This window comes from Azolla caroliniana, unplaced genomic scaffold (genome assembly GCF_043228905.1).
Source record: "Azolla caroliniana isolate FFs.n. ecotype wild unplaced genomic scaffold, voAzoCaro1.0.p SCAF_108, whole genome shotgun sequence".
NCBI classification, from domain to species: domain Eukaryota; kingdom Viridiplantae; phylum Streptophyta; class Polypodiopsida; order Salviniales; family Salviniaceae; genus Azolla; species Azolla caroliniana.
In genome coordinates, this window is record NW_028230543.1 from 15 (window position 1) to 72,103 (window position 72,089).

A 72,089-nucleotide genomic window follows, 5' to 3' on the forward strand; every position below is an offset into this window, starting at 1 on the left:
TTGTTCTTGATATTGGCTTTCTAAATCATGCTTTCTAGATCTCTCTCTTGTATACACACTTGTTCAACATCGTGATTACTATTCATATACTAATACAACAATAATGGTGGTCATTGCAATTAGGTGTTTATATTATTAGTAAGGATTAAGATCTAACATTAGCGAGAGTGATCCTGCCACAAAGTACCCGCGCTTAGGAATTCAACGCATTGGGTTCCATGAAACTTCTTATCATCATGAACCATCACCACTACCAATGAGAATCTAAGAGTCACAACACAAGTAGAGTTCAACATCGTGATTACTATTAATATACTAATACAACAATAATGTTGTTCATTGCAATTATATGTTTATATTATTAGTAAGGATTAAGAGCTAACATTAGCGAGAGTGGTCTTGCCACAAAGTACCTGTGTTTAGGAATTCAACGCATTGGGTTCCATGAAACTTCTTATCATCATGAATCATCACCACTACCAATGAGAATCCAAGAATCACAACACAAGTAGACATAACATAATTCAAGATATGATGAAGTAAACTCTAAACCCTTTCTCTTGGTTCATGGCAATGCCAACGGTTGTGCCACTGAAATATATGTAACATGAGAATGCTTTGAAAGGATATAGGGTTATCATAGTCAAGTATGGGGTTCGGTTTTAATGTGATTGCCAATACATATGCTACATAAGAAATAGCAGCATTGAATTAGTTGAGTTTGTGATATATCATTTTAGACATAACAAAACATCCACCAAAGCAATTTTTGAAAGCATTGACATATATTACATAAGACACTTTAGACATCCCCAACAATTTGAAAGTTGAAGTCTCTAGGAATGGGTTTGAACTATAAAAAATCTTTGTTTTTGTGGTTTGAAATCATGCCCTCTTGCTAACAATTTGGTCATAAAAATACAGCTTAAAAATCACTCACTAGAAACCAAGGTTTGCTTGGGTTCCATACATAGTACTATAGTAGATATATGTAGGCATACTTGCTTTGCCATTCAAATTAGTGGATATAGAGAATGCATTAATCACAATGTTAAAGGATAGTTTTTCAATCTCTAGATTTCCAAAATTAATTTCTCTACTTATTGAACAAGCAAACCTCAATTCGCCTAAAGTTGATGAGATGCCATATAACCTTTGAGGTGCTTTATGAATATATATAATATCTTCAAAAGTTTACTTTCCACCACAATCATCAGAAGTGCACTTTTTCGTTGTTCCATTCACGTTTTACGAATAACATCTAGAATAGGATAATGGTGTTCCCTACATAAGACTATCAAAATGATCTTAAAAGATATATGATGGGTTTTTGAAATCCCACTCTCAATTGGTAGTATATATGTAGATTATCCAAGTGAGCCATTAAGAAGAAGAACTTTAATATATATGATCATGATTTAAGTTTAATATGTTTGAACATTTTCTTTCTAAATGCTTCAATGAATTGAAATCTTGACATTATTGATGTTCCTATGACATGTTCATTAAGTAATTCATTATAATATTAAGTTGAATTGCAAACATTGATAGAGGGTCATTAAACAATTGTAATATGCAATTTGGCAACAACAACAAAAACATGATAAGAATATTGAGAATGTGACGGTCGTATAACCTTTCACCCTACATGAGAATTCTTATTATAAGCGTCTAGTTCATGTTTCAAATGATTAAATAAACAAATATCGAGGGAATATTATAAATACCCCTCTTGTATGGAGCATTATTGATTACCCCACATCGTTTTTCATAATACCAAAACACCCAATCAAGCAATAGAAACACGAAACTTTTTTCATGACCTAGACCTTAGTTAAAAGGAAAAGTTATTAGTGAACGGGAAACTAGATCAACTGATATTTTAAAAAGACTCACGGTGATCTAATTAATTTATTAATTTAAGAAGGTGAGCTTATTTGTGCACTAATATCACTTGAACTCCTCGATTATCTTGTCAAGTGTGTAAGCTAAACAGAAGAAGAAAGAAATAAACCGACCCCTAATCCTCTCTTTTACGCTTTTAGGTGGTTTATACATGATGAAATCTTCAATGGCCATCATTTAAAGTAATTAACATTGATTATCGATGGTGGCACATCTTAAAATGTAGTTGGCATTCTACATTGGCATTTGTAGTGAAAGTTTTCATTTAATGGCAAGCAAGCTATAGCAATCTATGAAAGTTGATAGGGAGTATAGACATGGCAATTTTGTTTATTTAACCAAGGTGAAATTGTTCTCTTGACAAAGTGTTCATGTCGCATATTAGCACCACTCGATTATGTCACCATTGTAGTGTTTGTCACAAGCACTTAGCTATATAATTGTGGTTTTAATAAGAGAAGAGAAAGTTTTACTATCATGTTTCGAGAGGTGAAATATGACTTCGGAAACCAATTAAGTGAATGATTTTTCTACATGTCAGTATGTGTGAAATTGACTAGTGATTGGGGAGCAACAAAACAAACCTCCTCCATAATGTGGGGATTAGATGCAATATATTTGCAGGTCATAGTGGCTGCAGATGAAGAGCAAAGAGCAACTCCAGGGTTTCGCCCCGATGAAGGGAAGGCTAAAGACGGCCCCGAGGTAAGGGAAGTTTCATCTCTTCCCAGCTCTTATTCTTATCGCTTGAAGGTCTCCATAGCTCCTATACCACTGCTATGAAGAGTAATAGAGACAGAGTAATCCCAACAATGAGCTCTACAGGAATGGTGGAGGTGAAGCTCACCATAGCCATGCTGCACCAATGCTAGTGGTAGTTCTCTTTTTTCTTTTCCTGTTTTTTTTAGTAAAGATCTATGTTTGTTATTAAAACAAAGATGGTAATACAACCCTTTGGTTATCTTCACAACTTCTTTACTACCCATACGGAAAGTGTTGTAATGCTAGATGACTTCTTTTTCTTCCCTCCAATTATGTGCCAATGAACGTTCACCAATATGTTTGAGAACCATATGTATATCCAAAAATGTAAGCCGCCATAGCCGATCAAACCATACACACATGCATCGAAAGATGTCCCCATCCCCGCATGTGTTCAACAAGTCTTTAATATATATCTCTATGTGTTCAACAAGTCTTTAATATATATATCTGCATGTCTGCAAATAGTGCCTTGAGTATATTTCTACTTGGGATCGGGTCGAACCTTTTTATAAATATAGGGAGGGACCAATGTGTCATACCAATTAATTGAAGACAAGCATCGGGAATCATGGGAATGGGTCAACCTCGATCTCATCTTGATTGTCAATAAACCAAGGCAAAGGGCCTCGAAAAGGGTCTTGGTTATCGATCACTCCTCCTTGAAACAAGCCGAGCTATATTTAATGACAAATTCCAAAATGCTTATAGCTTCTAGAACTTCCTAGATAGGCAACATTCTAAACATGCCCCAAATACGCAAATTAGAGGTTACTTTATGCTTTACCAAAGGAATGGCCGAGCATCCTCCATCTTTTTGTACATGATTATTTTACTTTAGAGAAATTGAAGCTTAGACCTTGCCAAACCAACATAACTAGTAGTTAAGTAAAAAATATCAAGGATCTTTCTTCCTCACCATAGCCAAACCATATATTTGAAATGTGAACTATCCAAAGGTCTCCACATTTCCTCTCCTTTTCCCTTTTATCTCTCAAGCTTATAGAGTCATGAAAATAAATTCAAATTGTATTGCAAGTGTCATGTGTAAGGCGTGAAACCATAACGTTACACACATAGCACCAAGGTGTTACCATTAGGATACACATTTCTACATTAATTGATTGTAACATTTGAGTATGCTTTCTGCATATTTGTGACCACACCAAATGCTTGAACGAATTCCTTGCACAATCACAATATGCACTCTTCATCTCAACATTCATTGGTAAAGTTCTTGATAATCGAGAGTCACTACTCACTACTCACTTTCACATGTAGCACATGAAAGTGTTATATTTTTTGTCTCATAGATCATATTTGACCTCTAAAGATGTTAATAAAATGTATCTATCTCTCTCTCTAATCCTAAACCTTATCTTACGCTTTTCACATCCAAGATTAAGCCCTAAGTCTTTACTTTAAATACTTAAGCTCCATTCTTGTATTGTAAGTATGATTGGTCGAGATATTGTTGATCAAACTTTTTGTTTGATATTTTGTCCTCTTCTTATGTTTGGTGAGTAAGCATCTTCCACTAACTTAACTCTTTCATTGTTTGTGTTAATTTTTCGTTACTGATAAGAGGAGAGGCACATGATTAGAGAGTTTGATTAGGAAGAAAAGGAAATATTGATAGATATGCTCAAGAGTTGTTGACACCGACTTCTCACGTGCCTCACCACAAAAGGGTCCCTGCAAACCTCATCCCTCGCAGTGATCAAACTCAAAGATACCCATTAGGTTAATGCATTAGCCCAAAATGACAACCATCTTCTCGATAATTGGCAACGAATGCACATTGATATTGTCATCCTTCAAGCAAGAAGAATAAGAGCCATCAAGACAAACAACTTCTCTTATCTCCTTCTTGTTCTGGCCTTCCCTTCATCAACAAATATTCGATCCATTGTGCTTTGAAGGAGCAAGCCCCACTCCATTCATGTTTGTCCGTTTAGAAATTTTGGCACTCATCAATTGCTTGGTCACTCATTTCTCGTGGATCCTTGAGGGTCCCAACAAAGTCACATCGATCGACCTCCTACCCTTCCATTTGAACGAGCTTCCAACATCCTCCTTCACCTTCACATTACATGATCTGATTTTTGACCATAATGTAGCTTTGGCATTCATAACCACCCAAATTGTACCCATACATTTATTTATATGCTTCGGAATTTGGCAAACCTTAGAGGGATGTACATTTGTTCAACTGAATAATTGACAAAACACCCTCCATAAGTTTTAACAATGATATACTTCACATTGTTTTCGTGTTCAAGCAAATTTGAGGTCTGGCATTTTGACTAATATTTATATGTATATTATAACATGATTGAGATTAAAAACATGTGGGAGTCAAAAGTATCACATTTTGATTAATTGTGTCGTATTCTACCACATTCAAGTCAATTTGGTCCACTCTTTGCACACATCGTCGTGATGTGGGAGCGGACATGAAGGAATAGGATAAACTAAATTACAATACGAAGGATTGAAGGAAAGGTAGAAATACGAAAAGAAGGTAATGACACAAGACGAAGTTAGATATAACAAAAGACTTAGCTCAATCGTCAAAAGCTTATAAAAACGTTTTACCTTATAGTAAATAATGAATACAAAAGTATGGTATTTACCATACTTGGAGGGTGTTTACCATACTCGAACTATCGAAACATACTCGAGTGTGAATGCACATATGGTACATATGGTTCATACTATAGAATTTCCATAACCCCCGCTTATTTTGCAAATAAACTAAAATTGAATATAAACAATGGATTATTCTCTCGACAAATAAACGTCGAGATAACATACTCTCAAGTCCGAACACCCTGAAGCTACTTTTATTGTTGCGATTTTCGAGTGATTGCGCGGTCATAGGGAATTGAATCAAAGAATGCGTGGTATCAACAAGATAGGAAGCCCCTTGACAGGGAAAGGCAAAGGGTCCATTGATATGAGTTCGTTGGGATCCTCGAGGGTCCACGAGAACCGGGTGACCAAGCGATGGAGGATCGCCAGAATCTCCATGCGTGCGAACTCGTTGCCCGGACACATCCTCGGGCCGCCACCGAATGGGACAAATGTGAATGGAGCCGGGCCCGCTCCTTCGAAGCGTGATGGATCGAACTTCTCGGGCGCCCGGAAATACTTGGGGTTGCGATGGGTGGAGTACACGGACCAATATATCTGTGTGCAGAGAAAAATAACAAACAATGCATGAGTGATGGATTAGTCTAGCTTCTATGCTGGAAGTTTGTCATTGATTCTATGCCATTCTCTCTCTCTCTCTCTCTCACCTTCCATGATTTGGGGATTCTGAAGCCATCGAAGCTCATGTCTTCCTCTTGTGCCACTCTGAATGACCCCTGCACTGCTGGCAGCAGCCTCATCGATTCCTGCACTACCCTCCATGAAAGCTTCATCTTCTGTGTATCTCCCCAATTCAACAGCTCACCGGGGGCCTTGCTTGCAGCGATCTCCTTGTTCTCTGAGTAATCACCACCAAAATACACATACAAATATCATTATTAAAGACTCTTCTTATGTGCGCTGTGACCAAGAATTGAGAATGATTGGGGCGGTGAAGGCCAACAAACAAAACCTACCTCTGTAAACTTCATCCATAATGTGGGGATTAGATGCAAGATATTTGCAGGTCATTGTGGTTACAGAAGTGCTGGTATCATGGCCTGCAAAGAGCAACGTGAGGATGTTGTCCTTGATGGCCTTATCGCAAAATGGTTCTCCCTGCTCATCCCTATAGTCCAGAAAGCCAGAGAGGATGTCTTCTTGTCCAGTGACCAAGCCAGCATCCATATCCCTCCTTCTCTCCTCGATCCATACCTGCAACCGCTTTCGTATCGCATCAGAAGCTGCGTGTGCTTTACTATATGCTGTTCCTGGGATGTTGATTGGCAGCTGAACGAAGCCTTTCACCATAGTGTCGAAGAGACCATGGAGCATATCTTGATCTTCTCTGTCCCCTCTACCAATGAAAACCTCGCAAGCTATGGAGAACATGAGCTTCTTCATAAGGGGGAAGAGAGCAACCTTAGATTGGCCTTCAAGGTGATCTCTTATGAATGCGAGCGCAATGCGATCGGCGCGGCTCATGTATCTTTGCAAGGATTCGGGCCGCAAGAACAGCATGAGCGCATTGCGTATGCGAGTGGCACGATGTCCGACACACCCCAGGAGGGATTCATTGCCGAGAACAGAGACAACGTTAATGGGCCACATGGAGTAGCGGTTAGAGAAGGCTACCTTGTTACCCGACGGGCTAGCGAGGACTATTGTTGGACAAGCTATTAGGCTCGTCTTGAAGGTCTCTCCATAGGCTGAGATGCGGTCATCGATGAATTTCCACGGGATCCCATTCCTTAGGTCTTGGATACACTCTAGGCTTTCGCCGACAAATGGAAGGCCGAAACGACCCGGAGGTAAGGGAAGTTTCTTCTCTTTCTGCATCAGATTCTTATTTTTCTTGCTTGATGGTCTCCATAGCTGCTGTAGTGCTACTATGAGGAGTAGTAGAGACAGAGTAACCCCAACAATGAACTCTACAGGGATGGTGGAGGTGAAGCTCACCATAGCCATATTTGGCCAATGCTAGAGTTAGTTCTCCTTCTCCTTCTCGCCAATATATGTCGATGAACGTGGACAAATGAGAAGCATATGTATATCCAAAAATTTAAGCCGCCTCATTTACTCCATTACCATTGCCTATCAAACCATACAAACACGCATGTGTTCAACAAGTCTTTATATATATATATATATTGTGACGTACACGTTTAGAACGAAATTCTGATGACTTCCATTAGCAATTAGGCTTATTTACACTCTTTATGGTCGTTCAGGTTACATTATTGGTTCGAGCCTTAACTACTCATTTGTCTCTTCTTGATGTGCATTGATTCGACTTGGGACCGAACCATCTTGTTTTGGTCCCATCACTTGACACCTCCCCCCTTTAGAAATTGAAAGCTAAGGTATTAGGCGTTTCACAATTGACAGCCCAAATTTAAAATGTGTCTTAACGTTGGATAATTGTCAAGACACTTAAGAAATTTAACAAGAAAAGGTTAGAATTTTTATTGTTCCCTTTCTAAAATGAAAATCAAGGTTTTGGACTCTGCTTATTCCTATTGTTTTGCCATTGCGTGGTTCGTCGGACTGTTCGTTGACTCTGCTACTTCATTGCTTGTGTTCGGTGGAGGGACCAACGCAACTGATTCAAGTATCTATTTTATTGGTGAAATGTGTGCAACAGTCTCGGATGTTGTATCCATTCATCATAGCCGATAGGTGTTAGCCCCGATGCGGTGCATCACCTGATATGGACCAAGTCATCGATGCATAAAAAACTCACAAAGTCCTACGCGGTGGATAGGGTAATAAACCCTAACCTGGTTCCCCGATGTCAAACTCACTTGGCTAATGTGTGGCGTCAAAATGCTTCTTCTGATGTTGTTGTGCCCGTTAGAGGACAAGAACATTGGATTGCAAGCATAGTATGTAATATACTCGAATGTATTGGCAAACATTATTTTTAATACGAATGCAAACAAATGTGTATGTTATCAAAACATTCTTATGGTTTTTTTTTACACTTTTTACCTTAAAAAGAAAACTACCTTATAATAAATAATGAATACAAAAGTATGATATTCTATACTTCGAGGGTGTTTACCATACTCGAATGATTGAAACATTCTCGAATGTGAATGCATGTATGGTACGTATGATCATACTATGATTGCAAGTATAACCACCATGTTGCATCGGTGTGATTAGTGTCTATCTTGACAGACTGTGGGTCTGGCAAAAGTCACGGATCCCTACTGTATAATGCTTGGAATGGACTCACCCTGGTTTATTCTTGAACCGAGGTGTTGTAAGCATGTACCGTGAATGGGAGTACTTGATCCCACGATTGGTGAAGCAGATCAACGTAAGTTGGTATCACTTGTTTGACAATTTTGTAATTCATCCTTTCTGTGAGCCCATTGGTTTGAGGATGGCACAGTGAGGTAAATAACTGCTTGATCCCTAAACTTTGTGCAACTATTTTGGTAACTTCACTTTGAAATTAAGATCCCTAATCCAAAAGGAGTTGTTGTGGACACCCATGGGGGGAATGACGCATCGCAATATTGCACTTGCTTCTGTACTTGTTGTTGAATAACGTAAAGCGACGGCCTCACACCAACGCATCAGGTACCCTGTGATCACTAATATGTATTTGTTGGTGTCAATGATCCGCACGTGGATTGCAAGTAAACCCCAACACGTGGGGCATGATTAGAGGAACATTGATATTGATTGTTGCAACATATCCATTGGAGAATTTTATAGAACCGAAATGGCCAGATAGTTTATGACTATGATAGAAATCAAGGTATGTCGTTCACAATGTTGCGGGGACATACAATCATGGTGGAAGTCCTGGATTTACATAATAGAGAAATATATATATATATATATGTCGATAAACGTTGACCAAGGAGAAGCACATGTATATCCAAATATGTAAGCCGCCTCTTCTTCTCCTTCATCTTCACCATAGCCAATGAAACCATACACACATGCATCCAAAGATGTCCACATCCCCGCATGTGTTCAACAAGTCTTTAATGTCTATGTATCTATCTATCATGTGTGTATGCATGCATGCATGCTTTATTAGATCGTGAGGTCCAAACAAGGAGTGCTGATAGTAGACAATAAGTAGGTGCGAGTATCTAAGAGGGACAGTGAGAGTTAGAGAAAAGGTTTAGGGTTTAGGATTTTGGGTTTGGGTTTTGGTTTAGGTTTTAGGGTTTGTTGATCACGATGTTTAGGTTAAATGTTTGATGTGGAGTTAGTGGGGGGTTATGGGTAGTAGTTGGGGCTAAGAGATATGATGGGGATCTTGGAGAAAAAGAGGTAGGTGGCTAGAAAGCATGAATTTAGAAATGAGGGAAGAGGGGTAAAACTTTAAAAAAAAGGGGGGGGAGGGGGTCAGAAATAAGAAGTGGGGGGAGGGTATGAATTAAAATTTTAGAGAAAGGGGAGGGGTAGAGTGACATTAGTGAAAGAGGTAGGGGTAGAGTGGAATTAGAAAAAGAGAGAGGGAGTGGTATAGAGAGAAATTTGTTAAAGTGAAGAGAGAGAGAGAGAGAGAGAGAGAGGAGTGAGAATTAGGAGGTATGGGTAGAGGGATAAATGGTGAAAAGTTGGAGGAGTAAAGTAAAATATATTTTAGAAGAGAGGTAGGAGAGTGTTGAGAGATCAAGCTCAACTTAGTTTAGTAGTTAGTCAACACATGTAACTTAGTAGTTACCTAGATAGAATCTAGTTAGTGTGTTGACCATAAATCCTTAAATAGGATTTTGTACTCGAGTGGGATACATTGTAGATCCACCACTCCATGCTCATTTAATATATGACTTACACGTTGTACCTATATTCTCCTAGCACATGTGCACCCTTGCACATAAAACCTATATATACCTCATTGAAGGTATTTTTGTATTTGATGATAGTTGATGATATTTACCTTTTAATATACTTTATCATCCCCCATTTTGTTTTGAGTTCATAAGTGTACTTCTCTCTCTCTTCCTCTCACGCACACATACATGCACATATCACTTAATCTTCCGCTACGTAATCGCTTAACTTAATCACATAATTAGGTAATAATTATTCTTTAATTAATTACCTAATCCTTAACATGGTATCAAAGCGTGTGGTTTAGCATATCCCCTAAGCCCACCCACACTCCGTGATTGTGTGTTCGAAACGCCAACAACAAATTTCGGCCATCCGCTACCGTAGTGCTGCCACATAGCACATCTACGAGACGAAAGGAAGAAGAGCCAAAAAGGAAGACACAACAACAAAATGAACACACAAATGGGTAGCTCGTTCCCTAGTGAAAAACTAGACTAGAGCAATTATTCATCTTGGGAGTACAAGATGACCCAATACCTCGTCGGCCAAGGGTATTGGAGCTACATTAACGACGTACTCGAGAACAAGCCCGATAACACAAACGCCAACTACCCAACGTGGGAGCAAGGAGCGAGTCGGGTAATCAATTGGTTGGCAACATGTGTCCACGACCATATGCTTAGCCACATTCGAGACGCCAAGACGCCTAAAGAGGCGTGGGAGAACTTAAAGAAAATGTTCGCCACTAACACGACCGCCCACAAACTTCAACTCCGGCAAGAGTTGAATAACATTCGGCAAAAAGACATGTCCGTGTCGGACTACACCGCCAAAATCAAGAGCATTTGTGACTCGCTTGGCTCCATCAACATAAACCTCGACGAAGACGAGATGGTTCAAGTATGCTTGGGCGGCCTCGCACAACAATTTGATCCACTATGGACAACAATCTTGGCGAGAGATAACCCTCCTTCATTCTTCGACCTCCAATCCATGTTATTGGTCGAAGAAAACCACGTCCAAACCAAAAGCAAGGCACCGGAAGGAAAAATGTTCTTCTCGAATTCAGACAGTGGTTGTGGAAGAGGTCGTGGCGGTAGAAGAGGAAGCTATCGAGGAACCTTCGAAAGAAGGGGGAACTTCCAAGCCGAACAAAGTCGGCAAACGAGGCCCGCAACTTGCAATTATTGCGGCAAAATCGGCCACTATGAGGCGGAGTGTCTGAAGAAAAGAAGCGAGTCGGCGTCGACAAGCCGACAACTCACAAACTACGCCAACAACTCCGAATACGATGATTATGGCGGACTATTCGTAATGAGGCATAGAGTGAACTCTATGACGGCCTCCAACTCCGCAAGCGCCTACAACTCAGAAGATGTGTGGTTCGTCGATTCCGGTGCCTCACATCACATGACATCTCACGAAAAGTGGTTTTGTGATTTATGAACGCCGGATCGACCCAACTTCATAGAGACGGGAGATGACACCACGCACCCCATTCGGCACATCGGCAATGTCCCATTCGGGAAAGAAGGTGAGCAAACTTGCATAAAGAATGTCTTGCAAGGGCCCACAATAACGAAGAATTTGGTCTCGGTCGGCCAAATCGTGGAGCAAGGCATGCAAGCCCGCTTCAACAACGAAGGTTGTTTCATTGAGAAAGATGACCGACTCATAGCGAAGGGGCGGAGAGACGACTGAATGTTCATCCTCGATTCGAACGAGGTGAAATTGGCAATGTACGCTAAAGGTCTCAAAAACGAGACGAACATCGAGTTGTGGCACAAAAGAATCGGCCACATCAACCTCCAATAGCTTCGAGCTATGCAAACAAAGGGAGTCGTCATCGGACTTCTGACATTCGAGTCGACCGAGTCTGCGAAGCGTGTCAACTCGGCAAACAACATCGACCCCCATTCCCGAAGGAGAGCTCCGCAAGCAAAGGCCTCCTCGACATAATACACTCAGATGTATGGGGACCAACTCAAACGCCGACGATCGGCGGATCCTGATACTACGTAACCTTCATCAACGACTACTCGCACTACGCGTGGATCTACCCGATGAAGAAGGAGAGTGAAGTGTTCTCCCACTTCCAAAAGCTCAAGGGGCAAGTCGAAAAAGAAACCGGTCGTCACATTCGATACCTACGATCTGATGGAGGAAAGGAGTACTTCTCCGACGAGTTCACCTCCTACCTCCAAAGTGAAGGCATTCGGAGACAATTCTCATGCCGACACACACCCCAACAAAATGGAGTTGCCGAAAGGAAAAATCGGCAAATACTCAAGGTAGCACGCGCCATGATGTATGAGAAGCACATGCCGAATTTCTATTGGGCCGAAGCGGCATCCACAGCCGTCTATCTCATGAACTAGTGCACCACCAATGGAGTCCATGAGCTAACTCTATACGAGCTCCTCATCGGAAGGAAGTCGATCCTGTCGCACCTCAAGGTGTTCAGAAGCATTGCGAATGTACGCATCCCGAACGAACAACGATAGAAGCCCGACGCGAAGTTGGAGGAATGTATCCTCATAGGATACTCGTCCGAGAAGAAGGCGTACAAGTGTTTCAACCCTTCTACCCGAGCGGTTTGGGTAAGTCGAGACGTAGTCTTCGACGAGTCCGCATTGTGGTACGTACCAGAGGCAACTTCGACTCTAACTTCGGTCGACCCAGAATGCGCCAAACAAGAGGTAGAAGATGGAGATCATTTCGAACACATGTTCGATGAAAGTCCGATTACGATTGAGCTTAGTGGACCACAAGAGCCCCCACACAACCCAAGCACATCGCGGCCAAGTACGAACCCAAGGTAAGATGCCCGAATACGAAGTTGATCACCCCGACGACAATGATTCAGATGGATCGGCTCCCTCACTAGATAGTGAGTTCAGTGTACCCATCATGCGTACACCCGAAGTAAAGAAGGCGCTCACATCGGCGAGCGAAAAACTTTGACGCTCTTCTAGAGAGAAGAATCTCGTCGCTCGGCTCGGCTAAAACGAGTATATGGCCCATCATTACGCCTTCGTGATAAAAGTAGCGACCGACAAGAGCCCAAGAGCTCCACCGAAGTGGCTCGTAACCCACGATGGGTGGAAGTAGTCGACCTACACCCACATGCTACAAGCCTTCGTCACCGGCTTGAGGGGGAGTTCCTTAATTAATTACCTAATCCTTAACAGAGAGTATAAAGTAAACTAAGTTTTAAGGAGGGAGTGAACTTAGAGGTAGGGGGAGAGGGTAGAGTTAAAATTAGAATGAGGGGGTAGGTAGAAATCTTGAAAAAGGAGGGAGGGGTAATAAAACAGAATTTGAAAAAAAGGGGAGGGGTAGAATGAGATATAGAAGAAAGGAGGGGGGAGGGGTAGAAAACTATTTTTAAGAGAGAAGGGAGGAGGGGTAGAAGATGAAAATTAGAAATAAGGGGTGAAGGGTAGTGACAGAGGGAGGGGTAGATTGAAAGAGAAATAATGATAATAATAAGTAACGTGAAAAAAGAGAGTGGGGAGGGGAAGAAACAAAATTGTTAGATAAAAAAGAGAGGTAGATTCAAAAAGAAAGTGAAGGAGGGAAGGGTAGAGTGAGATTTGGAGGAAGGGAGGAGGGGTCGGAAAAATTTGGAAACTAAGGGTAACAATCGGCAATGGTTCGGTTCGGTTCGAGAGGGTCCAAACCATTTAAAATTTTTGAAACCTGAACCGAACCACGAACCGTTAAACCATTTTCAAACTGTTAAACCATTAAACCGTAAAAACCATGGTTTCGTGGTTCGGTTTCTATTTTTTCAACATAGGTCAAATTTTAAATTGTTTAAAATTTATAATATTTTGTTTTTAAAATTTTTTAAGATGTTCCTAAAATGTGAGAATAAGGTTTAAAAATGAAAAGATTGTTTAAAAACAATTTTTAGAATTTTTTATAAAATTTTTAAAAATAAAGAATAAAAAACTGTTAAACTGTTAAAACCGCAGTTTTTGACTGTTGAAACCAAACCGAACTGTTAATAAAACCCTAAACCTAAACCGAACTGTTGCCGATTGTTAACTAAGGGGGAATTAGTAAAAGAAGGAGGGGTATAGTATAAAAAGAGAAAAGTATAGGGGAGGTAGAGTTGGAATTTAACAAAGAAAAAATGGAGAGGGGGAAATTAGGAGGTAGGGGTATATTGAAAATAGTAAATGCGGGAGGGGTAGAGTAAAATTTAGAAGAGAGGAAGAGAGGGTAGGAACTAAAATGTAGAAGTAAAAGAGGGAGGGGTAAAGTGAAAAATTAGAGGGTAGGTGGAAAAATGAAGTTTTAAGGGAGGAGGGCTAGAGTTAGATTTAGAAGTGAAACGGGGAAGGGTAGTAGAGTGAATTTTGAAAAACAAAAAAGGGAGGATTGGAGTAAATAGATTAAAAAGAGTGAGGGGAGGGGTATAGCAAATAGATTTAAAAGAGGGGGAGTGATAATGGTTGCGCGTATATACCGGCTACAACATGTAGTTCCGAGCATTAGTAAAAGAGGGAGGGGGCGGTATGCACGGTTACTGCATGTAGTCCTGTGCTAATAAAACAAAGGAGACATAGAAGGGGCGAGTGATGAGTGTCGGTGTTGCATGTCGGGAGGGTAGGAGAAACCGGTGTTGCCATCGCAAATTCCAATCAACGTTTTTCGAGGGCACTCATCACGAAACAGATGCTCGATGGGTGTCGATGCACAACCGTCGCGGGTGCCATTTTCCATTGAATGGGCCTCTATAGAAAGGATGAAGTACGCTTTATTAGACCGGAAACGAGGAGTGCGGATAGTAGACAATCTGTGGGTGCGAGTATGTAAGAGGGAGAGTGAGAGTTAGAGAAAAAGTTTAGGGTTTAGGGTTTAGGGTTTGGGTTTGAGTTTGGGCTTTTAGAGAAAGAGAGAGAAAGGGGGAAGACTAAGAAAGTAAAAAGTGATTTTTAGAAAGGGAGTAGGAGGAAAAGTTATTTTTAGAGAGGAAGGGTAGGGGGGAGATAAAAGCTAGGGAGGGATAAAGATAAAATAGGACAAAAAATTGGGGAGGGCATAAATAGTAATTTTAAGGGATGGGAGGGGTAGGGAAAAATAAGAAAAAGTTGGGGAGGACAAAGTTAGGAAAACTTGGGGAAAGGTGAAAATTAGAGGAAAAGGAGGAGGAGGGGTAGAATGAAAATAAAGAAGAAGCAAATGAAAGGACGGGTGGGAGAAATTGAGGGGAGGATAAAATTTAAGAAGTGAGGGAGGGGTAGGATGATAGAATCTAAAAGGAGAGGCGTGGGGTCGGAGTATAAATTGAAAAAGTGAAGGGAGGGTTAGAACTTAGGACTCAAGAGGATAAACTTGAAAAGGTGAGGGGTGGGAGATTTTTCCATAAAAATTATCCTCCATTAGTATTAAGATTAAAGTAGCCAAAGGCAAGATACAAGATAATCCAACATTACAATGAATATTGTGCAGCCAATCTTTCTTAATAAAGATAAAGGCAAGATACAAGATAATATCAGTAAACTTCTCCCTAAGTAATATTGTTGCCCTACCAACGTCCATATCACCAATTAATGTCGATGCCTTTTTTGTTATTAACCGTTCGGTTCTAGCAAGGAGTGCGGGTGACTTTGTGATATGGTAGATAATGTAATTGGAAAAGAAGAGATTCTAAGCACAGAGGTGAGAGAGAGAGAGAGAAACTTAAGAAATTTTCATTAAAATGAAAGGAAAGACCTTATGTAGCAAACTAGTTTCGCTCACTTAGAGCTCATCAGTGCAAAAGGTGGTTTATATAGGATGTTGAGAATGGGGAAGGGAAGAGAAAGAGGGAAAGTATAATCATAGTGAATGGGGTGTAATAAGAGTGTAAATAGATGGAGGGCTGAAAGGATTTAAGGTGGAAGATCTTGATGATAGGGGGGGTGGTGATAAAGGGGGAAATGAGTTGGTGATAGGAAGATTGATAGGGTGATAAGATAGATGAGTGAGTGGGATAGGGTGATAAGGGGAAATGAATGAGTGATAGGGTATGTAATTATAAGTACATAAACATAAGATGGTGAGAAGGTGAAAATAAAAGAAGGGAATAAGAAGGGAAAGGAAGGAAAAGAAAAAGGAAGTTAGTAAGAGGTGGTGGGGAGAAGGTTTGAGGGAAAAGTGGGAAGAGAGGGAAGAGAGAGTGTATAAAAAGGTAGTGAGAGATATAGGGGAGGGGGAAGGGAGAAAAAAGGGAGAGAGAGAGAAAAGGGATGAGTGAAGATATAAAATAGTAGTAAGGGGGAGAGAGAGAGAGAGAGAGAGAGAAATATGGATTTTAGTGAAATATAAGGGAATGATGGGGGGGAAGGGGGAAAGGGAGATGTGTGTGACTAGTAAATAGTAGTAATGGGGAAGGAGAGAGGAACAAGGAAGGGGGATAGATTAAATGAAGGGTGAGAAAATATGTTTATGGGGTCTAGGATGTTTTTAGTTTTGACTAGAAAGGAGTGGAGATTTTTGAATTTTGTCCAACAGATAATGGATTTAGGGATATGTTGTAGTTGGGGATGTAATTGGATATTAGAGTGTAGGCTAGTGAGCATTTCTTTGATAATTAGTGTGGGGGTTGGTGAGTATATCTAAGTTTAAAGATAGTGGGTGGGGTAATTTTTTTAGTTTTTTCTTTGAAGAGGAGAGTGTGCCTAAGGGAGTAAGGGTGTTTTCCAAAGTTCTTTAGAATAAAATGCGTGGGATAACCTCGGGCCCTAAGTCTCGTAAAGAATTTCTTTTGCATATTTAAATAACCTAGGGATGTGCTTTCTCTAACCATATATCTTTTTAATTCATTCGAAACAAAACTATTTTAACATGGAGAGGGTGATTGGAGGCATAAGGGATGTATTGATATGTATCAAGTGTTTTTTGAAAGCAATTAAAAGTGAATCTATTATTGTCTAAGTTAATCCACAAGTCTAAAAAGGGTAGTTTCGTGTAAGAAGTATGTATGGTTAGTTTGATAGAGTTTTGAGTAGTGTTACTATAGAAATTTAGGTATTCAAAAAGTTGGGGTTTAGTACTAGTCCAGATGCCAAAGGCATCATCAATATACCTAGGGGAAATAGAAAAGGTGGGGTGATGGATTGGAATTTTCTAGATATGAGAGGAAGAGACATGCGTAGACAACAGAAAAATTACTACCCATGGCTGTTCCTTTTACCTGTTGATAAATTTGGTTGTTGAATTTTAGGAAGTGGTATTCTAAAGTGAGGGCTCATGACCATATCCCCATGTAATTTCTTTTTCAATCTTAATGATAATTAGTAATAACTTTGCTCTTAATCTCTCTCTCTCTCTCTCTCTGAACATGTTAGTAACATTTGTTTTAGTCTTTTTAATTAATACTTAATAACTAGCCCTCTCTCCCTTTCTCATTATATTTTTAGATGTTTTAGTTATATTTAAGTTTTAATCCCTATAGTAATTTAAGTTATCAAGGTTTAATCTCTCTCTCTCTCATGCTCTCTAAGCCATGCACCGATGATACACCATGCACACTCCTTGTCGACGATCGTATGATCAACAAAACCAAGTAATGTTGATGCCATGCCAAAGCCACTAACATCAATTCCATCGTATTCAACATGTACTGATATATCTTCTTTCACAATGATTCCTTGATCACTGCTACATGTAAGAGTTCATCATATCCAAATGATCCAGATGAACCTACCATATAAAAATACTGGTTCTCTACTCAATCCAATCTCCTCAAACCCTCATGCAAATTTGCTTCTGCCTCCGCCACCATCTTTGCTCATCATTGTATAAACTAAAAACAAATAAATGTGCTTCAAAATATTTCCACATCAGCCATCTCTCCATTTTCCATGGAATTCCTGTATAGACAACAAAGAAAAAATTAGTTGTCCTCATCCACTCGTGATGTTTTGCTTCAACCCTCGACAACATCCTCACTCATCCTTTCAAAAATAAATCAGCTTTCTTTTCCACAATATCCATCTTGCCAAAGTCCTATATCTCTCTATTTTTAACAATTTCCTGTACATACACAAAACAGAATTAATCCACTCTCCTCACCCTCATAAAACCTTGCTTCTACCTCTTCCACCATCTTCACTCATCATTCTGAAAACTGAAAGTAAATAAGACTGCTTCAAAAACTTCCACATCAACTATCTCTCCATTTTGTATCAAGATCCTCTTGCCATTCATCACTCGAGTCTTGTACCTACAAAAACCATAATGAATCCACTCTCTTGAAACCCTCATGAAACCTTGCTTCTACCTCCACCACCATCTTCACTCATCCTTCCAAAATTAAATCAACTTCATTTTCCACTACAACCATCTTGCCATTCATCGCCTGATTCCTGTACCTACAAAAACCAGAATGAATCCACTCTCCTCAAACCCTCATGAAACCTTGCTTTCGCCTCCGCCACCATCTTCACTCATCCTTTCAAAATAAATCGGCTTCACTTTCCACTACAACTATCTTGTCATTCATCGCTCGAGTTCTATACCTACAAAAAGAAGACCAGAATGAATCCACTCTCCTCAAACCCTCATGAAACCTTGCTAATGTCACGACACAATGATATCAAATACGTAGTTAATGAGGAGGATTGAACCTGCAACCTCACATCTACAACCACTCCAACTGGAAGCATCACCCCTCTTTGTTATCGCCTTTGCTTCTAGAGTTACCATCATCATTGTCCTTGCTTCCAGAGTTACCGTCATCAACATCCTAGTCTTCGACATCATCTTTTCCAACACCTCTTCGCCCAACCTTCATCGTAATCAACAGTACTTGTTATCTTTTATAGGTATCATTTTGCATCACGATTTTGGCGAGGATTGCTTTCGATCGCTCACCTTCCTAGTTTCGGTGGGAGTTACAACCACTCACTTTCTTGGTGGGGATCGAATCATTGCTCGCTTGCACTCCATTTTCATTTTAGTTCAAGTCTTGTGCCACTTTCCTTTGGCGAGGACCGATTCCGATTGCTCACCTTCTAGTTATTGTGGGGGTCACAACCGCTCACTTTCCTGGTGGGAATCGAGTTAGTTTCTCGCTAGCACTACCGCTTGTGCTGTGTTTTGGGTCAACCTCGACTATCTACCCTCTCATAATAGAGGGAGTCAAGTTGACCGCTTCGCTTGCACTCCTTCGCTCGTTCGTGTTCCAATTCCTAGTGACGGTCGCATAGTCGCTCACTTTGGTTCGTGTTCTAGTTCTCGGTGAGGACTGCATGGTCGCTCACTCTCGTTCATGTTGCTGGTGACGGTTGCCTGGTCACTCATGCCCATTTGTGTTCGAGTTCTCCGTGAGGGCCGCATGGTCGCTCACTCCTATTCGTGTTCCAGTTCCTGATGAGGGTTGCATGGTCGCTCATGCCCGTTCAAGTTCCCAATGAGGGCTGCACATGGTCGCTCACATCTGTCGGTGTTCTAGTCTTCAGTGAGGGCCACACATGGTCGCTCACACCTGTCGAGGTTCTAATCTCTGGTGAGGACCGTACATGGTCACTCACACCCGTCGGTGTTCCAATGTTCGGTGAGGACCGCACATAGTCGCTCACGTTCGTTGGTGTTCTAGTCTCCATTGAGGACAACATATGGTTCCTCACGCCCATTAGTGCTCCAATTCCCATCCACCCCTACACCACGCTTTCGAAAAGGCGTCTGTAAAGGGGAGGATAATGTCACGACACAATGATATCAAATACGTAGTTAATGAGGAGGATTGAACCTGCAACCTCACATCTACAAGATGTCATGCTCAACCATTTTGATGTGAGCATGCATTTATATATACTGGTTTAGTATTCTATAGTCTAGTATATAATACATTTCAAAATAAGAATATTCTAGTCGTTAGTATATTCTAGAAATATTGTACAACATATTCCAGATGAGTATATTCTAGAAATATTGTACAACATATTCCAGATGAGTATATTCTAGAGATATTTCTTGAGTATATTCTAGAGATATTCAATCTCGGAACATGTATAAATACTTGTAACCTCCTTGGTCCCTTTCAAGGGATTCAACACCAGTCATTGACACATCAATCTAGTATTCTTGTTTAGCCTCATATTTGTCTCCTTGATCTTTATTTTTGTCTTCATGGCCTCATGTCGCTCACAACATCTAGAGTTCCTAGCCTCGTCACATCTAGCTCCAAGTTCATCGTCACTCGTAGCCCCATCATCTGTGCTCCGTCCTAGTCCGCGCTTGGTGTGTCTGTGACAGCTTCTACCTCCGCCACCATCTTCACTCATCATTCTAAAAACTGTAATTAAATAAGTCTGCTTCAAAAAAACTTCCACATCAAAGCATCTTGCCATTTTCCATCAAAATCCTCTCCATTTTCAGTACTTTCCTGTATATACACACTCCTCAAACCATCATGAAAATTTGTATTTGCCTCTGTCCCCGTCTTCATTCATCGTTCTAAAAGTTACAATAACTAAATATGCTTCAAAATAATTCCACAGCAAAGCTCTCGCCATTTTCACCAAATTCCATGTTGTCTACACTAAGAACGGTGTTGGTGGCAAAAACAACCAACGAGGTGGAACGTAATTCCACTTAACATCATCACCTGCATCCAACAAAATAGGAATAACTGCCCAAACTCTACGAATTCTTCTTCTTTTCCGGTTAGCTTTATTTCCATAACCCTTATAACTATCATACTCACCTTTACTGTATGTATCACTAATTCCCAAAAGGTCTTAACCTTATCCACAACATGAATTTGTTCATCATTGTATAGTTTGGAACATCTCGCTTTCTACAAAACCCATAGGGCCAAAGAGAAAACAATTTGCCAAACATAACACCGTGAGAAGAACTTGATTCCCGGTATGGAGGTTGAAACAGAGTATACCTGAAAACTTTTTACCTGTAAAGTCACTAAAGAATTATGATAATAATAAAAAACCTTTTGTTGATCCAAAGTTCCCTAGAATACTGCACCCCACGTGAAAATGGTTGACCTATACTTACATTTAAACATTTTCTTCCTAAAATCTTTGATGATTTGCAATCTTGACATGTTCATTAAGTAATTCGTTATAATATTAAGTTGAATTGCAAACATTGATAGAGTGTCATTAAACAATTGTAATATGCCCTATTGGCAACAACAACAAAAACATGATAAGAATATTGAGAATGTGATAGAGTCATATAGCCTTTCACCCTACATGTGAATTCTTATTATAAGAGTCTAGTTCAAGTTTCAAATGATTAAATAAACAAATATCAAGGGAATATTATAAATACCCGTCGTGTATGGTGCGTTATTGATTACCCCACATCGTTTTTTATAATACCAAAACACCCAACAAGCAATAGAAAGAAAGAGGAAACTTTTATTATGAACTAAACCTTAGAGTTAAAGAGAAAAATTACTAGTGAAGGGGCAACTAGATCAATAGAGATTTTAGAAAGACTCAAGGCGACCTAATTAATTTATGTGTGCACTAATATCACTTTAATACCTCAATTATTTTGTCGAAAGTGTAAGCTAAAAAGAAGAAGAAAGAAGTAAATTGACCCCTAATCCTCTCTTTAGACTTTTACAATGGAGTTGTCCTTGTGAGCGTCTACTTTTAGGTGGTTTATACATTATGAAATCTTCAATGGCTATCATTTAAAGTATGTAACATTGATTATGGATGGTGGCACATCTTAAAATGTAGTTGGCATTCTACATTGGCATTTGTAGTGAAGGTTTTTTTCATGTAATGGTAGGCGAGTCATAACACATCTATAAATGTTGAAGAGAGTATAAACGTGGCAATTTTGTTTATTTAACCAAGCTGAAATTTTTCTCTAGACAAAGGGTTCATGTTACATATTAGCTCCACTCAATTATGGCACCATTGTAGTGTTTTTTACCATTGTATTACCATATGTATGTTTGTGGCGGCCTAAGAGCAATTGAACTATTATTTGTGGTACAAATCCAAGAGCCATTGAAAAGGATAGGGAAACCCTCTCAAAGTGTTGTAATGCTATATGACTTCTTTTTCTTCTCTCCAATATGTGCCGATGAACATTGACCAATATGTGTGAGAACCATATGTAAGCCGCCATAGTTGATCAAACCATACACATACATCCAAAGATGTCCACATCCCCGCATGTGTTCAACAAGTCTTTAATATATAACTACATGTCTGCAAATAGTGCCTCGAGTATATTTCTACTTTGGATTAGGTCAAATTTATTTTTAAATATAGGGAGGGACCAATGTGTCATACCAATGAATTGAAGACAAGCTTCGGGAATCATGGGAACGGGTCAACCTCAATCACATTTTGATTGTCAATAAACCAAGGCAAAGGGCCTTGAAAAGGGTCTTGGTTATCGATCACTCCTCCTTGAAACAAGCTGAGCTATATTTAATGACAAATTCCAAAATGCTTATAGCTTCTAGAACTTCCTAGATAGGGTTAGACCTTTAGAGAATTTGTACATGATTATCTTACTTTAGAGAATTTGAAGCTTAGACCTTGCCAAACCAACATAATTAGTAGTTAAGTAAAAAATATCAAGGATTTTTCTTCCTCACCATAACCAAACCATAGATTTGAAATGTGAACTATCCAAATGTTTCCACATTTCCTCTCCTTTTCCCTTTCATCTCACAAACTCATGGTGTCTTAAAAATAAACACAAATAGTATTGCAAGTGTCACGTATAAGTCTTGAAACCATACCTTACACATGAATCACCAAGTGTGAACCATTAGGATAAGCATTTCTATCTTAATTGATCAAATTTGACTATGCTTTCTGCATATCTTTGATCATACCCACATGAGTTTCTCTCATAATCACAATCTGCACCCTTGAATTGTAACAAAGTCAAGATAATCTTGTTGCATATTATTCGAAATAATTCGTTAATGTATTTCACTTTTTGGTGCCTATATAAATTTTTATTGTGTAATGTATTATCTAATGTTTCTCATTATTGAGCAAGGATCATATTTGTGATTTTGAGTTCATATCGTAAAGTTACACAATTAGGGGAAAGATTTACGAAAAGACCCATACTCAAAACTCAAACCGTCAACAAAAAGAGTTCGTTGTCAGATTCCTAATGGTTCTTTGAAAATACAAATCCAATCTCCAAGTGAGAAGTTAGAGTCTTCTCCTCCTCCAATCTCCAGTTCGGGAATAAAATAATACAATGAGTGTTTAGGCCTAATGTACAATGTCATAAATGTAATCGTGTTAGGCAAGATTTGAACCTAAGTTACACGGTACACCAATAAAGTTAAAAAACATTATATTTACGAATAAGGTAACTATTATTGAGTGTTACATTGTAATAAAGTTTACATATACATAATTAAAAACCACTAAGAGAAACCCTCTAGATACTAAACTAAATATTGATGTGTAATCTAAAGTCTCCAACACAACAATTCGAATCCACAACCCATCCTCTCTAGTTGTAGTACCCGGTGGTTTTGGTCACGTTTCTTCACATGCATGCACGTAACTTCACGACAACATTTCTCTCTCAATGCCAAAGTCTCTCTCAATTGCAATGTTTATCATTATAATTCTTGAACATCAAGATTCACTACTCAAATCATGTAATGCAAGGTTCGAAAAGGATAAGAAGCCCCTTCACAGGGAAGGGCAGAGGATTCATTGATATGACTTTGTTGGGATCCTCGAGGGTTCATGAGAAATGGGTGACCAAGTGATTTTAGTAAAAGCCCTCTTAAAACCTATAAAAGGGAAAGGAGAGCTCATTGTTGGGGGGGATTTTGGAACAAGGCGGACGTGATGCCAATATCTCGAACGAGCTTGGAGTAGTAAATCAAGAAGGCATTGTCACGAGAATGCGCGTGTGTATGCTACTTGAACGGGACCATGAGTGTCTTGGACTAGGGAGGTCACGAGGATTAAGAAGGCACGAAGGATAGGTCTTGGGCTCAAAGTCGAAGGGAGGCAAGAGTCGAAGGGTCTTTAGACACGAACGGAGCAACAACTTGAATGATGATTAACATGCAATTAGAATTGAATACGTGATTAAAGGAATGTACACAAGATTAATACGAAAATGCGTTGGCAAAAATACTTCACAATCTAGTGTTGATTTTATCATGGAAGCATAAGAGACATTTATATGATATATCCATGGAATTTGCTTCCCACATCCTAAAGTCTAAGAATATATTCCCTCTATCCAAAGCCTATCTAAGAACGTAATATTCGCATTCATTTGTTCAAACATTCGTTTTCATACGTTTTCAAACGAATGCATACATATGTTATGCAAACATAAGTATGTATTTTTTTGAAGTTTTTATGTTTTTTTCTCACACTTGTTTACCTTAAAAAACATTTTAACTTATAGTAAATAATGAATACAAAAGTATAGTATTTACCGTACTTCGAGGGTCTTTACCATACTCAAATGATCGAAACATACTGGGCACGTATGGTATATACTATGAAATTTCCATAACCCCCACTTATTTTGCAAATAAACTAAAATTGAATAAAACCAATGGATTGTTTTCTCTATCTATGCAAATACATGTCGAGATAACATGTTCCCCAGGTCTAAACCCCCTGAAGCTACTTTGATTGTTGCGATTTTCGAACGATAGCGTAGTGGTGAATCGAATCATGGAATGCGTGGTTTCAACAAGACAGGAAGCCCCTTGAGAGGGAAGGGTGTGGGGTCGATTGATACGAGTTCGTTGGGATCCTCGAGGGTCCACGAGAACCGGGTGACCAAGCGATGGAGGATCGCCAGAATCTCCATGCGTGCGAACTCGTTGCCCGGACACATCCTCGGGCCGCCACCGAATGGGACGAATGTATATGGGGTCGGGCCCGCTCCTTCGAAGCGTGACGGATCGAACTTCTCGGGCGCCCGGAAATACTTGGGGTTGCGATGGGTGGAGTACACGGACCAGAATATCTGTGTGCAGAGAAAAATAACAAACAATGCATGAGTGATGGATTAGTCTAGCTTCTATGCTGGAAGTTTGTCATTGATTCTATGCCATTCTCTCTCTCTCACCTTCCATGATTTGGGGATTCTGAAGCCATCGAAGCTCATGTCTTCCTCCTGTGCCACTCTGAATGACCCCTGCACTGCTGGCACCAGCCTCATCGATTCCTGTACTACTCTCCATGAAAGCTTCATCTTCTGTAAATCTCCCCAATTCAAGAGCTCACCGGGGGCCTTGCTCGCTGCGATCTCCTTGTTCTCTGAACAATCACCACAACAAGAAAACACATACAAAAATCATTATTAAAGACTCTTCTTATGTGCGCTGTGATCAAGAATTGAGAATGATTGGGGCGGTGAAGGCCAACAAACAAAACCTACCTCTGTAAACTTCATCCATAATGTGGGGATTAGATGCAAGATATTTGCAGGTCATTGTGGTTACAGAACTACTGGTATCATGGCCTGCAAAGAGCAACGTGAGGATGTTGTCCTTGATGGCCTTATCGGAAAATGGTTCTCCGTGCCTGTCCGTATACGCCAGAAAGCCGGACAGGATGTCTTCATGTCCAGTGACCAAGCCAGCATCCATATCCCTCCTTCTCTCCTCGATCCATACCTGCAACTGCTTTCGTATCGCATCCGAAGCTGCGTGTGCTTTACTATATGCTGTTCCTGGGATGTTGATAGGCAGCTGAACGAGGCCTTTCACCATGGTGTTGAAGAGACCATGGAGCATACCTTGATCTTCTCTGTCCCCTCTACCAATGAAAACCTCGCAAGCTATGGAGAACATGAGCTTCTTCATAAGTGGGAAGAGAGCAACCTTAGGTTTTCCTTCAAGGTGCTCTCTTATGAATGCGAGCGCAATGAGATCGACACGGCTCGTGTATCTTTGCAAGGATTCGGGCCGCAAGAACTACATGAGCGCATTCCATATGCGAGTGGCACGATGTCCGACACACCCCATGATGGATTCATTGCCAAGAACAGAGACAACAGTAATGGGCCACACGGAGTAGCTGTTGGAGAAGGCTGCCTTGTTACCCGACGGGCTTGCGAGGATTATTGTCGGAGAAGCGAATAAGCTCGTCTTGAAGGTCTCTCCATAGGCTGAGATGCGGTCATCTATGAATTTCCACGGGATCCCTTTCTTTAGATCTCGGATACATTCTAGTGTTTCACCGACAAAGGGAAAGCCGAAACGACCCGGAGGCAAGGGAAGTTTCTTCTCTTTCTGGATCTTATTTTTCGTGCTTGAAGGTCTCCATAGCTTCTGTACAACTGCTATGAGTAGTAGAGACACAGTAATCCCAACAATGAGCTCTACAGGGATGGCGGAAGTGAAGCTCACCATAGCCATGCTTCGCCAATGCTAGAGGTACTTGGCTTCTTCTTTTTCTCTCCAATAGACACACACCCATAGATATATATATATATACATATATATGAGCGTTGACAAATGAGAATCATATGTATATCCAAAAATTTAAGTCTTCTCATCATCTCCTTCTTCATCACCATAGGTGATCAAACCATACAAACTCGTGCATCTAAAGATGTCCACATCCCCAACATGCGTTCAACAAGTCTTTATATTGTGACGTACACGTTTAGAACCAAATTCTGATGACTCTTCTCTTCCATTAGCAATTAGGTTTATTTACATTGTTCACTTACATGATTGGTTCGACCCTTAACTAGCCCCATTTGTTTCTTCTTGATGTGCATTGGTTCCACTTGGGACCGAGCAATCTTGTCTAGGTCTTAACACGTGACACCTCCCCCCTTTTAGAAAATGAAAACTAGGGTTTTAGGTGTTTCACAATATTAGATAACCCAAATTTAAAATGTGTCTTAACTTTGGATAATTGTTAAGACACTTAGAAATTTAATAAGAAAAGGTTAGATTTTTTATTGTTCCCTTTCTAAAATGAAAATCACCGCAGTGCTTATTCCTTTTGTGTTGTGATTGCGTGGTTCCCCGGATCTCCTACAATCCGTTGACTTTGCTGCTTTACTGCTTGTGTTCGATGGAGGGACCTATGCGATTGATTCAGGAATCTTTTTTATTCGTGAAATGTGTGCAACAGTCTCGGATGTTGTATCCATTCGTCGTAGCCGATAGGTGTTAACCCCGATGTTGTGCGTCACTTAATATGGACCAAGCCATCAATGCATAAAAGACTTGCAGAGTCCTTCGCGGCGGATAGGGTAATAAAAACTAACCTGGTCCCCAATGTCAAACTCACTAGGCTAATGTGTGATGTCGAAATGCTTCTTCTGACGTTGTTGTGCCTTACTAAGTGTTGAGAATCAAGCTCAACCTAGTCTAGTGTGTGAACACACTTTTTAGAATCTATGAGCACTCAAAGGTCAAAATTCACACCACTACTCTCTACACATTAACTATGTGTCATAGAATCATATTCCCCGCATAACTAATGAGTTCCATATTCCCCATGACCAATGTTGCCTTTTGACGACCGTTTTTGGCAAATTTAACCGTATATGAAGGTTAATTTAAAAATGAAACTGTCAATCTTGACGGGCATATATTTTATAAAAACGTACAAATGAAGGTTTAAATTTTGTTAATACTATCAAATTTTGCTAAGACCAAAACAATTGTACATGTATTAGTAGTTACAAATTACAATTCATAGGCTATAGCATATAGTATAGGCTATCTCTACATACCAAGAATTATGTGATTTGGGTGTGCTACTAGAGGTGCCTAATATGCCTACGCAACATGATTATATATCTTATACTAGTAGATATGGAGGATATGAATTTTTGGTTACCTTTGGGAAATATCTTCTAGAAATTCAAAGCTCAAACCAAATAAATTCCCCACATACTCTTTGATGCTAGATGAAAGTACTGACAATGGATTAGAGTTGCACCTCATTGTGTATATTACATACTTGCAATGTGGTGGTTGTGGGCCTAAGGAAATTGAATATATGGGTTTGTTGAAAATTCCCAATGGTAAAGGCAGAACTATATATGAACATATATTAAACATATTAAGCATGGGCTAACAATAGTACCAAACACATGAAATTTTAGAGCTCTTGGAGCAAATGCAATTGGATGCTCATAGACCCTTACAAATTCATAATATTCGTTGGTTGTCATGTGGTTAAGTCATGGAAAGACTAGTGAGTATAATACTTGCAATACTTACTATTTGGAAGAAAGAGAACTTAAAAGAGTGGTATAATAAAGCTTGTATCTATAGTGTACAATTTTGCTTTTGTATGATGGCTGATGTGTTGCATTTGATGAATATTTTGAGCTTGAAACTTCAAAAAGAGAATTTGGATGTAACTTCAATTGGAGCAGAAATTGATATTACTATTTCTAATTTGCGGAGGTCTTTCTTGAGAAATGACACATTTGCGGATGGAGCAATGTATTTATCCAAATTCTTAAGATGTTCTACAGTTGGGTTTTTGATAATAGAGGATAAAGATGGCATTACATATAGACATGAACTATACTTCAAACAAATTCCCATGGATAAAGCAAGTCACAATGATAAGAATCTCAATATTGAAAAATCTAAGGGAATGGCGCCATTTATAGATGGATCACTTGAAAGTTGTATTAAACTATCTCAAAATTATGTGCAAAAGATTATTCATGGACTAAATAAATGCAAGGTTCCCTGATTTAAGCTTAAGCCTCTTCAATGCAACAAAATTATTCAGCCCATGCCATTATGCAGAGGATGATGTGATTAGGGATAGTAAAGCAAAGACATGGTTGGGAATTTTGATTTCTCACTTACAACCAAATGTTGATGTCAATGCATGCCTTTAAATTTTACATGATGCAAAGGCTTGTGAAATGGAACTCTATATGTTTGTTGACACTTTACATTTAAATTGTGAAGGCTATACTATGCGTGAAGCTTGGCGTATGTTTTGCAAAATGAAGGATTGGCAAGATAGTTTCGCTCATTTAATGAAATTATGGCACGCTACTTTGGTTATTCCATCTAGCACACTTTCGTGTGAGAGAGGGTTCTCTAAGCAAACTCTCGTTAAAGAGATGAAAAGAAATCGATTGAATATATATAGAACATTTAGATGATTTAATGTGAGTCTTATTGAATGGGCAACACATTGAAGAAATACAATGAGATCGTGTATATGAAATTTGGAAAGATGCAAAGGATAGAAGGGTATAATATATTGTTTATTATCAATATTCGATGTATTTACTTTTTTAATAGCAATTTTTTTGACAAACCATCATTTGACGGGCAAAAAATTTGGAATACTGTTCTCATGACATGCAATGTTAGCCGTCAAAAGGCAAAACTACCCATGACTAATGAGTCTCCACATTCCCCAAGAGAGAGTGGTTGTTGTAGTGAGTTAATGAAGAGAGAGGGTAACCTTATATAAAGCACCCTCCTCCAACTTCATAGAGTGCCGGTTGTGACTCCTTGTAATGCCACATTTTTGTATCTCATATTCTCCTTTTGAATATACACCTTCTTCCTGAGTACTTCATTTTTCTCTCTTATCTATCTATCTTGTGTTTTCTCTTCTCTCCTCTCTTTTTCTCACACATACACATAACACACATCTTTTCCGTTGCACAAGAATTATATCTGATTCTTTACACTAAGGTTGTATTGAATTGCCCGTTAGAGGAGAGGAATGTTGGATTGTAAGTATAACTACCATGATATTGCATTAGTGTGATTAATGTGTATTTTGATGGACTATGGGTCTGGCAGAAGTTGCGGATCCCTATAATATAATGTTCGAAATAGACTCACCCTGGTTTATTCCTGAACCAAGGTGTTGTAAGCATGTACCGTGAATGAGAGTACCTGATCCCATGATTGGTGAAGCAGATCGATGTAAGCTGGTATCACTTGTTTCATAGTTTTGTTCATCCTTTCTGTGAGCCCATTAGTTTGGGGATGGTACGATGAGGTGAATAATTGTTTGATCCCTAAACTTCGTGCAATTATTTTGATAACTTCACTTTGAAATTAAGATCCCTAATTCGAAAGGAGTTGTTGTGGACACCCGTGGGAGAAAATGACGTGTTGCAATAGTGCACTTGCTACTGTACTTGTCGTTGAATCAAGTAAAGTGATAGCCTCAGACCAATGCATCAAGTACGCCGTGATCACTAATATGTATTTGTTGCCATGGATTGAAACTGGGAATAGACCCATGAGGTTCCAATAGAACATCTCAAAGGGTTCCTTCGTGTCAATAATTTGCCCAGGGATTGCGGGATTTTCACAGCCTGGCACGTGGGGCATGATTGGAGGAACGCCGATATTGATTGTCACAACTTTGGCCAATAGTACATGGAACATATCCAATGGAGAAGTTTATGGAAACTGAAATGGCCAGATAGTTTATGACTATGATAGAAATCGAGGTATGTCGTTCGCAATGTTGCAGGGACATACAACCATGGTGGAAGTCCTTGACTTACATAATATCTGAGAACATTGTCAATCATGATCAAATATATATATGTCGATGAACAGTGACCAATGAGAAGCATATGTATATCCAAAAATGTAAGCCACCTCTTCTTCTCCTTCTTCTTCACCGTAGTCGATCAAACTATGTACACACGCATCCAAAGATGTCCACATCCCCGCACGTGTTCAACAAGTCTTTATTATCTGTGTGTGTGTGTGTGTGTGTATGTATGTATGTATATGTATATGTATATGTATATGTATATGTATATGTATATGTATATGTATATGTATATGTATATGTATATGTATATGTATATGTATTTATGTATTTCTGTATGTATGTATATGTGGTGTTGATGAACGTTGACCAATATGTGTGAGAACCATGATGTATGGTTCTTCTTCTTTTTCACCATAACCAAACTATACATACACACACACACACACACACACACACACACACACACACGTGCATCCAAAGATGTCACCCAATTAGTGGGCTCTTAGCATTGATATGAGAGACATTCATAGAGAAACAATTTGTATTCTTTTGTGATATACGTTATTAATTTATATGTATTATGAAGAAGAATGGTGGATATGAGGCTTGTGGCCATTTTTCCAATGTCTCATTTAGTGTGAAGAAATTTTAATGCATTGTTTCTCTTGTAAAACAAAAGAAAAAAAGAATATTTATGGTAAGGTTTTAATTCGGCCAAGCTTCCATTGAAGGGATTTGTTATTCTGGTTCTAATATTTGTGTGAGGTTAATTTACTAAAATGTTGAAGCAAAAGGGCGTTGAATGGGATCATGTAACCGTTGTGAGAAAACCTAATATGGGTATGCATGCCATTCAATGTAGAATTTTCCACCATGTATTTGTTGGTGGCCTCTTCTGAATTAAGTTTGGAGTGCATGCTCGGAATGTTTCCCACCACTTAATTGCATTATGCATTCTAGTTGGATCATTTGCAATGGTGACTACAACATTCTAGTTGGATCGTCTTTGTGCTTTCTCAAGGTTCATGTGCATCTTCTTATGAAAGAAATTGGAGCACATTCTCATTGATACATACAAAAAGAAGAAATAGATTGACTCATGCTCATGTTGAGAAATTGGTTTATACACATAGAAATCATTGTCTCATTAGAAGAATAAGCGAAAGGGGATTATGCCACATTAACGTAACATTAGATATGATCAACAAAGAAGATGCTGATGAGAGGCTTTTGAGAATGCAAAACCAAGCTATTGATTAAAATGATGAAGTTCATGAGGATATTATTGATGAGCTTAAAGATATGGAGAATGGATATGATTGTGCATAGACTCTTAAATTTAGAAGTGTTACTTAGAAGCTGGAAATTAGAAATTAGAATATAATGGTTCACAAACGCTTTTCTTAGTGAATTAATTAATTTTTATTATGTAAATTTATTTTCTTAATAGAATTGTTTTATAATATTCTTGGGGCCATTTCCTATTCTCAAATATTGCAAATATCACGCTTGGCGAATATCACACATGTGCCAATCTATGTTTGCACCAATAAAGTTAAAAACATTATATTTACGAATTAGATGACTATTTTTTTATTTTTTTTTCCCAAAAAAAATACTTCTTCCATTAGTTATAAACTTATACAAATGAGATGATTATGTACAAATCCTTGTAGGGACGCGATAGTTCCATCTTATGTGGATGCCCACTAACTCAAGAAAGGGAAAGGACAACCATTGCTGGATGAAGGCTATTCATGGTCTTTCAACTCCATCGAAACTACCCTCGAGGCCATCATATTGGCTCTTTAGAGTGGCCACAATTTCACTCCATATCTCTTGCAATAACATTGTTGGATGTGCGGTTTGGTTGGAGAAGACCCGTCTACACTGTTGTTTCCTTAGAATCCAAAGAGTTATTGGGTTGACCAATTCCAACACAACTTGAGATTTGTCATTAAGAGGAGTTCAGTGGACATTACCGATGGTGGAGAAAAAAACCTCTTGTGCTTTTATCACCAAAGTCATCCCCTCCTCTTGATGCTCGTATCTGCCAACTGGGGTCTGCCATGATAGCCAACATATATTTCCCCACTTGATTGAGCCTTGCACTTGGCATAATTGCAACAAGCGGCCAACCCCCCGCCATATTCGATGGGACGTTGGGCAATCCCACATAGTGTGTCGTATTGATTCTACTCCATTTGGACACTCTACACAATTAGGAGAGCTAAGGTTCCCATGTTGCCATGCTCCCACCGGTAGTGACTTATGTATTAATAGCCATTGGAACGTGGTAATTCGCCTCGCGTGTTGTTGTTTCCAGATTTTCTGCCAAAACATGGTGATAATTGTGTGAGGAACTTGATATGTGTGCCAGACCTTTGCAGCAGTCGGCTCTCGGGCAGTTTGAGCAGCTAGGATGTGGCGGCCCAATCTAGTTGTGAATTGGAAGAACGGGATGGGTTGGCTTCCTTGCTCCGCGTAAGGATCACACCATGTTCATTGCAAAGGTTCCCAACTGACCCTACGTAGCCATGTGTTTTCATGAGTACATATGTGCCAATCGGGTTGTACTTTGATCGGATCAGGATCTACAATCCATTTATGACCAGTATACGTGAGTACTCGAATTGCGTTATTCTGTGTTGGTGGCTTAGTGTCTCGCAATTTAGAGCCTTCGATCCTGTCTGGTGATCCCCTACCTCTCGGGATCAAAGATCCCTCCTCCTCGTAGCCTATCCATTTCTCCATTGTCGTCCTATGAGTAGCGGCTTCCCTAATCAATAGAGCATTATTGATTACCGATCTCATAGCCCATCCGCCCTTGATGCCCTGGAGTATGTTGGCTTGATCTTGTAGTGGCAGTGACATAAAATGTCTCCAACATTCTATACTTTTTCCCGGACCTTCTACAATGTATCCCCATGACAACCCCTCACTTGATCCAAGTAGTTGATTAGATTCATCCTTGATACATGGGTTCCATAGGATACGTTGACTAAGCCAGGCAGATTCAGAACTTGGTTTATCGCACTTGAGCCCTTGTCTAATGTCACACCATGCCTTCCACATGGATGCATTGAATCTATCCTCCAATTGGCGGGAGAAACTAGGTTTGAGATCCATGTTTAGAATCCATCCCGTTTGGGGGGCCCAACTAACCCCTTTTTGTGGCCTAAAGTAAGTGAAACGTAACCGTACTAGCATTTTATAACAGTCATTTCCTTATTGGAGTCCTTGCACCACAAATTTGGCAAGTAAGGCTTTTGATTGTGACAGGGGATCAATTAGACCCAATCCCCATCTCGACTTAGGTGCTGTGAGTATAGGCCATGCCACCTTGGTGCGAGTTACATGATCTTCCTTAACAGACCAAATTAGTTGCATACCAGTCGTTGAATTTGATGTATACTGTCCTTGGAGATTGTCCAACATGATAGACTATACCATGTTGTTGCGAGTAGTACCTAGTTTGCCACTATGATGTGACCCACTAACGACAGTTTTTTCAAACTCCAATGTATCAACTTTTGTCGAATGGAATGGATAATGGGTGCAATCATAGTCTTCGGCGGTATGTTGAAACCAATTTGGAAACCCAAATATTTGGTGCTCGCTCCTAGATTGATCCATTTGAAAGCAGGATGTGGGTGCCATGCAGGATGTGCTTCATGAGAAAGCCATATTGCACAGGATTTGTGCCAATTGATCATGGCATTGGATCTCTTGCAAAATATGGCTAACCCACTTTCGAGCTTTTGCATAATAAAAAACTACTAAGAGAAACCCTCTACCTACTAAACTAAATATTGAACGCATAATCTAAGCCTCTAACACCACAATTTGAGTCCACAACCCATCCTCTCTAGTTCTAGTACCTGGTGGTTCCGCTTATGTTTCACACGCATGCGCGTAACTTTGCGACAACATTTCTTTCTCAATGACAATGTCATTCTCAATTACAACACTTATCACTGAAACTCTTAAACATCAAGATTCACACCTCAATTTCACACATGCGACGTATAAAAATGATTCATCTTTAGTTCCCATTGGCTATATTTCACCGTTCGAAGATTATATCAAAAACATTTGTGTGAAAGACAATTATATTACTAAATGTTTGTGAAAAACACTAGATCGGTGCAATAATTGAGTGGTGAGATTGAATCACTAATAGGCAAGATAAATACTTTGTCATGAAAATAATATTTGACTTCATCAAATTAACAAAATTGTCAAATCTATACTCCCTACATCTTTCGTAGGTATGTTATAAGTCACTAATATCCGAGTTATGATGCAATCACTAATATCTTAAAAAGAGGAAAGGACCTCCATGTATGATCTCGAGTCAAACTATGTAAATTGTGCAAACACCCACAATCTTGGAATAGAATAATAACCAAGAGCTCTTGGGGTAATTCTCCTTCATATAACTAGCACAATCATTTTTGGTTCATATGGTTAAGAACCGGCGTCAAACATTTTTTACAATCTAGTGTTGATTTTATCATTGAGCCGGAAGAGACAACTATATGGTAGATCCATGGAAATTTGCTTCCCACATCGTTTAAGTCTAAAAATATTTTTTCATCATTCCATAACCCCCCTTATTTTGCAAGTAAACTAAAATTGAATAAAACCAATGGACTATTGTTTGGAGAAATAAATGTATAGATAACATGCTCCTAGTTGTGAATGCAGAAGCTACTCTTGTTGTTGCACTGTTCAAACGACAATGTGGTTGCAAATCAAATCATGTAAAGCAAGGCTCCAAGAGGATTGGAAGCCCCTTGACAATGAAGAGCATAGGACATTAATATGAGTTCATTGCAGGTCATGGTGGCTACAGAACTGCTAGTATCATATGGCCTGCAAAGAGCAACGCTACGATGTTGTCATTCACCTGCTTATCGGAGAAAGGTTGTCCATGTTGCTCGTCCGTGTATGCCAGAAAGCTAGAGAGGATGTCTTCATGTCTAGTGACCAAGGCAACACCCATATTCCTCCTTCTCTCCTTGATCCATACTTGCAATTGCTTTCTTATCACATCCGAAGCTACGAGGGCTTTGCTATATATATTGTTCCTAGGATGTTGATTGGCAGTTGAAAGAGGCAATGTACCACATCTTGATCTTCTCTGTCCCCTATACCAATGAAAACCTCCCAAGCTATGGAGAACATGAGCTTCTTCATGAAGGGGAAGAGAGCAACCTTAGATTGGCCTTCAAGCTGATCTCTTATGAATGCGAGCGCAATGAGATCGACACGACTCATGTATCTTAGCAAGGATTCAGGCCGCAAGAACAGCATAAGTGCATTCCGTATGGTATGCGAGTGGCACCATGTTCTACACACGCCATGGGGGATTCATTGCTGAGAACAGACGCAACACTAATGGACCATGATGTATAGTTGTTAGAGAAGGTTGCCTTGTTACCCAACGGGCTAGCAAGGACTATTATCGAAGAAGCCTTTAAGCTCGTCTTGAAGGTCTCTCCATAAGCTGAGATGCAGTCATCGAAGAATTTCCACAAATTCCCTTTGCTTAGAGCTCCTAGACACTCTTGGGTTTCACCGACAAAGGGAAGGCCGAAACGGCCCGGGGGTAATGTTATGATTTCAACTCAAACGGATTCAGTTACAAAAACTTAGACACAAACAAAAAGAAAAGAAGTAACACATAATTTACGTGGAAAACCTTGGTTTCAGGGGAAAACCACGGGAACAGAAATTTCCACTATGAGATAAGACGAAATACAATCATATAGTGATAGAACCTGATTTGGTATGGTTGTACTCTAAAACCACAATTTAAGCCAAGTGCACCAAACCCTCACTCGTAGGTATCTATCTCTTTCGAAGCCTACACGGCTTCTTGGTATGTCTTTTCTTTTCTTTCTGTTACACTCTTCTTCCTTTGTTTCACACACACACACACAAGATCCTTTTTCAAAACAGAGACCTTCCTTAATTACAAATTCATTCATTCATTCATTCATTCATTCATTCTCTCTTCTCTTCTCTCTCTCTCTCTCTCTCTAGCACAACTTCTTCTTACCAGTCTCTCTCTCTCTCTCTCTCTCTCTCTCTCTCTCTCTCTCTCCTCTGCAACGGTCGTGCCTCTCTCTACAAAGGTCGTGCGCCACGCTGCCGTCGCTGCCGTCTACGACGTCTGTCGTCGCCTGCTACCGAGCTGCACTCCCCCCCCCATCGTGCTACTGTCGTCTGTTGCCGCACTGCCGTCTGCTAACGTCCGTCGCCGTCTGCTGCCGTCGGCATGCTGGATGACCTGCTGCAGTTCGTCATCATCCGTTGTAGTCACCATTGCTGTTGTCATGCTCTTCTCCTCCTTGTTTCTTGAGGTTGCCGAGTGTCGCGTTTCTTCTCTTGGCGGCGCATCCTTGTTCTTTTAGCGTGCTCGTCGTGTGCAAAATGCCGATGTGACTACGACATAACACAAAGGTCGTGCGCCACGCTGTCGTCGCTGCCGTCTACGACGTCTGTCGTCGCCTGCTACCGAGCTGCACTCCCCCCCCCATCGTGCTACTGTCGTCTGTTGCCGCACTGCCGTCTGCTAACGTCCGTCGCCGTCTGCTGACGTTGGCATGCTGGACGACCTGCTGCAGTTCGTCATCATCCGTTGTAGTCACCATTGCTGTTGTCATGCTCTTCTCCTCCTTGTTTCTTGAGGTTGCCGAGTGTCGCGTTTCTTCTCCTGGCGGCGCATCCTTGTTCTTTTAGCGTGCTTGTCGTGTGCAAAATGCCGATGTGACTACGACATAACACAAACTCAGCTAAGTCTCGAACCCATTTATTTTATCCTTTTTTTTTCTTTTCTTATTGACACTACAATGTCTAAACGAAAGGAACACAAGGATACACAAGATGAGGCTATAAGTAAGGAGGACTTTTTGGATATGTTTAACCGTTTAACAAAAATAGAGACAGATATGAAAAAATGGGTGAAAGACGCCGAAACCCACAAGAAAAAAGATAGAGAGGAAAAAGACACCCTCAAGGCTGAAATAGAAAAACTTAAAGAGGAAAACACAAACCTCAAACAACAACTTAATGACATCAAGGTATCCCGAGAGGACGGTGAAATATCCTCCATAGAGGATATAAAAGATGAGATCAAAAAAGTTAAAGAGGAGGTTAAAAATAACATAGAGTTAGCAAAAACGGGTTGGGTAGATGTGGTTAAAAGAAACATTAAAAAAGAAATAAAGGATGAAAATATTGTTAATACCACCCTCGAAGAGGAGAAAATGCGTCAGGCCCGACGCCTAAATGTGCGTGTCACTGGGCTCAAGGAAGGTGCATCCCCGGACGAGGATGCACAAACACTCGGGAAAATGTTAGGGTACACAACGACCCTACCTATCACCAAAGCTTGGAGGGCCGGACGCGACACAACTAGGAAGAGAGCCTTAGTTCTTCAATTTAAAGACCAATTCTTTAGAAGAGACCAATTCTTTAAAGAATCACTTTCCTTAAGAAGAGACCAATTCTTCGAGGATTGCATGGGGACCCTATCTATCTCGATGAAGACCTCACCACGATGCAAATTGAGCATGGCAAGAGTTGTATGCCAAAGGTTATGCAAGCTCGCAAAGACGGGCATCGCGCCTTTTATCAAGATGGGCGAGTGATCATAAATGATCGCACTACTAATTAACGGCGTGTGGCCCATGTGACAGAAAACACACTTAGGATGGCCTTATGGAATTGTAACGGCGCACTCTGGACACACCCCGGCCGCCTAGAGGGGATATTAAAGGAATCAGATATAGTTTGCCTAGTAGAAACACACCAAAGCCCAAATAGGGGACTCCCACGAGTCGAAGGATTTCGTTGGGAGTCGGCTTTTAGACAAACCTCACGTCGATGCACTACCAGGGGATCTAGAGGTGTCGCAATATTGTTTCAGAGGGAGCTACATAATAGGATAGAAATACTGAGCATAGACCCAGAAGCTCGTTTTATGTGGGTGAAAATCTCCACAAGCAAGGACAAGGCAGTAATTTTTGCCATTTGTTACTCCCCCCCGAAAGGCTCTCGTTATAATCTGGTTGGCGAGGCGAGATTAGTTGATGACGGAGTGCCACATGGGCCTTCCCCATATGAACCTCTATCGGATGACATAATCCGATATTCTTCCCAAGGCGAAGTATTCCTTGTAGGAGACTTTAATGCGAGAACCCAATCCCGACAATGCACAATATTTCAAATGAATAGAAACCTAGAAATGGTAAATGTTGATCCTTCAGACATAGACACCACATGTAGATCAAAGGATCAAGGTGCAGACGCCACGAGCTTTGGCCATCATTTGCTCGAACTCGGTAGTCGGCACCAGATGGTCATATATAATGGTTTAGCCAAGTGGCCAAGTTCGGAAGAGCTCACATGTTTCCCACATGGAGGAGGGGAAAGCACAGTCGATTATCTAATAGGACGCCCTGAAGCTACCCACATGATTAACTCCTTCCGAGTGGCCCCATGTCCTATTGGCGTGGACCATAGTTTCTTATATTTCGAGATAAAATGCAATATCTCTAACGTCACCAACTCTAGTCAACCACGCCATGACATCACACTACATTTCACACATGAGCTCTCTGACATATATGCTCGACATGTTCAAGCCCATCTCTCCTCCCTTGATCCCTCCCTACCTTTAGAGAGCCTTAGTACGAAACTCACACACATCCTTCATTCTGCAGCAATTAGCAGTTTCCCATACACGAAACACTCCAATCAAGGTAAAGTAGGATCTATGCCACAAAATAGATGGTATGATGAGGATTGTAGGTGCTTACATCGACAACTTACAATATCGCAACTCAGTGGTAGTATTACCTCAGTACAAACTCGTAAAGAAATGCGCAAGATGACACGTCGTAAGAGACGAGCATGGGAGGCATCCCAATATTGGGAACTCTACCACATGCTCATGAATAGCGATTGTGCCACTGCATGGAAGAGATTACGGGAACCAAGACCACAAACACCCATCGAAGATCCCGAAACTTGGGACACTTATACAGAGAGACTTTACCACATCCCAAACCAACCACCCATTCCAATGCCTTCTACACCCCGACCTACTGTGGGGACACTCTTCACGACCCCTAGGGTCACGAAGGTCATAAAGAAATTACAACATAGGAAGTCCATGGACCACACAGGATTGCGAGCAGAACACATCATATACGCGAGAGAGTGCCTAGCTCCCTTGCTAACTCTAATCTTCAATCGTGCCCTCGTAGAGGATTTTCCATCACAATGGACCATGAACACAGTGGCCCCCATACATAAAGGGGGGGACCCCATGGACCCAAATACTTATAGGACCATTATGATAGGTCATGCCCTTGCTAAATTATATGGTGCAGTAATGGAGGCAGAGCTTAGCGAGTATATGGAGACCTTAAATCTTCGTGCACCTGAACAGGCCGGCTTTAGACGAGCCTTCTCCACTATTGACCATATCTTCACACTTAGATGCTTAATTGACAAGACTAAGGCTTGCAAGAAGAAACTATATTGTTGTTTTGTGGACTTCCGCAAAGCCTTTGACACGGTCCCTAGAGAGCGGTTGTTTGATAGGCTTAAGAGCTTGAGGATACCAGATGACATGGTTTGGGCCATCTACGCACTATATGAACAAGTGTCCGGGTGTGTTCGATGCCCAGGCGGCATATCCGATAGTTTCACTAGCACTATTGGTGTAAAACAAGGTTGCCCCTTATCTCTGACTCTTTTTGGGATCTACATTGATGAGATCACAGATTTTATTGCTCGTAAGGGAGGCAATGGAGTAGTCCTTGGGGATACGCAGGTGCGTATCTTGCTCTATGCAGACGACATAGTTTTGCTCTCTGAATCCGAACACGACCTACAAAGGCACCTTAATGCCTTAGATGACTTTTGCACACAACGAGGATTGGTAGTGAATCTAGGGAAAACTAAAGTCCTTATCTTCCACACGTCGGCCCAAGTTAGAGTTAAGTGTCACCTAACTATCTCCCATAGCCCAGTTGAGGTGGTTGGATCATATGTCTATCTCGGAGTCACTTTCAGTGCCCGCTCAGGTAAATTTTTAATGACACAAGCAGCGAAGGATAGACTTACAAGAGGACATGCATCCCTCTCACTCCTCGAGAGACAATGCCACCAAGCATACTTCCAAGAGCCACGAACTAAAGGGTGGCTCTTTGACTCATTAGTGACTCCCTCTCTCATGTATGCATCAACGGTTTGGGTCCCAGGACTACCATCTTTCATGTGGACGCAATTAGAGAGACCATTGGTGATGATGTTATCACGCCAACTCCGAAGCAAATCGTCGGTCCCACATGACATTATTAGGGCTGAGTTCACTCTACCCCCTATGTTAGTAGAAGCACTTTTTCAACTGGTAGTCTTTATACACAGGATACATAACCAACCACTTGATAGAATATCCCACCGGCTATACTAACTCATGGTATGGCATGATGGTGAGTTGGCTTCTTGCCAACGGTCTAGACATTACTAACCTCTCCCCCCTTAAGTACAACCACACGACTGATAACACTTTAATCTCTCATGAGGACCATAATAAAGTAATACGCCAGGAAATATGGCAAATTTATACTCGTTATAAATGGATCACCCCACTAGAGCCACTCCCATCTAAAATGTCGTACTATAAGGAACACTTTATGCACTTCTCTGAGTTAGGTTTTATCACGCGCCCAAAATATCTAGATGTATTCTTACCACATGCACTAAGAGTTGCCATTGGTCAACTTAGAATATCATCTCACCAACTTGAGATTGAGAATGGACATACTAATGGAGTCCGTAGGGAGGAAAGGATATGTAGGTTATGCCACATAGAGATAGAGGATGAGTACCATTTTACATGCAAATGCCCCACCTATGCCGAGATAAGGGCAAAATACCAAGACATACTTGGTTCCTCTCCCACCCTCCCTAAACTATTAGATACACTAGATATAAAGAAATTAGGTAGATACATCTTAGAATTGAAACAACACAGAGAGAATAAATTACAAAACGTTGATAATAATGTTGCTAATGTTTACCAACATATAACAAATGAAGTTTTTCAAGAACAAGGGGAGACAAGGAATGTCGACAGACCTGCACCACTCGGACTTCTCCTTGATGAAGCAGAAAATCAAAGAAGAACCAAACGCCCTCGGATGCCGGGTTTCAAAGCAACTCGACGAGATGTAGAAGCAATAAAGAAAATAAGGGAACGTGAACTACACCGCCTAGAAGCCATGGCTAGGGCACTCTATCCATCGGGACCATGGGTCACACCCACACCAAAAACTTTTGACCTCCCACTTCTTTTTGAGAGACTTGGGTGGAAATGAGATTAGGCTTAGTGCAAAGTTTTGTACACTACTAGAACTTTCTTAGCTTAAGCTATTTTCTTTTATTTTAGTTTTGATGTTTGGATAAACACTCATTTTTGTTGTAACCTATTTGTCTCATGGGCCAAATTTGGCCTTAGAAGACGTTAATATATCTTTCTTTCTTTCTTTCTCACGCTCAGCTTCTAAGCTATGGCACTCACACAGCCACTACTGTGTTAGCTCTCTATCGTTCTATGTGTCGCACTACTCTTGCAACACCTTCTCTCTCTCTATATATATATATCCCTCACGTACTCACTTACTCATTGTTATTCACTTTCACGCTTTACTCACTGTATTTACTCTCAGTGAGTTATCCCACATACAAACACAGCCAATTCGACTCTCACTATATATACTAACTCATCTCATTCACAAATGTATGTATATGTATATGTTCATTAAAACTTCTATTCGACCGAATCCCATTTTGGTTTTCTTATTGAATTCGGCCAACCGATTCTCGTTTTGGCTTTTCGACCGATTTCAACCAGCCGACTCTTGTTTTGGCTTTTTGACCAATTTCAGTCAGCCGACTCTCATTTCAGCTTTTCGGCCGATTTTGGTCAGCTGACTCATTTTCACTTCTCAGCTAATTTCGACCAGCCGACTCCCCCGCAAGGAGGGACAACCTTACATAACAGGTAAGGGAAGTTTCTTCTCTTGTTGACTCTTATTCTTCTTGCTTGAAGGTCTCCATAATTGATGCAACCCTGCCATGAGGAATAGTAGAGACAGAGTAACCCCAACAATGAGCTCTGCAAGGACGGTGGAGGTGAAGCTCCCCATAGCTATGCTTCACCAACGGTAGCGATAGTTCTCATTCTTCTTCTTCCTCTCTCCAATATGTTGTGTTTTCCCTCCTCATGGGAGAGAGAAGTCACAATGATATTTGGGTTTCATTGGTTACCATCCGGTAGGCCACAATGATGCCCTAGTTAAATGGAAGTCTTATCTTGAAAGACCCTTATCCCACTTTAAAAGGAAATCTTATCTAGAAAGACCCTTATATTTAAGAAGAAGAGGGGGAAAAGTGGCTTTCTAGAGGGAAGAGAGAAGCTCCAAAAGTGAGAAGAAAGAAGAGGTAGAAGTAAATAAATAAATGCATGTATTGTGACACCTAAATTTGACCTCCTTCGATCGACGGCCATACGAACTCCAATTTCGGTTGAAATTTAGAGGAGTTGCTCTTACCATCAAGAAACTCATATCTAACGGTTGGATTGCGATTTCCTGTCCTTTAGGTCAAGTTTTATTGATCTATGTCTATTACTCTTCTTGTTGTTTATCCATCTTGTTGGATGAAGATTGTTGCCAACGTTGTTGCCTTCATGCTTGTGTATTCCTCTAATGATATCTAGGGAGGTTGTACCCACTTGTAAACTTAGTTATAGTGGAAGTTCTAGTACCCTAAGGGTCTTGTGCTTTTTTCCTTGATTTGGGGTTTCCACGTAAAGGTCTCGTGTGTTCGGTTGCTTTTATTTATTTCTTAGTGTGTTGGCTATTACTTCTTGTCAACTTGCCCATTAGATCTTGCCACTGTTTGTGGATGGTGGTTTGTTTGATTGTTTTAGATTCCACACATTTCACAATATGTGTCAATGAACATTCACCAATATGTGTGAGAACCTTATATCCAAAGATATATGATTCTTCCTTGTCTTTTTCACCATAACCAAAGCATACACACATGCATCCAAAGATGTTACCATCCCTCCATGGTACAAGTCTATAATGTATTCTACATGTACGAAATTAATGTCGTGAATATATGTATTTTTACATGTTTACAACGTTTGGGTAGTTCAGGATCTTGAAGCTTCTCTTATTGTTGCAATTTTCCAACGACTCTAGTGTGTAGTGAAAAAAATCATGTAATCCGAGGCTCAAGGAGGATTGGAAGGCCCTTCGTAGGGTAGGGCAAGGGGTTCATTGATATGAGTTCGTTGGGATCCTCGAGGGTCCACGAGAAATGAGTGACCAAGCGATGGATGATGGCGAGAAGCTCCATGCGTGCGAACTCGTTGCCCAGACACATCCTCGGGCCCCCGCCAAACGGGACGAATGTGAACGGACCCGGGCCTGCTCCTTCGAAGCGAGACGGATCGAACTTCTCCGGCTCCTGGAAATACTTGGGGTTCCGATTGGTGGAGTTCACGGACCAGAATATCTGTGTGCAGAGAAAATATAACAACCAAATGCATGATGGATCAAATCAGCTTAGAGCTCCCATGGTGGAAGTTGTCACTATTGATTCATGGAGTTCTCTCACCTTCCATGATTTGGGGATTCTGAAGCCATCGAAACTCATGTCTTCCTGTGCCACTCTGAATGACCCCTGTGCTGCTGGCACCAGCCTCATCGATTCCTGCACCACTCTCCATGAAAGCTTCATCTTCTGTATATCTCCCCAATTCAAGAGCTCACCGGGGGCCTTGCTTGCCGCAATCTCCTTGTTCTCTGAGCAATCACCACCAAAATACACATACAAAAAATCATAAGACTTTATGTTCTCTGATCAAGAATTGATATATAACCATTTCATCCGAAAGAGATGATTGCGGGGGACATGAGACACACCTCTGTAAACTTCATCCAATATGTCGGGATTAGATGCAAGATACTTGCAGGTTATGGTGGCTACAGAAGTGCTGGTATCATGGCCTGCAAAGAGCAACCCCAGGATGTTGTCCTTCACCTGCTTGTCGGAGAAAGGTTGTCCATGCTCATCCGTAAATGCCAGAAAGCCAGAGAGGACGTCATGTCCAGTGACCAAGCCAGCAGCCATATTCCTCCTTCTCTCCTCGATCCATACCTGCAACTGCTTTCTTATCGCATCCGAAGCTGCGATTCCTTTGCTATATGCTGTTCCTGGGATGTTGATTGGCAGCTGAAAGAGGCCTTTCACCATGGCGTCGAAGGGACGATGGAGCATATCTTGATCTTCTCTGTCCCCTATACCAATGAAAACCTCACAAGCTATGGAGAACATGAGCTTCTTCATGAAGGGGTAGAGAGCAACCTTAGATTGGCCTTCAAGGCGATCTCTTATGAATGCTAGCGCAATGAGATCGACGCGGCTCGTGTATCTTTGCAAGGATTCGGGCCGCAAGAACTGCATGAGCGCATTGCGTATGCGAGTGGCACGATGCCCGACACACCCCACGAGGGATTCATTCCCAAGAACAGAGACAACGCTAATGGGCCACACGGAGTGGCTGTTAGAGAAGGCTGCCTTGTTACCTGCCGGGCTAGCGAGGACTATTGTCGGAGAAGCAAATAAGCTCGTCTTGAAGGTCTCTCCATAGGCTGAGATGTGGTCATCCAAGAATTTCCATGGGATCCCATTCCTTAGAGCTCTGAGAAACTCTAGGGTTTCACCCACAAATGGAAGGCCGAAACGACCCGGAGGTAAGGGAAGGTTCTTCTCTTTCCGGCTCTTATTATTCTGGCTTGAAGGTCTCCATAGCTGGTGTAGCGCTGCTATTAGTAGTAGAGACAGAGTAACCCCAACAATGAGCTCTAGAGGGATGATGGAGGTGAAGCTCACCATAGCCATGTGTCACCAATAGTAGCGATAGTTCTCCTTCTTCTTGTCTAATCTGTTGTGTTGTCCTTCATCATGGAGAAGAAGTCCTAATGATATTTGGGCTTCATTAGTTACCATTTGGTAGGCCCAAATGATAACCCCAATTTACATGAAATCTTATCTAGATAGACCTTTATATTTAAGAGGAAGCTACTCCGGGAAATACTTCGGTTCCGATTGGTTTCACATATCTACGTGTGTACAACAAGTCATTAATATATTTCTACATGTGTGCAAATAGTGCGAGGATATTTCTACTCAATATCGTACCGAACCTTTTTTCAAAGATAGGGAAGGATCAACCTATCATACCAATGAATTGAAGCCAAGCTTTAGGAATCACGAGGAAGGTCAATCTCAACCACATCTTGATTGTCAATAAACCAAGGCAAAGGGCCTCAAAAAGAGTCTTGGTTATCGATCACTCCGGGAAATACTTCGGGTTCCGATTGGTCCACATCTCTACGTGTGTGCAACAAGTCTTTAATATATTTCTACATGTGTGCAAATAGTGCGAGGATATTTCTACTCAATATCGTACCGAACCTTTTTTCAAAGATAGGGAAGGATCAACCTATCATACCAATGAATTGAAGCCAAGCTTTAGGAATCACGAGAAAGGTCAATCTCAACCACATCTTGATTGTCAATAAACCAAGGCAAAGGGCCTCAAAAAGAGTCTTGGTTATCGATCACTCCGGGAAATACTTCGGGTTCCGATTGGTCCACATCTCTACGTGTGTGCAACAAGTCTTTAATATATTTCTACATGTGTGCAAATAGTGCGAGGATATTTCTACTCAAGATCGTACTGAACCTTTTTCCAAAGATAGGGAAGGATCAACCTATCATACCAATGAATTGAAGCCAAGCTTTAGGAATCACGAGAAAGGTCAACCTCAACCACATCTTGATTGTCAATAAACCAAGGCAAAGGGCCTCAAAAAGAGTCTTGGTTATCAATCACTCCGGCAAATACTTCGGGTTCCGATTGGTCCACATCTCTACGTGTGTGCAACACGTCTTTAATATATTTCTACATGTGTGCAAATAGTGCGAGGATATTTCTACTCAAGATCGTACTGAACCTTTTTCCAAAGATAGGGAAGGATCAACCTATCATACCAATGAATTGAAGCCAAGCTTTAGGAATCACGAGAATGGTCAACCTCAACCACATCTTGATTGTCAATTAACCAAGGCAAAGGGCCTCAAAAAGAGTCTTGGTTATCGATCACTCCTCCCTGAAACAAGCCTAGGCTATAATTTACGATAAATTCCAAACTGCTTATAGCTTGTGGAACTTCCTTGGATATGTAGCATTCCAAACATGCCCCAAATATGAAAATTAGAGGTTATCGTGTGCTTGACCAAAGGAATGGCCGAGCATCCTCCGTCGTTTTGTACGTGATTATTTTACTTTAGAGAATTTGAAGCTTAGGCCTTCCCAAATCAACATAATTAGTAAAGTAAAAAAGATCAAGGACCTTTCTTCCTCACCATAGTCTAACTATAGATTTGAAATGTGGTCATCCAAGAATTTCCATGGGATCCCTTTCCTTAGAGCTCTGAGACACTCTAGGGTTTCACCGACAAATAGAAGGCCGAAACCACCTGGAGGTAAGGGAAGGTTCTTCTCTTTCCGACTCTTATTATTTTGGCTTGAAGGTCTCCATAGTTGGTGTAGCGCTGCTATTAGTAGTAGAGACAGAGGTACCCCAACAATGAGCTCTAGAGGGATGATGGAGGTGAAGCTCACCATATCCATGCGTTGTCGCGAAGATTGTGGTTGTGTGTCGCAACCGCTGGGGTTCTGTGACTTGGGTATGAATGGGGTGAAAACGCGTAATTGCAAACGGTGCAATGACAAGAAGTTGAGAAAGCAAGATAAATGCAACGTTGTCGCGAAAAGAATTTTACTTGTAAAACAACCACTTACAATATTTATTTGCCAAAAGTTACTTGGCAAGACTTGAACTCACAAACTCCATTTGAGAAGAAGCATTTGAGATAGACCACTTCAATCTCTCTAGTTTCTTTTTATTTGTCTTTCTCTTTTACTTTATATATATGCTAAATTTATATTACAAAATTTAATTACCAAAAGAAATTGTTTGAAGAGGATTCAAACTCATGACCTTTTGTTTACAAAGAGACATTTGAGATACACCACTTTAACTTCTTCCTTTTCTTATAGGCCCTTTCTTTTCTTTAACTCTTCTGTTGATTTATGCAGGCCACCATCTTCTTTGGCGAGCTCTGCATCCCATACCCACGCGAGCTTCTTCACTCGCTTTTCCTTCTCTTCCTTCTCCTTCTCCTCCTCCCTTCCCTTTAGCCACCATAGGCGTGGCTTATATAGGGTGTTCAACCACCCTATCACCCTCTTCAGGCGGTTGTATTTTAATTTTAATTTTAATTTAATTTAATTTAATTTTCTTTATTTATTGATGCTACAATTCAGTTTTATAGTTCTATATTTAAGAAATTATAGAAATAGCCCTTATTTAATTTTGACTCCCCCTTTTGACATAATTACATTTTTGTCCCAAGTAACATTAATCCTTCCAAAGCTTGTATCTTGGGCTTCTGAACTTCGATTCACGAACCGAAAATTCTTTCATGCTCTTTGTCATAAGCTCCAGATGGGAAATGTACTTCTATAGATTTTTGACATTGTTTTCACATCGTGAAGTGTCAACTTCACGACAGTGTCACCAATAGTAGCGATAGTTCTCCTTCTTCTTGTCTAATCTGTTTTGTTGTCCTTCCTCATGGAGAAGAAGTCCTAATGGTATTTGGGCTTCATTAGTTACCATTTGGTAGGCCCAAATGATAGCCCCAATTTACATGAAATCTTATCTAAATAGACCTTTATATTTAAGAGGAAACAACAAATGTGAGAATAAAAAGAGAAGAAAAGAAGCCGTCGAAATTCAAATAACTAAAAATATCCTGGTGTTGTGGCACCTGAATTTTATCTGCTTTGATCGACGACTAGTGATATCTAGGGAGGTTGTACCCGGTTGTAAACTGAATTATAGTGGAAGTTATGGTACCCTAAGGGTCTTGTTCTTTTTTCCTTGATATGGGGTTTCCATGTAAAAGTCTTCTGTGTTCGATTGTTATTATTTATTTCCTGTCGTATCGGCTATTACTTCTTGTCCACTTGCCCACTAGATCTTGTCATTGTTTGTAGAACGTGGTCGGTTTGTTTTATTGATTCGGATTCTACGCATTTAACAATATGTGTCGATGAACATTGAAAAATATGTGTGACAATAATACATCCAAAGACACATATGATTCTTTTTCACCATAACCACACCATACACATATGCATCCAACGATGTCACCATCCCTCCATGAAGTCCTTAATATATTTCTACATGTACAAAAATAGTGTTGTGAATATGTGTATTTCTACATGTTTGCAAACCTTTTTTCAAAGATAGTAACCAATTTCTAAATCATTATTGGAATGGGATCAACGTCCACCACATCTTGATTGTCACTGAACTAATGTAAAGGGTCTTGTTGAACCAAGAAAAAGGGTCCAGATTATCTATCATTCCTTCTCAAAACATGCCCAACAAAATATGATAGCAAATTTTTTGGAATGCTAGTTGAGGAACTTCCTAGATTGGCAACATTCCAAACATGCCCCAATATAGGCAAATCTTCTAGTATGCCCCAACTTATAAATTTGAGATTTGCCCAACATTTTACTAAATGAATGCTCGAGCCCTACGTTTTTCATATGTGATTACTTAACTTTATAGAATTTGAAGCTTAGCCTTGCAAAATCAATATAATTATTTGTTAAAGTGAAAAGTAGTAATGGGCACGGTTTCGGCTCAAACCGAACCGAACCATTAAGCCATGGTTTAATGATTTATTGGTTCCAAAAAAATTTAATGGTTTGGTTTGGTTTGGATTTTCGATAAATTGTTCGATTTGGTTCTAAAACTTGGGTTTTTGGGTTTGGTTTAAAGGCTTATAGGTTTTTGGTTAACTTTTGTTTTACCTTAATAGTTTTTATTGATTTAATTCATTTAACTTAAATGTTTATTTAATTTAATGGTTCAATTAAAGTTTCTTTTATTGATTTAATAAATTTAACTTAAATGCTTATTTAATTTAATGTATTTTTGTTTATTTAGATGTTTAATTAGTTTTTACGTGGTTAGGTTTAAATTTTTTATTAAATGGTTCGGTTTAGTTTCAACTTTTCCCTAAACGGTTTGGTTTCAACTATTTCTTAAATAGTTTGGTTTCAATACTGAGATTTCATAAATGGTTTGGTTTGGTTTTTGTTTTAAATAATCGGGGTTCGGTTTCGATTCAGTTCGGTTTCTTTGCCTTGAAACCGAAACCGAACCGGGCCCATTGCTAATGAAAAGTATCAAGGATCTTTCTTGTTCTTCATAACACGTCATAGATTTGAAATCTAAAATATCCAAAGATTTGCACATTTTGTCTCACAAGCTTATGGTTTCAAATAGTATTGTAAGTGTCATGTATGAGACTTGAACCCACAACTTTACATATCAACCAATTTCTACAAAATTTTCAATATGTGTGATATATTATTGCATTACATGTTGACTCAAATGACCAACATGACTTTCATGCATCACACATTAACACATATGTGCCAAGTGGTGGTCACACATCGGATGCACTCCGATGGACATGTAGTCTTATTTGAACACCCATTTAAGGAGAGGGAATCAAATGATCTAGGCAACAAAGACAATACATTCAAGTTCCTCACACAATATATTCCCTCCTCCTGATGCTCGTATCTGCCAACTGGGGTCTGCTATGATAGCCAACATATATTTCCCCACTTGATTGAGCCTGGCACCTCGCATAATTGCAACAAGCAGCCAACCCCCCGCCATATTTGATGGGACGTTGGGCAGTCCCACAGAGTCTCTGTGTCATATTGATTCTACTCCAATTGGAGACTCTACACAATTAGGAGAGCTAACGTGCCCACGTTGCCATGCTCCCACCGGTAGTGACTTATGTATTAATAGCCATTGGAACGTGGTAATTCGCCTTGCGTGTTGTTGTTTCTAGATTTTCTCCCTAAACTTGGTGATAATGGTGTGAGGAACTTGATATGTGTGCCAGACCTTTGTAGCAGTCGGCTCTCGGGCAGTTTGAGCAGCTAGGATGTGGCGACCCAATCTAATTGTGAATTGGAAGAACAGGATGGGTTGGCTTCCTTGCTCCACGTAAGGATCACGCCATGTTCATTGCAAAGGTTCCCAACTGACCTTACGTAGCCATGTGTTTTTCATGAGTACATATGTGCCAATCGGGTTGTACTTTGATCGGATCAGGATCTACAATCCATTTATGACCAGTGTACGTGAGTACTCGAATTGCGTTATTCTGTGTTGGTGGCTTAATGTCTCGCAATTCAGAGCCTGCACAAGATTTGTGCCAATTGATCATGGCATTGGATCTCTTACAAAATACGGCTAACCCACTTTCGAGCTTTTGCATAATAAAAAACTACTAAGAGAAACCGTCTACCTACTAAACTAAATATTGAACGCATAATCTAAGCCTCTAACACCACAATTTGAGTCCACACCCCATCCTCTCTAGTTTTAGTACCTGGTGGTTCCGCTTATGGTTCACACGCATGCGCGTAACTTTGCGACAACATTTCTTTCTCAATGACAATGTCATTCTCAATTACAACACTTATCACTGAAATTCTTAAACATCAAGATTCACAACTCAATTTCACACATGCTACGTATAAAAATGATTCATCTTTAGTTCCCATTGGTTATATTTCACCGTTTGAAGATTATATCAAAAACGTTTGCGTGAAAGACAATTATATTACTAAATGTTTGTGAAAAACACTAGATCAGTGCCATAATTGAGTGGTGAGATTGAATCGCTAATAGGCAAGATAAATACTTTGTCATGAAAATAATATTTGACTTCGTCAAATTAACAAAATTGTCAAATCTATACTCCCTACATCTTTCGTAGGTATGTTATAAGTCACTAATATCCGAGTTATGATGCACAATCATTTTTGGTTCATATGGTTAAGAACCGGCGTCAAACATTTTTCACAATCTAGTGTTGATTTTATCATTGAGCCGGAAGAGACAACTATATGGTAGATCCATGGAAATTTTCTTCCCACATCGTTTAAGTCTAAAAATATTTTCTTCATCATTCCATAACCCCCCTTATTTTGCAAGTAAACTAAAATTGAATAAAACCAATGGACTATTGTTTGGAGAAATAAATGTATAGATAACATGCTCCTAGTTGTGAATGCAGAAGCTACTCTTGTTGTTGCAATGTTCAAAGGACAATGTGGTTGCGAATCGAATCATGTAATGCAAGGCTCCAAGAGGATAGGAAGCCCCTTGACAATGAAGAGCATAGGGTTCATTGATATGAGTTCATTGCAGGTCATGGTGGCTATAGAAGTTTTGGTATCATATGGCCTGCAAAGAGCAACACCAGGATGTTGTCCTTCACCTGCTTATTGGAGAAAGGGTTTCCATGTTGCTCATCTGTATATGCCAGAAAGCCAGAGAAGATGTCTTCATGTCTAGTGACCAAGCCAACGCCCATATTCCTCTTCTCCTCGATCCATACCTGCAATTGCTTTCTTATCACATCCGAAGCTGCGAGGGCTTTGCTATATATATTGTTCCTAGGATGTTGATTGGCAGCTGAAAGAGGCGATGTACCACATCTTGATCTTCTCTGTCCGCTATACCAATGAAAACCTCCCAAGCTATGGAGAATATGAGCTTCTTCATGAGGGGGAAGAGAGCAACCTTAGATTGGCCTTCAAGATGATCTCTTATGAATGCGAGCGCAATGAGATCGACACGGCTCATGTATCTTTGCAAGGATTCAGGCCGCAAGAACAACATAAGTGCATTCCGTATGGTATGCGAGTGGCACTATGTCCGACACACGCCATGGGGGATTCATTGCCGAGAATAGAAGCAACACTAATGGGCCATGATGTATAGCTGTTAGAGAAGGTTGCGTTGTTACCCAACGGGCTAACAAGGACTATTGTCGAAGAATCCATTAAGCTCGCCTTGAAGGTCTCTGCATAGGCTGAGATGCGGTCATCGAAGAATTTCCACAAGTTCCCTTTGCGTAGAGCTCCCAGACACTCTTGGGTTTCACCAACAAAGGGAAGGTCGGAACAGCCCGGGGGTAATGTTATAATTTCAACTCAAACGGATTAAGTTACAAAAACTTAGACACAAACAAAAAGAAAAGAAGTAGCACATGATTTACGTGGAAAACCTTGATTTTAGGGGAAAACCACGGGAACAGAAATTTCCATTATGAGATAAGACGAAATACAATCATAGAGTGATAGAACTTGATTTGGTATGGTTGTACCCTAAAACCACAATTTTAGCCGAGTGCACCAAACCCTGACTCGTAGGTATCTATCTCTTTCGAAGCCTACATGTCTTCTTGGTATGTATTTTCTTTTCTTTCTGTTACACCCTTCTTCCTTTATTTCCTCTCACGCTCAGCTTCTGAGCTATGGCACTCACACAACCACTACTGTGTTAGCTCTCTATCGTTCTCTGTGTCGCACTACTCTTGTGTTGGGATTACGGTCCCTTTCGGATGGGATGGTCGGATATCGGAGATGAATGCCGACAAGCCCGGTTTCGGTTTCGGATCCGGATGACGAAGACCCCGGCTTCGGTGCCGGATGACGAATGTACCCGAAGAGCGATCCGGATGCAGGGACATATCCGTGAATATGTTCGCTACGAGCCCCCTGAGGCTATAGTTGTAAATAGCCCAAAGTCATATAAGTATAAATATGACTTAGGGCAAACAGTTTTTCTGTTGCTCATTATTTTTCTGTTTTTCCACTCAAGAGGAGTGAAGAGGGAGCAGCCGTGAGAGAGAGAGAGAGAGATAGAGCGCGAGAGAGGAAGAGGTAGACGCCTCTGTGTATTTCCGCCGCCTGTGGCGAGGACAGCGAGCTCAAGGTCGTTGCCTTGCAGCTCGCCATTGTATATTTCTCTGTGCATAGTTTGGTTCGGAGTCTCGCACTCCCGTGGTTTTTCCCGTATAGGGTTTTCCACGTTAATCCCTGTGTATCGCGTCTTTCTCTGTATTTCCTATTTTCTGCTACATTGATCCGCGATTATTCGGTTGTGGCCGAGTGGTGAAGGTGAATCCAAGCGTTGATTCCCAACAAACTGGTATCAGAGCGTCTGTTGCAGAAAATGGAAGGCGGCGGCAGCGGGCAGCCGATGATGATGGTGCTGAATGCACAGAATTACGCCGACTGGAAGATCAAGATGGAGGATCTTCTGATTGTTCGGGACCTGTACGAACCGATTGACAGGTCGGAAATACCGAAAGGGGTACTTGAGTCGGAGTGGAAGCTCCTGAACCGGAAAGCCGTAGCGACGATCCGACAATACGTCGATGTAAGCGTCCTACAACATGTGGCGAACGACACCAACGCATACGAGATGTGGAAGAAGCTGTCGGGCCTCTATGAGAGGAAGAATGCGTTGAACCGGACCTCCCTGATGAGGAAGATAGTGAATCTCAAGTACCGGGACGGCGAGAGTATGGTAGAACACGTAAGCACGTTCATGGGATTCGTGAATCAGCTTGCGGCGATCAAGTTCCCGCTGGAGGATGCAATGCAAGCCATCATCCTGATGTGTACATTGCCGGAAAGCTGGGAGAACTTGGTGGTGACTCTCAGCACCTCGTGCACCGAAGATAACTTGTCCTTACAAACGGTAAAGACAAGTATTCTGAATGAAGAAGCGCGTCGGAGAGATAAGGAACCGGCCTCCGACCCGAAGATGCTGTTTACCGAATCGGATCGGGGAAGACAGTGGAACCGGAGTCCGCAAAGACGGGAGAAGTCGGGGACCCGGTCGCAGTCAAGAGGAAGGCCAACATGCTTCCACTGTGGGAAGCCGGGGCACTTCCGGAAGAACTGTCGGCATTACCGAAAAGACAACGGAGCCGACGACACCGACTCGAAGAAGTCACCGGAGAGAAACGGTGCATACCGGGGAGCCACGGACCGGAGAGGTTCGGATCGGCGAGGGCAGGACCGGAAAGGAACAACGGCACTCGCGGCAAGTGAGGAAGAAATCATGCTCATCACCGAAGAAGGTGAGCTAAACGTTGCCGGCGATGAGACGACCTGGGTGGTCGATTCCGGAGCATCGTTCCACCTGACCCCGGAGAGAAGATACTTCTCATCCTACACAGCCGGTGAGCATGGCTGTGTTCGGATGGGAAATGAAGGTACGTGCCGGATTGCCGGCATAGGAGACGTGTGGTTGACAACCCCGACCGGATGCAAAATGCTGCTGAAAGATGTCCGACACGTTCCGGAGGTCCGATTGAACCTGATCTCGGCCGGGAGGCTAGATGATGAAGGCTACACGGGTAGCATCCGGAACGGTGTCATGAAGTTCAGCAAGGGGAGCCTGATAGTGGCTCGGGCCCGGAAGGTCAACACACTGTACCTGATGAATGCCCGGTTATGTCCGGAAGAGCTGAATGTGGCAGCCGACACTGCCGGTGAGCTGTGGCACAAAAGACTGTGCCACATGAGTGAGAAGGGGATGAAGAGGCTTGCAGAAGACAACCTCATCCCAGTGAAGCACGTGCACCTGGAGAAGTGCACCGATTGCCTGGCCGGTAAGCAGAACCGAACCTCCTTCCACTCAAGGCCACCGACGAGACGTAGCGCACCATTGGAGTTGGTGCACACTGACGTGTGTCAGGTAGAGACGAAGTCACATGGCGGAGCCCAGTACTTCGTAACATTCATCGATGATCATAGCCGAAAACTGTGGACGGCACCGATGAAGACAAAGGACCAAGTGTTGTCCGTCTTCAAAGAACTCCACGCGAGAGTGGAAAGGGAATCCGGCAAGAAGCTGAAAGCGATACGAGCGGATAACGGAGGGGAATACCGAGGGCAGTTCCAGGAGTACTGTCGCTCGAAGGGAATCCGACTCGAGTTTACTGTGCCGAAGACGCCGGAACTGAACGGGCTGGCCGAGAGGATGAACCGGACCATAATGGAGCGGGTCCGGAGTATGCTGGCGCATGCGAAATTACCCAAGGGGTTTTGGGCTGAGGCAATGTCGACGGCGACATATGTGATAAACAGATCACCCTCAGTTCCTTTGGACGGAGACACGCCGCAGAGAGTGTGGACCGGTAAGGAAGTGTCCTACCGGCATCTGAAGGTGTTCGGGTGTCTCGCATACGTGCATGTGGCAAAGGACCGGAGAGGAAAGCTAGATCCTAAGACCCGGCCATGCATATTCCTCGGTTACGGCGACGACGAGTTCGGCTACCGAGTATGGGACCCGGTCGACAAGAAGATATTCCGGAGTCGTGATATCATCTTCATGGAGAACAAGACGCTCGCCGACTGGGAGTCGGAGAAGAAGATGAAGAGCTCCAAGTCGATCGGTGAGGATCAACTCTACGAGGAGCAGTCCCGACCGGCAAGGGACCGGTTAGCACTCGAGGATCCGGCCGAAGACGGTGAAGAAACAGAACCGGCCGAAGAAGATGAAAATGATACCGGAACCGGCCCCGATCCCGAAATGGATTCGGATGAAGAAGAAGAATCGGAAGAACCGGTTACCGAAGCTCCGGAACGGAGATACCCTCTAAGAGAGAGAAGGGCCCCCCGGAGATTTCCGGAACCAGAGCACGTGTTGCTAACCGACGAGGGGGAGCCGGAGAGCTTTGAAGAAGCAAAGCATGACACCCAGAGCCGCAGGTGGTTGAGTGCCATGCAGGACGAGATGGATTCCCTGCATGAGAACCACACATATGAACTTGTGGAGTTGCCGAAAGGAAAGCGGGCACTGCGAAACAAGTGGGTGTTCAAGCTGAAACCGGGAGATGCCGGAAACCCCCCGAGATACAAAGCCAGGATCGTGGTGAAGGGGTTTCAGCAGAAGAAGGGCGTCGACTTCGACGAGATATTTGCCCCGGTAGTGAAGATGACCTCCATCCGGACGGTGCTGAGCATAGCGGCAAGCATGGACCTCGAGGTAGAACAGATGGACGTGAAGACGGCATTCCTTCACGGTGACCTCGAAGAAGAGATCTACATGCAGCAACCGGAAGGATTCGAGAAGAAAGGGAAGGAGCACCTGGTATGCCGGTTGAAGAAGAGCCTTTACGGACTGAAGCAGGCTCCCCGGCAATGGTACCGGAAGTTCGACTCCTTCATGACCGACGAAGGGTACCTCAAAACGCAGTCCGACCACTGCGTGTTTGTGAAGAAGTTCGAAGGAGGAGACTCCCTAATACTCCTCCTGTACGTGGACGACATGTTGATCGTCGGACGGGACCAGGTCAAGATACGGATGCTGAAGAAGGCTCTTCACCGAACCTTCTCAATGAAGGACCTGGGTCCGGCGAGGCAAATACTAGGGATGCACATCATCCGGGACCGGAGCAAGAAGCAGTTGTGGCTGTCACAAGAGAAGTACGTGACAAAGGTGCTTCAACGGTTCAACATGTCGGAAGCAAGACCGGTCGGATCAACCCTACCGGCAAACTGCAAGTTGTCCAGCAAGCAAAGTCCCAAGACAAAGGCTGAAAAGGAGGATATGATGAAAGTGCCGTATGCCTCAGCTGTCGGGAGCTTGATGTACGCCATGGTGTGTACGAGACCGGACATCGGATATGCAGTCGGAGTGGTGAGCCGGTACATGAGCAATCCCGGCAAAGAGCATTGGAACGCGGCCAAGTGGATACTCCGATACCTGAAGGGCACGGCAAACGTGTGCCTCCGATTCGGCTCCGGTAAGCCCGAACTCGAAGGCTTTACTGATTCTGATATGTCGGCTGATGCAGATACCAGCCAGTCCACATCAGGGTATGTGATGACGTATGCAGGGGGAGCTGTTTCGTGGCAGTCGAGGCTGCAGAAGACGGTTGCGTTGTCAACCACGGAGGCGGAGTACATGGCGGCTGTTGAAGCCGGCAAGGAAATAATATGGATGAAGGACTTCATTAGAGAGCTCGGTATCCGGCAAGAGGAGTACCGACTCTACTGCGATAGTCAGAGTGCCATCCACCTTGCGAAGAACGCGGCCTACCATTCCCGGACGAAACACATCCAGCGTAGATACCACTGGATCCGGGAAAGGATAGAGGACAAGGAGTTCGTGCTGACGAAGATCCACACGGACGAGAACGGGTCGGATATGCTGACCAAGGTCCTCACACCCGACAAGCTGGAAGCATGCCGGAAGAGGGTCGGATTGGAGAGACATCCCATGCCGAAGTGAAGGGGGAGTTTGTTGGGATTACGCTTTCGGATGGGATGGTCGGATATCGGAGATGAATGCCGACAAGCCCAGTTTCGGTTTCGGATCCGGATGACGAAGACCCCGGCTTCGGTGCCGGATGACGAATGTACCCGAAGAGCGATCCGGATGCAGGGACATATCCGTGAATATGTTCGCTACGAGCCCCCTGAGGCTATAGTTGTAAATAGCCCAAAGTCATATAAGTATAAATATGACTTAGGGCAAACAGTTTTTCTGTTGCTCATTATTTTTCTGTTTTTCCACTCAAGAGGAGTGAAGAGGGAGCAGCCGTGAGAGAGAGAGAGAGAGATAGAGCGCGAGAGAGGAAGAGGTAGACGCCTCTGTGTATTTCCGCCGCCTGTGGCGAGGACAGCGAGCTCAAGGTCGTTGCCTTGCAGCTCGCCATTGTATATTTCTCTGTGCATAGTTTGGTTCGGAGTCTCGCACTCCCGTGGTTTTTCCCGTATAGGGTTTTCCACGTTAATCCCTGTGTATCGCGTCTTTCTCTGTATTTCCTATTTTCTGCTACATTGATCCGCGATTATTCGGTTGTGGCCGAGTGGTGAAGGTGAATCCAAGCGTTGATTCCCAACATCTTGCAATACCTTCTATATATATATCCCTCACACACTCACTTACTCACTCTTATTCACTTTCACACTTTACTCACTATTTTAGTGAGTTATCCCACATACAAACACAGCCAGTTCGACTCTCACTATATATACTAACTCTTCTCATTCACAAATGTATGTATATATGTATATGTTCATTCGAATTTCTATTCGACCGAATCCCGTTTTGGCTTTCTTAATGAATTCGGCCAATTGACTCTCGTTTTGGCTTTTCGACCGATTTCAACCAGCCGACTCTCATTTTGGCTTTTCGACCGATTTCAGCCAGCCGACTCTCGTTTCAGCTTTTCGGCCAATTTCGGTCAACTGACTCATTTCGACTTCTAAGTTAATTTCGACCAGCCAACTCCCCCGCAAGGAGGGACAACCTTACATAACAGGTAAGGGAAGTTCTTCTCTTGTTGACTCTTATTCTTCTTGCTTGAAGGTCTCCATAATTGATGCAACCCTGCCATGAGGCGTAGTAGAGACAGAGTAACCCCAACAATGAGCTCTGCAAGGACGGTGGAGGTGAAGCTCCCCATAGTTATGCTTCACCAACGGTAGCGATAGTTCTCATTCTTCTTCTTCCTCTGTCCAATATGTTGTGTTTTCCCTCCTCATGGGAGAGAGAAGTCGCAATGATATTTGGGCTTCATTGGTTACCATCTGGTAGGCCACAATGATGCCCTAGTTAAATGGAAGTTTTATCTTGAAAGACCCTTATCCCACTTTAAAAGGAAATCTTATCTAGAAAGACCCTTATATTTAAGAAGAAGAGGGGAAAAAGTGGCTTTCTAGAGCGAAGAGAGAAGCTCCAAAAGTGAGAAGAAAGAAGAGGTAGAAATAAATAAATAAACGCATGTATTGTGGCACCTAAATTTGACCTCCTTCGATCGACGGCCATACAAACTCCAATTTCGGTTGAAATTTAGAGGAGTTGCTCTTACCATCAAGAAACTCATATCTAACGGTTGGATTACGATTTCCTGTCCTCTAGGTCAAGTTTTATTGATTTATGTCTCTTACTCTTCTTGTTGTTTATGGGTACGAAACAGTTCCCTCCTGATGGGAAGTGGCCGAAACCGGATGACGAATGCCCAGCTACGGAGAGCCGGGTGACGAGTACCCGGCTACGGAGAGCTGGATGGTGCAGACCCGGTGAGAACCGGATGACGAGTACCTAGCTACGGAGAGCCGGATGGTGCAGACCCGGTGAGAACCGGATGAGGAGTACCCGGAAAGCGCCGGATGATGCAGGCTCGATGAGGAGTGCTCACCAGATGAAGAGACATATTCGTAAATATGTTTTTGAGAGTCCATCGTGGCTATATTTGTAAATAGCCGAAAAGTCATATTAGTATAAATATGACTTAGGGCAAACTTTTGTGAGTGTGTTGTCATTCTTGTTTGCGCAAGATCAGAGCGCGTAACTGTGTACAGAGAGAGAGAAAGAGAGGAAGAGGTCGTTGCCTCTATTGTAACCGCCGCCTATGGCGAATATAGAAAGCTCGAGGTTGTCGCCTCGGTGCTTTACTGTTGTACGTTGTAACATAGTGATAGTTTGCAGCCTGTGGGCTGCCGTGGTTTTTCCCTAGTTTGGGTTTTCCACGTAAACATCCTGTGTACTCTTCTCTTCACTGTGTCGTGCATTCATTCCCCGTTTTTTTTTCTGTGTATGATTCTAAGCTCGGTTGTGGCCGAGCATTGCGCATAGGGGGCGTGTAGTTCCTGTCAAAGTGGTATCAGAGCAAGGCAACACAGAAAAGTGGACGATTCATTGGGAGGCATGGTCAAGCTCACCGGCTCCAACTATTCGGTGTGGAAGTCGAAGATGAGGGACATTCTCGTGGTTAAAGACCTTTGGCTGCCGGTTCAGTTCGGGGACAAGAGACCGGACAAAATCGACGCCGCGATATGGGAGGTGATGCACATGAAGACAACGGCGTATATACGGTGCTTCATCGACATGAGCCTATACAACAACTTCAATGAAGAGAGCACGGCTCATGAGCTCTGGGAGAAGATCAGCATTATGTTTTAGAACAAAAATGTTGTTAACCAGGTTTCGGTATTCCAGAAGCTAGTAAGACTCCGATACCAAGATGGCTCCAGCATGGTGGAGCACATGAATGCCTTCCAGGTGTTGATCCACTAGGCAACATCATTGGAAGTACCTCTTGCCGATGAGGTACTAGCATTACTCCTGCTCGGTTCCCTCCCAGATAGCTGGGAGACGTTGGTTGTTACCTTGGGCAACGCCGGGCCGGAAGGGAAACAGTTATCCCTAGCAAGAGTGAAGTCGAGCTTGCTAGATGAGGAGGCACGTCGGAAAGATAAGGATACGAGCTCCGACTCCAAAGCGCTCCTTACCGAATCGGAACGCGGAAGACAAAGGAACCGTAGTCCCCAAAACCGGGAAAAGTCGGGGACACGGTCAAAGTCAAGGGGGAGGCCTACTTGCTTCTATTGCGGCAAGCCGAGACACTTCCAGAAGAACTGTCGGCATTTCCGAAAGGACAAGGAAACCAACGGTACCGATTCGAAGCGGACACCGGACCGAAACGGTAAAGACCGGAGGGGAACGGACCGGAAGGGAATGACGGCAATCACGGCAAGTGAAGAAGAGTTGATGCTCATCACTAAGGAGAGTGAGATAAACCTTGCCGGCGACGAGATGACCTGGGTGGTCGACTCCAGAGTGTCGTTCCACCTTACCCCGGACCGGAAATGCTTCTCATCCTACTCAGCCGGTGATCACGGCTGTGTCCGGATGGGGAATGAAGGTACATGTCAAATTGTCGGCATAGGAGACGTGTGGCTGTCAACACCAACCGGATGCAAGATGCTGCTGAAGGATGTCCGACACGTTTCGGAGGTTCGTCTAAACCTTATATCAGCCTGTTGGCTAGATGATGAAGGCTACACGGGTAGCATCCGGAACGGTGTTATGAAGTTCAGCAAAGGGAGGCTGCCTAATTGTGGCTCGAGCCTGGAAGGTAAACACGATGTACCTGATGAATGCTCAGTTATGTCCGGAGGAAGTGAGCATGGCATCCGACATTGCCGGTGAACAGTGGCACAAAAGGTTGTGTCACATGAGCGAGAAGGGGATCAAGAGGCTTGCAGACGACAACCTCATTCCAATGAAGAACGTGCACTTGGAGAAGTGCACTGATTGCCTTGCCGGTAAGCAAAACCTTACCACTGGAGTTGGTGCATACTGATGTGTGTCAAGTGGACACGAAGTCACATGCAGGATCGCAGTACTTCGTGACATTCATAGATGACCACAACCGGAAGTTGTGGGCCACACCGTTGAAGACGAAGGATCAAGTGTTATCCATCTTCAAAGAGCTCCATGCGAGAGTGGAAAGAGAAACCGGCCGGAAGCTGAAGGCGGTTCGAGCAAATATCAGAGATGAATATCGGGGGTAGTTTGAGGAGTACTGTCGCTTGAAGGGAATCCGGCTTGAATTTACCGTGCTGAAGACGCTGGAACGAAACGGGTTGGCCGAGAGGATGAACCGGACCATAATGGAGAGGGTCCGGAGTATGGCGGCGCATGCAAAACTACCCAAGAAGTTTTGGGCTGAGGCACTGTCAACGGCGACATATGTGATAAACAGATCACCCTCAGTACCCTTGGACGAAGACACGCCACAGAGAGTCTGGACCGATAAGGAAGTGTCCTACCGGCATCTGAAAGTATTCGGGTGTCTTGTGTACGTGCATGTTGTTAAGGACCGGAGAGGAAAGTTGGATCCAAAGACCCGACCATGCATATTCCTCGGTTACGGCGACGATGAGTTCGGCTACCGAGTGTGGGACCTGGTCGACAAGAAGGTGTTCCGGAGTCGAGATATTATCCTCATGGAGGACAAGACGCTCGCCGACTGGGAGTCGGAGAAGAAGATAATGAACTCTGAGTCGACCAGTAAGGATCGATTCTACGATGAGCAGACCCAACCGGCAAGAGACCGGTTAGCACTCGAGGAACCAGCCGGTTACGGTGAGGATACCGAACCAGCAGAAGAAGAAGTAGAGGAAGCTGAAACCGGAACCGACCAAGACCCCGAATCGGATTCGGATGAAGATCAAATAGTGGAGCCGGTTGCCGAAGACCAAAGACGGAGATATCCTCTCAGAGAGAGAAGATTTCCGGATTCAGAGCATGTGCTGCTGACCAATGAGGTGTTGGGATTACGGTCCCTCCGGATGGGATGGTCGGATGTCCGGGAATCGGATGATGAAGACCCCGACTACGGAGCCGGATGCTAAAGACTCCGGCTACGGAGCCGGATGATGAAGACCCTGGCTACGGAGCCGGATGCTGAAGACCCCGGTTACGGAGCCGGATGACGAATGTACCCGGAGAGAGATCCAGATGCGGGGACATATTTGTGAATATGTTTGCCAAGAGCCCTTGAGGCTATATTTGTAAATAGCCCGAAAGTCATATGTGTATAAATATGACTTAGGGCAAACAGTTTAAATGTTGTTACTCATTTTTCTGGTTTTCCACTTAGAGGGAGCTAAGTGAGCAGCCGAGAGAGAGAGAGAGAGACAGAGAGAGAGAGAGAGAGAGAGACGAAGAGGTCGTTGCCTCTGTGTATTACCGCCGCCTGTGGCGAAGACAGTGAGCTCAAGGTCGTTGCCTTGTAGCTTCACCATTGTACACCTCTGTTTATAGTGATAGTTGGAGTTTGAGGACTCCCGTGGTTTTTCCCATCTAGGGTTTTCCACGTAAAACATCCTGTGTACTCTTTTCTCTATTACCTTTGTGCATTTTGTATTTCCCGTTTTCTGAGAGTTGATCCTATTCCTCGGTTGTGGCCGAGCGCTGTTTTGCAACATGAGGGAGAGCCGGAAAGCTTCGAAGAAGCGAAGGATGACACCCACAGCCGCAAATGGTTGAGTGCCATGCAGGATGAGATGGATTCCCTAAATGAGAACCATACATATGAATTGGTAGAGTTGCCGAAAGGAAATCGGGCACTCCGAAACAAGTGGATGTACAAGTTGAAACGGGAGATGCCGGTAACCCCCCGAGGTACAAAGCCAGGATCGTGGTAAAGGGATTCCAGTAGAAGAAGGGCATGGACTTCGACGAGATATTTGCCCCGGTAGTAAAGATGACCTCCATCCGGACGGTGCTGAGTATAGCGGCAAGCATGGACCTCGAGGTAGAGCAGCTAGACGTGAAGACAACATTCCTTCACGGTGACCTCGAAGAGGAGATCTACATGCAGCAACCGGAAGGATTCGTGGAGAAGGGGAAGGAGCACCTGGTATGCCGGTTGAAGAAGAGCCTGTACGGACTGAAGCAGGCTCCCCGACAATGGTACCGGAAGTTCGACTCCTTCATGACCGATCAAGGGTACCACAAGACGCAGGCCGATCACTGCGTGTTTGTGAAGAAGTTCGAAGGAGGCGACTTCCTGATACTCCTTCTGTACGTGGATGACATGTTGATCGTCGGACGGGACCAAGTCAAAATACGGATGTTGAAGAAGGCTCTCAACCGAACTTTCGCAATGAAAGACTTGGGTCCAGCAAGGCAGATGCTGGGGATGCATATCATCCGGAACCGGCCATCAAAGCAATTGTGGCTGTCACAGGAGAAGTACATGACAAAGGTGCTTCAGCGGTTCAACATGTTGGAAGCGAAACCGGTCGGAACGACACTCCCGGCAAACTGCAGATTATTTGGTAAGCAAAGCCCGAAGAAGAAAGCAGAGAAGGCTGATATGATGAAGGTTCCATATGCCTCTGCCGTTGGGAGCTTAATGTACACAATGGTGTGTACCCGACCAGATATAGGATACGCAGTCGGAGTGGTGAGCCGGTTTATGAGCAATCCTGGAAAGGAGCACTCGAACGCAGTCAAATGGATACTCCGGTACTTGAAGGGCACTTCGAATATGTGTCTCCGATTCGGCTCCGGAAAACCTCAACTTGACGGTTTTACCGATTCGGACATGTTGGCTGATGTGGATACAAGCCGGTCCACATCCGGGTATGTAATGACATATGCAGGGGGAGCTGTTTCGTGGCAGTCGAGGCTGCAGAAGACGGTTGTGTTGTCAACCACGGAGGCGGAGTACATGGCGGTTGTGGAAATCGGCAAGGAAATATTATGGATGAAGGACTTCATCGGAGAGCTCGGTATCAGGCAAGATGAATACCGGCTCTACTGCGACCGTCAAAGAGCCATCCACCTTGCCAAGAATGCGGCCTACCATTCCCGGACGAAGCATATCCAGCGAAGGTATCACTGGATCTGGGAAGGAGTAGATGACCAGGAGTTCGCGTTGACGAAGATCCACACGGTTGAGAACAGGTCAGATATGCTGACCAAAGTACTGATACCCGACAAGTTGGATGCATGCCGGAAGCAGATCGGACTAGTAAGACAGCCCATGCCGGAGTGAAGGGGGAGTTTGTTAGGAAACAAATCCCTCCGGATGGGAAGTGGCCGAAACCGGATGAGGAATACCCAGCTACGGAGAGCCGGGTACTACGGAGAGCCGGATGGTGCAAACCCGATGAGAACCGGATGACAAGTACTCGGCTACGAAGAGCCGGATGGTGCAGACCCGGTGAGAACCGGATGACGAGTACCCGGCTACGGAGAGCCGGATGGTGCAGACCCGGTGAGAACCGGATGACGAGTACCCGGAAAGCGCCGGATGATGCAGGCCCGGTGAGGAGTGATCACCGGATGAAGAGACATATTCGTAAATATGTTTTTGAGAGTCCATCATGGCTATATTTGTAAATGGCCGAAAAGTCATATTAGTATAAATATGACTTAGGGCAAACTTTTGTGAGTGTGTTGTCATTCTTGTTTGCGCAAGATCAGAGCGCGTAACTGTGTACAGAGAGAGAGAAAGAGAGGAAGAGGTAGTTGCCTCTGTTGTAACCGCCGCCTGTGGCGAAGATAGAAAGCTCGAGGTTGTTGCCTCGGTGCTCTACTGTTGTATGTTGTCGTGAAGATTTTCGTCCATGGGCGGAAACCGGGGTGGAAGGGGGCAAGTCGGCGGTGTGCAACCTGTGCACATGTATACTAGGATATGGTGTATAGAGAGTGAGGGGACATTTTGTCCCACATTGTAAGGTCCCTCCCTCCTTGGGCTATAAAAGGAGGGGAGGGGTCACTTATGGAGGGGTTGCCTATTTTGTGCGAGTAAGGTATACCACTTAGTCGAGGGGTTCTCCCTCTTCCCTTTTCGTTTAGGGTTAGGGTTTCGGTTAGGGTTTTCTTCTTGGGTTTCCCTTTAGGGTTTTCGGATAGTCATTTTGGTGCGGCCATGGCGGCCACCACTGTTGTAACCATTCGTTGTTTTAACATAACTTGTTGAGCATCTTGCCTCCGCCGATCTCTCCTTCGATGTCGTGGTCTTATTCTTTCCTCTTCTCCTCTTGAGCTAAGCCTCCATATCATTGTTGAGAAGCAAGCTCAACATGGTATGTGATGCTTATGAGAAATAAGCTATAGTAGCTATTTAGCTACTAGTGAACAAAAAGGTAAAACAGCTATTTAGCTAGTGACAGCTAATTAGCTAGTGAACAGCTATTTAGCGACTGACAGCTAATTAGCTGCATGTGTAATAACTTATGACTTAGGTAAAAGTAAGTGAGAGTGAATAGCAAGTAAGCAGTAAGAAAAAACAGAGAATAGTGAGTAGAGAACTCTGAGAGAGTGAGAGACCAGAAGACTGACGAGAGCAAGTTGAGCTCTACATGTAATAGAAGAAAACCATTTTGCTACTACAGAGGTAAGTCCCCTTTCCTTTCTCTGTCTGTTTAGAGCACGCTAACGATCCAGCACACTACGATCCGCCGCGCATACAAAAGAAGAGCCCGAGTGCCTTCTTCACGTTTTCTTAACATGGTATCAGAGCAGAGTAGCTCGTAAGGAAGAGTATAGCAGTGCCTTAATCTGAGAAAGTTATTTCTCTGGTTGCTGATCAGAAATCAGAAAGTTACTTGTTGAAGTAACTAAAGCAAACCCCTGGTTTTTTGGAAGGAAAAAAAATGGCTGCAGAGAATGTAGGCCAAATGGTCACAGAGAAATTAGATAAAAACAATTTCCCGGCGTGGAAATTCAGAATGACAAACTTTCTGATGGGGAAAGGATATTGGGATTACATTGAAGGAGACCTAGAAGAGGCTCCAGAGATCCCAGAAGAGAATGCAACGGCTGCACATATTAAGGCATTTAAAGATTGGAATCAAGGGGCAAGGAAAGTAATGCATTGGCTATCACTCAGCATCTCAGATTCGATGCTTGGGCACATACAGGATGCTATGCTCCCAAAAGAAGCTTGGGACAGTTTGGTAAAACTGTTTGCAGTAAACACAAAAGCTAGAAAGCTACAGTTGAAGACTGAGCTAAATACCTTAGAAAAAGGTAAGATGTCAATAAATGAGTATGCCCTAAAAATCAAGAGTATATGTGAATCACTTGCTTCTATCAATGTGAAGATAGAAGATGATGACAAAGTGGAAACATGCTTAAGAGGCTTAGGACCTCAATACAAGAGTTTTAAAACTTCTATGCTCACAAGGGATAGTATCCCAAGTTTTTCAGATCTGGTCTCAATGCTTGTGGTAGAGGAAAGGAATCAGATGGATGATGCAAATAAAGGAAACTCAGAGAATGAGGGGCAAGCCCTCTATAATAATGCCGGAAGAGGCCGAGGAAGAGGCCATGGAAGATTTGGCTCAGGAAGAACCAATAATAATGGCTTTCAAGGAAGAGGACAACAAGCTCATAGAGGAGGAAACAACAACAGAGGCAGGGGGAGCAACCGAGGTAGAGGTAAGCAAACTTATGTAAATGATGATGGCTGCTGGTATTGTGGTAAACCAGGCCATACACAGGCTGAATGTTACAAGAAACAAAATGATGAGAAAAGAGGAAAAGGACAACAGAGTAACTATGCCTCTACTAGTGAAGATTGTGAAAAGGAAGGTGTTTTTGTAGTGCAACATGAGATAGCAGCAGTGGCTGAAAGCTCACAGAAATGTAATGAAGAGTTTACGTGGTATGTAGACTCGGGGGCATCTAACCATATGACTGGACATGCAAATTGGTTTGAGAGTTTAAGAGAACCAGAGGTTCCTGGTTATGTACAAACAGGTGATGACACAACTCACCAAATAAAACATGTTGGAGATATCCCATTGTGGGAAGAAAGAGGAAAAACCAAGTATATGTTGAATGTGATGCATGTTCCAAACCTTGCTAAGAATCTGATTTCTGTTGGACAGATTGTAGAGCAAGGTATGCAAGTAAAGTTTAAGCCAAGTGGATGCTATATAGAAAAGAATGGGAAGCTCATTGCAAAAGGGAAGAGACAAGGAAGAATGTTTATCTTGGATGTAGAAATGCCCAAACAGATTTCAGCCATGTTTGCAAATGGAACGAGTGTAATCTCAGATGTGGAAATGTGGCATAAAAGGATTGGCCATATAAGTATGCAAACATTAAAGAATATGTTGAGAAAAGATGCAGTGGCTGGACTGCCAAACTTGAAAAAGTGTGAAATGGGAAAAGTATGTGAAGCATGTCAATATGGTAAGCAAAACAGGTTGCCATTCCCTCATGAGAGACATGTAAGCAAAAATCTATTGGATTTGGTACATACAGATGTATGGGGACCAACAAAGAATGCATCTATTGGTGGATGCAGATTTTATGTTACATTTATTGATGATTGTTCACGGAAGACATGGGTGTACTTCATGAAGGAGAAAAGTGAAGTATTTGACTGTTTTCGTAAGTTTAAATGCATGGTAGAAAAGCAGGCTGGTACAAGGATAAAATGTTTGAGATCTGATGGAGGAGGAGAGTATTTCTCCAATGAATTTTCTGATTTTTTGTGTAATCAGGGAATAAGAAGACAGTTCACATGCCGATATACTCCACAGCAAAATGGAGTTGCTGAGAGGAAAAACAGAACTTTGGTGAACATAGCAAGGGCAATGATGACTGAGAAGAACATGCCATTATACTATTGGGCAGAAGCTGTAAATACAACAAATTACATTTTAAATAGATGTATTACATCAGGAGTACATGAGGCAACTCCTGAAGAGTGTTTTTATGGCAGGAAGCCTAGCTTACAACACTTGAAAGTGTTTGGATGCCTTGCATATGTACATGTGCCTGCAGAAGTAAGAAGTAAGTTGGATCCAAAAGCAGAAAAATGTATCTTTGTTGGATATTCAGAAGAACAAAAAGGGTACAGATGTTATAACCCTGTGACTAAAAAGATTGTGACAAGTCGAGATGTGATATTTGATGAGTTGGCTAGTTGGTACAGCCCAAAACAGAATCTAGAGACTGATGAAGACTGTCAAAATGAAGACAAAGACAGATCAGAAAATGTAGAAGACTGTCACAGAGATGGAGACAAGGTTGGACAGCAAAGTCCAACATCAACAGAATGTTCTGGACCATCAAAAAGCTCAGATGGTAAATCTGATTCAAATTCATGGAGTGGAAAAACTGGACAGAAAAAATCTGATGACAAAAAAGGAAAACAGAAAATGCCAGAGTATGAAATCCCGGATGACCTATCAAAAAACATGGAAGATGAAGATTCAGATATGTCTTTGGATGATTTCCTTGGAATACAGGAAATGAAAATCCCTGGTATGGAAAAGGCAATAAAGAATGCAAATCAGTAACTGAGAAGATCAGATAGAGAGAAAAAGACTGTGGAAAGATTTGGGTATGATACATATATGGCTATGCACTATGCATATATGTCTAAGGTGGTATAGATCCCTGACCCAAACAGCTTTGAAGAAGCAAAATCTGAGAAGAAATGGATGGATGCAATGCAAGAAGAGATTGATGCATTGGCTGAGAACAAAACGTGGGATTTAGTGAAGTTACCAAAAGAGAAAAATGTGGTAGGCTGCAAATGGGTCTACAAGACAAAGCATGACTCCAATGGGAATGTAAGTAGACATAAAGCAAGATTGGTTGCAAAAGGATATGCTCAAATGCAAGGGATTGATTATGATGAGACTTTTGCACCAGTTGCAAAGATGGCAACCTTGAGAACACTACTTGCTGTAGGAGCAGCCAGAAAATGGATTTTGCATCACATGGATGTAAAAAATGCTTTTTTACATGGTAACTTGGAAGAAGAAGTGTATATGAGTCACCCACCAGGTTTTGAAGATAAGAAACATCCTGATTATGTATGTAAGCTGAAAAAAGCTCTCTATGGACTGAAACAGGCACCAAGAGCATGGCACAGAGAACTTTCAGATTCTCTGAAAAATCTTGGTTTCAAAATGTCAAAAGCTGATCCTTCCTTGTATGTAAAAAGTGAAAATGATTGCATTGTTATTATTCTGATTTATGTAGATGATTTGATTATTGGAGGAGATTCTGTGGATGAAATAAGAAAGTTGGAAAAAAATCTGGAAATGCAGTTTCATATGAAAGATTTGGGAGATCTGAGATATTTTCTTGGTATTGAAATCATCAGATCTGAAAGTGGTATATGTATGTTGCAAAAACAGTATGCAACAACTATGTTGAAAAAGTATGGTATGCTTGGATGCAAACCTATTGCTGTACCACTTGATAAAAACTGCAAGTTGAGGGCTGATTTGGGAGCCAAGATAGAAGATGTAAACATGTACAGGTCTATGGTGGGCAGCCTTATTTATTTGACTATAACAAGACCTGATTTGAGCTATGCTGTTGGATTAGTCAGCCAGTTTATGCAACAGCCAACAAAGCCACATTTGGACTGCATTAGAAGAATTCTGAGGTATGTAAAAGCTACTCAGAACTATGGATTGTTTTACAGGGCTGATTTGGACATAAATCTGGAAGGATATACAGATGCTGATTGGGCTGGAAGCCAAACAGACAGGAGATCCACAAGTGGATATATCTTTACATTGGGAAGTGCAGGTATTTCATGGAGTAGCAAGAAACAGGCTACTGTTGCATTGTCTAGTACTGAAGCTGAGTACAGAGGAGCTGCCATAGCCACTTGTGAAGAGGTATGGATTAGAAGATTGCTTGCTGATTTGGGAGAGTATATAGACGGTACTGTCACAATTTGGTGTGACAACATGAGCAGCATTCAACTTGCAAAGAACCCTGTGTTCCATGCAAGAACAAAGCACATTGAAGTGCATTATCACTTTGTTAGAGAAAAAGTGATTGAAGGAGAAGTTGATCTGGTGTATGTGAATACAAATCAGCAGGTTGCTGATATTCTCACAAAGGGATTGAGTGTGGAAAAGCATACACAGTTTCGGAACATGATGGGAGTTGTAAACATTGATGAGATGGCTAAAAAGCAAAATGGAAAAGAAGATTGAAGAGAACCTCAAGCAAGAATAAGTTGAGCTTGAGGGGGAGTGTTGAGAAGCAAGCTCAACATGGTATGTGATGCTTATGAGAAATAAGCTATAGTAGCTATTTAGCTACTAGTGAACAAAAAGGTAAAACAGCTATTTAGCTAGTGACAGCTAATTAGCTAGTGAACAGCTATTTAGCGACTGACAGCTAATTAGCTACTGGCAGCTAATTAGCTGCATGTGTAATAACTTATGACTTAGGTAAAAGTAAGTGAGAGTGAATAGCAAGTAAGCAGTAAGAAAAAACAGAGAATAGTGAGTAGAGAACTCTGAGAGAGTGAGAAACCAGAAGACTGACGAGAGCAAGTTGAGCTCTACATGTAATAGAAGAAAACCATTTTGCTACTACAGAGGTAAGTCCCCTTTCCTTTCTCTGTCTGTTTAGAGCACGCTAATGATCCAGCACACTACGATCCGCCGCGCATACAAAAGAAGAGCCCGAGTGCCTTCTTCATGTTTTCTTAACAATCATGTCCTATACTTTCTCCTCCACTCCCTAGTCCAAGACCCCCGCGGTCCCGCCCCTTCTACACGCACGCGCGTAACAACGCGACATCTTTGGTGAACCCGACGTGAAGGGCGGCAAGGGAGCATGGAGATGGAAGAAGACTTGGACTTCGAGGAGATGATGGCAAAAATCGTGATGGAAGCCGGATGGAAGATGGCAAAGCGAGATGCGGCTCAACAAGCCGTCGAAAGGGTGGTCGATAGAGTCGGCCGATTCAACGGGGACGATGTCCCGAGGTTCTTGGAGGCGTACGAGGCCGAGATGGCGAAAGGGGGTGTGGACGAGGAGATGCGGCTAGAGTATTTTCCTCGAGTGGCGGCCGCATCGGTGCACAAGGAGGTCAAGGAGCTACGAGAAGCTCACGAGTCGTGGGTGTCCTTGGAGGTAGCCCTATTGGAAGCGTGCGGATACGCGAAACCGGAGTGGGTATGCCGGCAACCCGTTGGGGAGCGGCCGGCAACAACGTGGCCCGCGAGCGGCAGAGAAGAGAGAGCGGCGAGTGAGTACGCACTGCCGCCGGAATAGAGCTCAACGCAAAACGGTTCGGAGGAGCTCGACCTAGAAGCGCTACTACGAGAGG

At 42.3% G+C, this 72,089-nt stretch overlaps 1 protein-coding gene across 4 annotated transcripts; it reads right to left on the reverse strand.

Annotated features, from left to right (window-relative positions):
- Positions 1-5,542: 5,542 nt before the first annotated feature.
- LOC147849241 (cytochrome P450 716B2-like) lies at positions 5,543-45,642 on the reverse strand. 4 transcript variants are annotated; one of them, XM_087337738.1, is made up of 4 exons: positions 44,807-45,639; positions 6,279-6,464; positions 5,970-6,160; positions 5,543-5,859 (listed from the first exon to the last, which is right to left on the reverse strand). In XM_087337738.1, the coding sequence occupies exons 1-4, from the start codon at positions 45,582-45,584 to the stop codon at positions 5,560-5,562; spliced, it is 1,455 nt and encodes a 484-aa protein (XP_087193864.1). In that variant the 5' UTR covers positions 45,585-45,639; the 3' UTR covers positions 5,543-5,559. The 4 variants fall into 4 exon arrangements, with proteins under 4 accessions (XP_087193864.1, XP_087193863.1, XP_087193861.1 ...); XM_087337737.1 differs by lacking the exon at positions 44,807-45,639 and adding an exon at positions 25,693-26,287; XM_087337735.1 differs by lacking the exon at positions 44,807-45,639 and having other exon boundaries at positions 6,279-7,299.
- Positions 45,643-72,089: the final 26,447 nt, after the last annotated feature.

Excerpts from the sequence above, each read along its gene's own strand:
- LOC147849241 (XM_087337735.1), bottom strand. The coding sequence starts at position 7,269 with ATGGCTATGGTGAGCTTCACCTCCACCATCCCTGTAGAGTTCATTGTT. Across the intron at positions 6,161-6,278 it reads TATGGATGAAGTTTACAGAG|AGAACAAGGAGATCGCTGCA; the intron begins GTAGGTTTTGTT and ends GTGATTACTCAG. Across the intron at positions 5,860-5,969 it reads GAATCCCCAAATCATGGAAG|ATATATTGGTCCGTGTACTC; the intron begins GTGAGAGAGAGA and ends CTCTGCACACAG.